General features: G+C 39.8%; 1 protein-coding gene across 1 annotated transcript; it reads right to left on the reverse strand.

Annotated features, from left to right (window-relative positions):
* Positions 1-37,378: 37,378 nt before the first annotated feature.
* LOC145554149 (ferrochelatase, mitochondrial-like) lies at positions 37,379-53,727 on the reverse strand. Its single transcript, XM_081613570.1, has 11 exons — positions 53,513-53,727; positions 49,641-49,731; positions 46,029-46,148; positions 45,801-45,949; positions 44,958-45,092; positions 44,768-44,874; positions 44,584-44,682; positions 42,452-42,559; positions 41,699-41,863; positions 40,861-40,920; positions 37,379-39,470 (listed from the first exon to the last, which is right to left on the reverse strand). Exons 1-11 carry the CDS (start codon positions 53,547-53,549, stop codon positions 39,333-39,335), a joined length of 1,209 nt encoding a protein of 402 aa, XP_081469696.1. The 5' UTR covers positions 53,550-53,727; the 3' UTR covers positions 37,379-39,332.
* Positions 53,728-72,089: the final 18,362 nt, after the last annotated feature.

A 72,089-nucleotide genomic window follows, 5' to 3' on the forward strand; every position in this document is an offset into this window, starting at 1 on the left:
CCCGCCTTTTCTGACCAGGCAGAAAAACAAGAATTCAAGTCTCAACCAAACAGCCGAAATCCGGAAGCACAAGAGGCAGAACTAACAGCTGCACACGTCGATGCGTCTGACGTGTTTCCTGTGTGAGACATGAGGTGCTAAAGAGACGACGCTCCACTTCCTGATACGAGGAAAATCCCAGCTGGGATTCAACGGGAATGACTGGGAGCCTGGACGTGTTTTCTCTGGAACCCGACAGGAAGCAGGAAAACCTGCAGCAGTGGGAGACGCGCTGGGTGAAACGTGGACAGGAATTGAATTAAAAGCAGTTCAGAAAGTTTCTGAATGAGTGACATCATCACTCATCAAGCAGAACAAGATGAAACTGGAGTAAAAAATGAAGAAGTGTAAACTGTGATGGGTCAAAATGGCGGCTCGGTTTGAACTAAACGGTTTAGTCTCTCACTTCTCAGAGGGAAAATATTTCATTTTTGCACCACAACAACTGGAGCTCACAGCAAATCGCAGCTAATCTGTTACTAACATTTCTATAATGTTGGCATGTCTACCTCTGGAGCTTCATTTAAATTACAATGTAATTCAATGAGATCGACTGTAGAACTATTGTTTAGCACGTTAGCTTGATTCACGCATCTGGAAGAGTTTTCTGGTGTCACAAATGCAAATTATTTCATTTAACTGCATCTGAAAAATGCACTTAAAGCAGCAAAGAGTCAGGTGGACATCATGTTGTGATCAGGTTTCAGGCTCATATTGTGTTTGAATTTCATGATTAACAGTTTTTAAAAAAGCTCTGCGCTGACTGTCCACATCGATTAGGGCGGCGGAGCTGTTGGCGAGCCGAGACTCAGAGGAGAAAATGGTTCTGTCGCAGCTTTATTGGGCCGGTCAAATCAAACGTGACACCCGGAGTCTAAAGTCACGGAGGGGGAGAGGGAAACACACGGCTTCATGCTGGAAAGATTTAAAATGTTTTCCAGGTCAAATCTGAATCTGCTGTTTCCCTCTGCATTGTTTCTGTCGGCTGCTTCAGATTATCAGACAAACATTCGTATTTGGCCTGAAACGATCAAACCGATTAATCGTGATCAGTTGATTACTGAAATAATTGTTAGCTAATAAATGTATCGCTAGCTTGAGTTTACAGACACAAGAAAAAAGCCAAATGCTGAAAGAAAAACACAGCGTACTCAAAGTGGCCTATTCAAAGTTTTCTGTCTGATTCAATTAAAAAAATACTGTAATGATCCCAAAGGAAATTAAATGGAGTTTAATTAAGAGCAAATAGATTGGAGTCCAATTTGGCTTAAAGCCATCAGCATCTACAGCAACTGATTTTCTGTGGAGCGTAACTTAAATTATTCCTGATTTTTTAAAATCTAAGATAGTAAGAAAAAAAAAGTATATTTGGAAGCTGATATAAATAGCTTCAGTGTCAGTGGGACACATTTGACACTGATGTTCTCCCTGAATGCAGTTAAAGGGTTAACTATGACAACGCCAAGCCACTGGTTGCTATGGCGATTTAAGAATTTTCTGGAAACATCCAAGCAGTTTTATGAGGGAGAAGAGAAAAGAGACACAGTTTATAGTTTTATACAAGAGCTAATAAATATTCTCAAACTGAGATTCAGAAGATTCTGGTTGTTCACTTTCTGTCTGCAGTGTTTTCAGGATAAAGAGGCTCAAGTTTTAGTTTTAGAAGAAACATTTGGAGCTGATCTGTAATGAGTCTGGGGATGATCCACTGCTTTCTGGGAGCTTCTGGCAGAAAACCGTAAACCCTACAGCAGTCAGAGACGCAGCGGCTGAAAGTGGACAGAAACACCTTCAGTTTGATGTGTGACACATCCATGTGGACACGAAGCTGCAGCTTTAAATCAAACATTTCAGAACATTTCCACAGTCAGACGTCAGTGACGTCATCGGTGACATCACCACGTTCGGGTTAAACGTTTTAAAATCTAAAACCGTCAAATTTCAACTCAGATTGAGTGAAAACTGTTAAAGTGAGCAGATGAGTAAAGTCCAACTTTCTGAGAGACGTTTAAACTTTGAACTGAAAAGTACGACTGAGCTATGGAGCTCCAAACATGACGGATTTTTCACTCCTGTCAGCAAAATCCCGATATAATCAGTGAAGATTGTTTCTTTTTTTTTTTGGCTAATTTCATTAACGTTGTAGATTTCATTACAACTAAAAGTGAGGCAACATTCCTCATGTTTCAATGTATTTTTCCAGTTTTCTCCAACCAAAGACCTAAAACAGACACAGATGTGGAACAATAACACAAACTCTATTAAATACATGATGTGTTGATAGAAAAATTCAATATTAAGGCAAAAAAAGACATAAATATATCGGATTATTATAGTATTATTCTTGGACTATTATAGGTGAAAGATAAAATATGTTTAACTTCTAATATTTCTGTTTTTTTAATGTGATTTGTGTAAATTTTAATTAGTGATTTTACTTTAACTAGACCTCCCAGATGTTCCCAGTTTTGTTTCATGTGAGCCTTTAATGCAAACCCATGTTTCAACTACAGAAAAGCACTTTTATTTATTTAATTATTTGCTGTGTTTTTCCTCCGTACCTTCGTTTATCTGGCCGTCCGGCTCCGTTTTGCTTCCTCCGCCTCGTCGATGTCACAGTTCAGCTGAAATGATTGTTTTCAGGGATGAACTGATGAACGTGGAGCAGCAGCAGCAACGTTTACGACGACATCATGGAGTTTGATAAACTACTGAGGTCATTATTGTCACATTTTGACGGAAATAAAGCAGGAAAGGCCGAGTTTATAATTATTTTTTACTAATTTCATCCCATTGATATTTTAAATATACAAGGATATTTTTTTTCCTTTTTGTTTTTATGTATGTAATATTTCATGTTTAAATATATAAAGTATATATAGATATATTTTATTTTCATCCAGTATGACAGCTGGCAGCAAAGTTTCTCCTCAAGGATGAAATGAAACACTTTGACTCGTCCTAAACTTCATAATTTTTAATTTTAAAGATATATATATATTAAATTATTTTTCACTATTTTTAAAAAATTATTCTTTTAAGTCAATTTAATTTAATAATTTTAAATTACTTGTTTTACATTCTTACTTTTTATTTATTAACTTTAGAGTTAGTTTTTAAATGTCTTTTTTTACATATTGTATATTTTTATTTAATTTAGTTAATTAGAAATCACACTAGAGTAAAGCTGCAGATAATCTGAATTATTTTATTTTCTCTCTCTGGTCTCGATGTGTAAATATGTAAATATGTAAATATTCTGATTCATCTCTGGAATCGATGGAGTCGTTTACGGTCAGATATCGAACACAAACCGACGTGTTTGTCGTCCTGCTTGCTCTCCGTTCACACGGCGTTTTCCCTGAAGTGTGTGTGTGTGTGTGTGTGTGTGTGTGTGAGGCAGATAGATGACGTGGATCGATGGCTGTAATCCCGAGCAGATTAAAAGAGCATTAATACTGGCAACGATAACGTAAACGGCGCGGACCCAGATCTCCATTGATCCGCAGGAACCTGATCCAGACCGGTTCCTGGAAGAGACGGTGGGGGGAGGGGGGGCAGAGGGGGAAGGGGGGGGTGATGGACAACAACAAAAACAAAAAAAAAAGAACCAGAGAGACGAGCTGCACTTGAACGCATCATGGATCCACTCTGCAGCTTTTATTGCATCTTAAAAGTTCTTTCTCTCACAAATTAATGCAACTTTATTGTTCCAATGTTTCCTCCAGCAGACATTAATCTGGTTAAGTTCATAAAATATACATAATTTATCCTCATATGCATTCAGGACTGAAACGATTAATCGTGAATAATCTGTTGTTGAAATAATCATCAACTAATTTTGTAACTGATTAATCATTAACCGGGGTAAAAAAAGACTAAAAAAAAGACAATTTACCAGAAGAGCAACACATTCAGAGAATAATTAACACAAAAATGTACAAAAAAATATACATTTTTAAGACATAAAAAACTTTTGTCTGTTTTGGCAGTTTTAGCTTGAACTGGGTCAAAATCTGTAAATAAATCTCCTGTTTCTCACCTTTAGCTGCTTAGTTAATAACTGGTTAATACAAGAAACTAATATTTTTAGACAATGTTAACACATTTCATCCTTTTGTTTGCATTTTTAATGAATTTTTAATAACGTATAAAATAAGCTGCTATGCAAACTTAACACTTTGCACGTTCAGTTCTTCCATTCCGGTTTCTACTGCTTCTAAAAACAATGAAAATACTTTTTTTTTTTTTTTAAACAGACAGTTTTTGGCAACAAGTTAAAGTTTTTGTGGTGTTCGGAAAGTGAGCCATTTAAAAAACCTACCAAATGTAACGTCAGTAATCAGCAGACACTGCCCCTCAACCCGTTACCTAGCAACCCCAGCAGAGTTCCGCCCGCTACCTAGCAACCTAACCTGAGCTCCAGCATGTTTTGTCAGCTGGTTTTACCGCTGTACAATGGCTGCTGGAAAAGACGAGTGTTTTGCTGTTGACGTACAATCCAGAAACCATTTGCTGCTTTCTTGTTGGTTGTGTAGAAGGCTCCACTTTTGCTTTTCAAAGATTGTATAATTGTATACACATTTTTTTTTTTTTTTGGATAGATATTAGACCTAATCAAGGTCACCTTTAAATGATCATCCAGGCTAAAACTCATTTTTAGATATCTGGAATGTAATTACAGTTAAACGAAGCAGATTTTATGATAAAATGGCCTGCCGTAGGTCTAGATCTCTTCAGGAATCACTCCTCTACCACCGTGCTTCGTAGCTGACGTGAGGGATTTCTCCCTCGTGGTTTCATTTAGTAGACGTCTGTGCTACTGAGCATGCTCAGACATATACATAACTGGAATCAAACTCCTCACCTGCAGCTCTCATTGTCCTCGATCCCGGAGCTCATGCCAGGATGCGAATAAATCGGCAGCGATAGTAAACAATAATATCAGAGGTTCTGCCAGATTTTATCTGGAAAAGTAAAACCCAAATATCCAGAGACAGAAAATCAGTTTCCAGAGGTCAGATGGTTGCTCACCTCCTCCAGATTCGTCAGTAAAAGCATTAGAAAGCAGCCATTTTGATGCGTATCAGGCGGATGGGTTTGAAGGGAATCCTCCTCGATTTGATTGCTCCACATAACCGGATTCATTAGGCCGAATCTGTCTGTTATTGGGTTACGTTTCATATTGGATGGATGAGATCCAATTGTAGATATTACAGCCTTTAATGGAGACAGGTTTAGCAGGAGAGAGACGGGGAGGAACAAACGGCGCAGATGCAAATAAATACAGAGAATTTGGCTTTTAGTCACAATTCATCTGGTCTGGGAAAAAGTTTTTCTACTTAAATGTTAAATCTGTATGTTTTTAGTGCAGTTTTTCTGAATGGATTTGTTTGGGTCTGCGTACACAGTTAACGATTAATCGATTACTAAATTAGTTGATTACTGCAATATTACAGACAAAAATGTTTATTTTCATCTTAAATGCGAAATTGATGTATATTTTGTGCAGTTTTAGGCTTAATTACTTCTTTGAATGTGTTGTTCTGTCTGCAAGTTGTCTTTTTTTGATCTATTTACTCCAGTTAACGATTAATCGATTACCAAATTAATTGACATATTACCTCAATATTTCAGACGTACATTTTTTCACCTTAAAAAATGCAATATATATATATATTTTTTGTGCAGTTTTGACTTTAATTACTGCTCTGACTGTTTTGTTGTTTTCAGAAAATTACTTTTTTTTGGTCCATTTACTCCAGTTAACGATTAATCGATTACCAAATTGACTGACGTTAGCTTGATATTTCAGACAAAGAAGTTTTTTCACCTTAAATGCAAAATATCTATATTTTTTGTGCAGTTTTGACTTTAATTACTGCTCTGTTTTGGTTTTTTCAGCAAATTACTTTTTTTTGGGTCCATTTACTCCAGTTAACGATTAATCTATTACCAAATTGACTGACGTTAGCTTGATATTTCAGACAAAGAAGTTTTTTCATCTTAAATGCAAAATATATGTATATTTGTGCAGTTTTAGCTAAACTACTGCTCTGACTGTTTTGGTGTTTTCAGCAAATTACTTTTTTTGGGGGTTCATCATAACGGTTAATGATTAATTGATGACTGAATTAGCTGACGATTACTTAAATAACCGATTAATCATGATTCATTTGATTAATCACAATTAATTCAATGAGTCTTTTCAGCCCTAAATCTATGTAAATTAAATTCAGAGTGTAGAAAATATGACCGGTATGATCCTTTATTTTGTGTTTTCTGCCCGGCTTCGTGTCGCGGGGGGAAGCAGGAAACCCGATCGACTCGGATCAGCTTCCACGGATCGTTGGGAGACAAACACGGCGGTGAGCGGTTTGCCAGGATGTCCGTTTATAGCCCAGCGAGCTCCTTCGGATCAATCACGTTACGATACGACTTATTGATCCGGGACCGTGTTTTCTGACGGAGCGGAACGCCCAGAGAGTCTACGGCTTCTGGTTTCCAAAAACCGCCGCTGATAAGAAGCAAACCCGTTAACTCATCAGCTATTAGTCAGGCTTCGTGTGTGTGTGTGTGTGTGTGTGTGTGTGTGTGTGTGTGTGTGTGTGTGTGTGTGTGTGTGTGTGTGTGTGTGTGGCGTGTCCAAACAGAGCGTTATCCTCACTGTCAACAGTCAGCAGGTTAAAAGTTACTGAATGTTTTCCCTGAAGCTCCACAGAGATGTTTGCTTTTCCAGCCCAGATGAAAGTTTCTGCAGGATTTTCCCTCGGCGGCCATCTTCCTTTTTCAGATGAAGGAAAACAATAAAGCGGTTAATTTAAAAAAATACCTTTTAGGAAGGCATTGAACATACTTTTCATTAAAAAAAGTTTTTTTTCATGCAATATTCTAATTTTTAATTGTATATTTTCATTAGTAGAAAATTATAATTTTCTACTTCGACAATAAAATAGTTTTTTCATTTAGTCTGACGTAATATTAACATTTTTAATGTCATGTTTTCATGAACTATAAGCAGAAAAATAATTTTCTGCCTGTCAGATCAATAAAAATACACATATTTTTATTGATCTGACGTAATATTCTAATTTTTAATGCCATGTTTTCATGAACTATAAGCAGAAAATCATCACTTTCTGTTCTGTCACATAAAATTGTAACAAAAATCTGTGGTTAAAATGTTGCAAACTGAATATTTTTGCGATATTTTTTAAAATTTTGAATGTAGTTTGGCTCCAAACAGGAAGAAGTGAACCAGGTGTTTATTCTGACATCATCAAAAATCAAATCTGTTTATTTTAAAGCTCTTAAGCTGTTTACACACTCCTCATGTAGTCAACTCACAAAGTAGCAACAGAAACCTTGTTTGTAACGCATCTTGTGGATAACTTGTTTATTTTAAAAAAAGGAACAGTGCCGCCCCTTTTGTTGGATGCCGCTCTGGTGGTTTGCCATAATTACCCACATAAACATACAATAATTGTAACTTTTGCTGTTATTATGAAATTAAATCACATTAAAAATTGAACAAAACAAAAACGATTGAGATCTAAATAGAATGCCTCCATTAACTGAATTTATTAGTTGTTTTTAAACTCAAATTTAGTTAAATTTTAGTAATGAAACAATAATCAGGATTTTATTTCAGTGTAAATGTTTGCTAAGCCGAGGAACTGAGCTGAGGAGAGAAAACAGAAAAACATGGAGGACAGAAACGAGGGAGGCGGATGACATCAAACCTCCTCAGAGGCCATTTCCTCATCGGCTCGATGACATCACTGAGCCTCGGGTGGCTGTGATTGGTCAACGCGTTTGTCCTGGTAAACAAGCTGAGATACATTACTGAGCGTGTGTGTGTGTGTGTGTGTGTGTGTGTGTGTGTGTGTGTGTGTGTGTGTGTGTGTGTGTGTGTGGACAGAGACGGTTTATCAGTGTATGATCTTTATGTCCACAAAGACTGTAGTGACATCACCGGACAAAGGTCCCCAACACACACACACACACACACACACACACACACACACACACACACACACACACACACACACACACACACACACACACACACACACACACACACTCTTTGTTCCTCTGTAATATCAGCTGTAAATATATGAATTCATTCATTTCTTTCTTAAATTATCTCAGTATTCTGTGTTCAAAAAGCCTCAGAAACTGATTATAAAAACCCTGAAATATTGAGTTTGATTTTGCTACAGTGACAAGAAGTTTGAAGGAGTAAAAGTTAAACTTTCTAAGTTAAGAACGCATTTGAGCATGGTAGGGGAAGCATCATGCTGTGGAACTGCTGAGTTGCCTGTCGCATTGTTGCATTTCAACAATGGTTTAAAAGGTTAGCTGTGGTAATCCAACATGGTATTTAGTAAAGGCTAATGCTAATGCGCTATACCAACTTGTTATTTAGTGGAGGCTAATGCTAATGTGCTATACCAACATGGTATTTAGTGGAGGCTAATGCTAATGTGCTATACCAACATGGTATTTAGTGGAGGCTAATGCTAATGTGCTATACCAACATGGTATTTAGTGGAGGCTAATGCTAATGTGCTATACCAACATGGTATTTAGTAAAGGCTAATGCGCTATGCCAACATGGCATTTAGAAAAGGCTAATGGTAATGTGCTATACCAACATGGTATTTAGTAAAGGCTAATGCTAATGTGCTATACCAACATGGTATTTAGTAAAGGCTAATGCTAATGTGCTATACCAACATGGTATTTAGTAAAGGCTAATGCTAATGCGCTATACCAACATGGTATTTAGTAAAGGCTAATGCTAATGCGCTATACCAACATGGTATTTAGTAAAGGCTAATGCTAATGCGCTATACCAACATGGTATTTAGTGGAGGCTAATGCTAATGTGCTATACCAACATGGTATTTAGTAAAGGCTAATGCTAATGTGCTATACCAACATGGTATTTAGTAAAGGCTAATGCTAATGTGCTATACCAACATGGTATTTAGTAAAGGCTAATGGTAATGTGCTATACCAACATGGTATTTAGTAAAGGCTAATGCTAATGTGCTATACCAACATGGTATTTAGTAAAGGCTAATGCTAATGCGCTATACCAACATGGTATTTAGTAAAGGCTAATGCTAATGCGCTATACCAACATGGTATTTAGTAAAGGCTAATGCTAATGTGCTATACCAACATGGTATTTTAGCAGAAACTAGTGTTAAAACGCCAAATGCAATTCAAATTATATCTGCATTGAAAGACTACAACCCTTGAACAACAATTTCATTTTGACATTACAATTTACATCCAGAAATATAAATTTCTAAGTGCACAAAATGTTCACAATGTTAGCAAAAGCGCTAATCAAAAAAAAAAAGATCTTCCCTGTTAGCAGATTAGCATTCTACAATCAGGAGGAAGCAGAATGAAAGTTTTATGTTCATGAAGCAGCAGGACGCGTTTCTGCAGTGACATGAGGAAGAACCGGCATATTTGGAACATTTAAACCTAATTACTGTTTTTATTGGACTCTGATTCTGCTGATTCTCAAACACGACTCCAGTTAGCTGAAGGAGAATCAACCGGACGCCGAACCAGAGAGAAACAGAAACAAAGTGGCTTCAGTTTGTTGCTCCATTTCCGGTTATCTTCTCAAATCAGGAGGAGGAAAGCATGGTGGTGCATTAAGTATGACCACACACACACACACACACACACACACACACACACACACACACACACACACACACACACACACACACACACACACACACACACACACACACACACGGGGCAATACGGTGCTGATTGCTAAGTGCTAATATTGGTGTGTGTCTGAGTGCAGAGATATGAGCATCCATGCCGACGCGCTGCTTCCCTTCGCTGCGTCTCTCAGGATGGAGGGTTTTGGTCACGACTCAAAGGTTTGGGCCAGAAAGAAATGTTTAATGTTCATTTAGGGAAAGCTGTCAATTCATTTAATCTAAAACCATATTTATGAAGACTTTATCAATTTAAACAAACAAAAAACAAGTGTGAGGTTGATGATGTTTACTTTTATCTAAAATCAGATTTTTTGGTGCCAAAAAATCAGATTCACATGTAAATATCAGCTGATCGCTGATTTTCCAAAGTTAAGGATGTCAGGATTTTAGCAAAAAAAATAAAAAATTGTACACCATAAAAATGACAGTGTTGAATTAACACCCAAAGGTGTCTAAATGTGTCCAAGTCAGCAGGTGTTAAATTCAACAATACAGAATCACATTAACATTACAGCAGTGTTAGTGTTAAAATATATTAAAGGTAACACCAGTGTAGTGTTGATCACAAAACATAATGTGGTGTTAAAAAAGTAAATAATTGACCCACAAGGTGTCAATATCAATCAAATCCAGTGGAAAATATTCAAAACAAGACAGAGAAATGGAAAGTTTAACTTTTCTTAAACCCATTTCAGTTTTATAGACCAATGAAAATCGGCGTCCATCTTTTAACACTTTCAAAAGTGTTAGTTTAACACCTGATGACTTGGACTCATATAGACACTTTTGGGTGTTAATTCAACACCGGCATTTTTACTGTGTAATTCAGCATCAAGACGAGCAGTGTGAGCCGACCCAAAGCCGATTTTAGTCTGAAAAGTCTAAATTTGTGGAGGAATATATGTTCGGTTTCATACACAAATATCGACCAATCGGTGCCTCCGTACATTAAAGCAAAAAATAAATAAATAAAAAAAATTGACTTGACCATCCGGACATGATGAATGCAGCCTTGATTGATTTAAGTGAAAATTATCTCTCAATGTTCCTGAAAGTCAGATCTATTGGATGGTTCTTCCAGAACCTGAAATCCTGCTTTACCTGATCCAGAACCGGTTCTGATCATTGTTCTGTTGGAACCCTGAGTTTCTGGACTCCTCCAAACGTTCTGGTCGTTTTGGTCAAACGACTTCATGTTTGTCCCGTTTCTCCATCAAACGTTTGATGCTACAGATATCCAGACATCGATATCGAATCGGTTCATCTCTAGTAAATATTGATTATTGGCAGAGTTGGGTCGTAACCACTTACATTTACTTAAGTAACTTTCTAAAATAAATATTTTTTACTACGCTGTACTTTTATTATAAAATATATCTGCTCTTACTTGGGTAAAATTTCTGGATTTTCTCCCACTGAATGAAAAACAATCAAGTTTTAGCCAAAAAAATCACCAAACTCAGACACAAACCTGATGTTTCTGTTATTGAAAGAAACTGATTTGGAAATTTTTTCTTTTGCCTGATTTTGTTATTTTGTTGCTTGTACACAGTAAAAATGCCAGTGTTGAATTAACACCCAAAAGTGTTTATATGTGTCCAAGTCAGCTGGTGTTAAATTCAAAGTCACATTAACATTACAGCAGTGTTAGTGTTAAAATATATTAAAGGTAACACCAGTGTAGTGTTGATCACAAAACATAATGTGGTGTTAAAAAAGTAAATAATTGACCCACAAGGTGTCAATATCAATCAAATCCAGTGGAAAATATTCAAAACAAGACACAGAAATGGAAAGTTTAACTTCTATTAACATTTCTTTACTATAGACCAATGTTAATTTAACAAAAAAATGGGTGTCAATCTTTCAACACTTTCAAAAGTGTTACTTTAACACCTGCTGACTTGGACACATATAGACACTTTTGGGTGTTAATTCAACACTGGCATTTTTACTGTGTATGAATTATTGTCATTTTCATCCTTAAAACTTTATAATGATGATGTAATTTTAAAAAATCAAATGATTGATAATTTGATCAGTTACTTTTTACCAAATACTTTTTTACTCTCACTTCAGTAAAATTTTTTGGTATTTGACCAAAATTTGGAGGAATACCATATTTGAATATCAATGTTTGGGCTGATATTGATATTGGCCCAAATGTCCTTCAGTGCGATATCCTCTCAGTCCCACAGACCACGGTGGTGGCAGTATCATGCTGTGGGCAACGTCTTCTCATTTCAGTTGGGGTGTATGTATATTTTTGACTCTGTTACCTGGGAGAAAATCTCCAATCAGACTCAAAACTTGTGCATTAAATCTCGGTCTTTCGGGTAAATAGTGGAGAGAGCAGACGTCAGAATGAAGCGACGGCCAGCGGTCGTGAAAAAGTCGCCGGCATTAACGAGCTGATTAACGACCGGACCCAAACGGAGAGCCGCGGCGTCCAAAGCGGCGGCGCCAAGCAGTGGAGTGTACGTTTGAAGGGCGACTTTATTACTTACCCTGCACTTATGTGCCCTCTGTGTAATGGATACCAGGGCTTAAGTGGTAATGGTGCAATAAAGACACAGAGGGAAGAAGAGGAGAGACGCTGGGAATGTTGAAGGTAGGAGGAGACGATGATGAAGATGATGGAGGAGGAAGGAGAGATGCTGGGATAATGGAGACGGATTTAAATCAAAAGGAACAACTAACAAGGCAGACTGGAAGTCCAGGAGAAAGTATTTCTCCCCTTATTTCTAATGCTAAGAGGTGGTTAGCTTTATGCCAGGCGTAACAAGATGGCTGACAATAGCTGGGCGAGATTTAAGGAGGAGCGGCTAAAGCAAAGGAGGTGGATTAGCAGAGCTGATGGTGTCATTATCCAGGACATGTTATTCTGCTGCCTGAACGTTGAGCTGCTAGCATGTCAGGATAGTCTTCAGTCAGAGGCTCCTTTAGATTCGATGCAAGACTGACTGCTACAGCAGAGCCAACTAGAATGAGCGTTAGGGAAAAGCTAAAGAAAGAGAAAAATGTATTCCAAAAGTAAAGTGGGACAAGATTAAAGCAATAATATTATCACTTTATTCTCATTATGTCAAATTAATTCTCATTATTTAAACTTTATTCTCGTGTTATTTGACTTTATTCTCATCCGATTACTTTTTCCTCATCTCATTTCTTTCTTTACAACTAAAACTAAATGTTTGGCTTTCATCTCTGGATCATTTTATGATTCTACTCTTCATCAGTCTGGTTTTATAGTTGAGTTGTTGACAAAAACTGACATAAATGGAACAAAAACCCCCATTAGATGCTTGATTCTTGGACAGACTGATCAGGTTTTGGGGTAAAACGAGTTTCAGGTTCAGGTGTTTTAGTTTTCTGAGCATCTCCGGCTGCCGCAGTGTGTCGTCGTCCATCGGACTCGTCGGTGCAGCCGTGGAGACGGAGGCCGTCGTGTAGAAGCTGTAATCCGTCTTTGTGGTGAGGATAAAAACAGTCTGTAATGACTCCACCGAGTTCCTCTCCCTGCAGCTGTAAGATGAAACCAAGGCTCACTGACTCACTCACTTCCTGTTTCAACTTTTAATAATGAACTTAACTCCTGTAACACGACCTATAACACTGAAATGTAGCATAGAGGCTTTACACAGAGAGAACAGGATTATATTTTGGCTTAATGATAAAACTGACATCCATAACGGCTGATTGATGCAGAATCTGTGCTTGTCAAACACGAAGCTGTCAAAACAAATCAAAACAACCTCCTTTTTGCCTTGGCGATTGGTTGTTTTTCACAGGAAAATACTGGAACTTAGCAGAAACAGTGTAATTATAACAATTTAAAAAATGCTTAACAATATATACTATCAATGTCTTTGCAGATTTAGAAACGATTGTCTTATTTTGACTGATCAAAGAGAGAAAGTTTAAGAAACAAACAAAAAAATTAAAGTGGGCCAAACAGACAACCCTGAGGGACGCCATGTTTAACCGTACAGCTTACTGTTTCTTCTAAACTGTTGAGAAATTTAGATGAAAATAAACGTAGCAGGTTTGAATGCTGACTTCCTCTACCAAAGTCTACAGGTGGTTGTAATGATGCTAGGGGGCGCTGTGGAGGAATTACGCCACATTTTCTGCACTAAATAATTAAGGATGTTGACTCTTTCCTCACCAACAGATGGAAACATGGTTAATTTACATTTTCAAAGCTGAAACCTGTCAGCCAATCAGACTCAATCACCACTTCCTGTTGGGAGCCACCAGGAACCAGGATGTTCATTTGTATGTTGAGCTACTTTTAAGGAGCGTATTAAAATATGAGACTGACTATTAAAACATAAGATGATGTTGATTAGGAATTTTGTAAAATCAATTATGTGGAAATATTGGCACATTGCTTTGCTCTGAGTTTTTATAAATAATAATTTTTGATATTAAGCTGGGTTTTTTCATGAGGATGAAAAGCCAAAGCACCTTAAAATGTTTCAGTTTTCATAGAGTCATGTTTGGACTAGGCCTTTTTCTATCCATCATGGCACAAATCAGTATTTCCAGTTCAGAAAGCCCTAAAGTTCAATCAGGAAAAGATAAAAAGTGTTGAAACAAACCGTTTTCTCACATGTTCTTCCATTTCTCCGTCGATAAAACGTCGTTCTTGGTGTTTGTGTTGTCGGTCCAATCGGCTGGTTCATCCAGTGAAGAGCGACTGAGAGCGGCGGCGGCGGCTCTTCAGACCAAACACTCAGCTTCATTCATGTGAAGAGCAAAAAAGGCTTTTAAAGTAGAACAGAGGAGCAGATTGCAGGACTTGACCTTTGGTGACCTTTGGATTGCAGGCTGGCTTTTCCTCTGATGCAGAGACGTGAGAAACTGAACTGATGAAAGAAACTTTGATGATTTAACTGAGACTCAGCAGTTTTACAGCAAGAGAGGAGAAAGTGATGATGATGATGATGATGATGGTGATGATGAAGATGGTGATGGTGATGATGAAGATGATGGCGATGGTGATGAAGATGATGATGGTGATGATGAAGATGGTGATGAAGATGATAATGGTGATGATGAAGATGATGACGATGGTGATGATGATGATGGAGTTGGTGATGATGAAGATGGTGATGATGATGATGAAGATGGTGATGATGATGAAGATGGTGATGAAGATGGTGATGATGATGGTGATAATGATGATGATGTTGTTGGTGATGAAGATGGTGATGATGATGTGATGAAGATGATGATGGTGATGATGATGGTGGTAATGATGATGATGGTGTTGGTGATGAAGATGGTGATGATGATGTGATGAAGATGATGATGGTGATGATGATGATGGTGATGATGATGGTGATAATGATGATGATGAAGATGGTGATGATGATGAAGATGGTGATGAAGATGGTGATGATGATGGTGATAATGATGATGATGTTGTTGGTGATGAAGATGGTGATGATGATGTGATGAAGATGATGATGGTGATGATGATGGTGATGATGATGGTGATAATGATGATGATGTTGTTGGTGATGAAGATGGTGATGATGATGTGATGAAGATGATGATGGTGATGATGATGATGGTGATGATGATGGTGATGATGATGGTGATAATGATGATGATGTTGTTGGTGATGAAGATGGTGATGATGATGTGATGAAGATGATGATGGTGATGATGATGATGGTGATGATGATGGTGATAATGATGATGATGAAGATGGTGATGATGATGAAGATGGTGATGAAGATGGTGATGATGATGGTGATAATGATGATGATGTTGTTGGTGATGAAGATGGTGATGATGATGTGATGAAGATGATGATGGTGATGATGATGGTGATGATGATGGTGATAATGATGATGATGTTGTTGGTGATGAAGATGGTGATGATGATGTGATGAAGATGATGATGGTGATGATGATGGTGATGATGATGATGGTGATGATGATGGTGATAATGATGATGATGAAGATGGTGATGATGATGAAGATGGTGATGAAGATGGTGATGATGATGGTGATAATGATGATGATGAAGATGGTGATGATGATGTGATGAAGATGATGATGGTGATGATGATGGTGATGATGATGGTGGTGATGATGATGATAATGATGGTGACGATGAAGATGGTGATGATGATGATGATGATGGTGATGATGATGGTGATGATGATGAAGATGATGATGGTGATGATGATGGTGATGATGATGATGGTTATGATGGTGTTGGTGATGATGATGGTGATGATGAAGATGCAGTGAGTTTCAATGCGATGAATGGTGCTGACCCTCCATGACACCTCGTGGTTTTTGGCAGTAAAATCGTTAAAATAATGTTTAGTCTTTTGTTTGGTGAAGCAGGAAGTGGATGCATGATGGGAAACGGAGTCCGTTCAGCTGCTGTGGTTCAAACAGAGAAAGTTTCTCGATTGTTTCACGAAACATGATTCATATCGGCTGCAACAAGACGCAAAATTTGTTAAAATAAGAAAGTTTCTTGTAGAGAAATTTAATGTTTTCACAAAATGTTTTTTTTTACATCTCGTAACTTGAGTTTCTGGACTTGGTTAGATGGTTTTAGAAAGTTTCTCATTGTTACAGTAAGATGAAACTTCAGATTCGTGGAACGTGAATCCACATTTTTGGCACATTTTTTTCCACAGAAGATATTTAAAATATTGAGAGGAAAATGCATCTTGGGATGCATTTCGCCACAATGCTACTTGAAAACAACATGTTAGCTTCAATGCTAGTGACTTAATGCACACGGTTTAGCCTCACGTATCCTGGATTCGTCTTTTCATAGAACTTTCTGCGGAACGTAAATCTAAATTTTTATCATAAATCATTTGGAAATGTTTTTGTGGAGAATATCTAAAATATTCAAAGGAAATGCATCTTGGGAAGCTGAAGCATTTCGCCACAATGCTACTTGACAAGCTCTTGGCTGGGATTCGCAAACAAAATGTTAGCTTCAGTGCTAATGCTAATTAATGTACATTTGCTGCTTCACCTGTTAAATTAGCCATTTATAAGCATATTTAGAGGTTGACACATTTGGACGCGTCGTACCTGAGGACACGTTTCTCATCTTTTCATCCTTTTTAAGGTTTATCGCCTCTAATAGGAGACAGAAAACCTCCATGTGACGAAGCAGCGGAGAGAAAACAGCAGAAAGTGTTGAGTTGGTGTTTCCTGCTGCGCCGTTAGCGTCTCCTACACGGAGCTGATGAAAGGCAGAGGAACCCTGCCGTATCGATCCCATTGATCCGCCCCTCACCCCTCAAGAACAACCACCCCCACCTCAGAGCCGTGAATAATATAATTGTGTGTTTGATCCTCACTGTAACCCAGACTGGGAGAGAAAAGCTTCACCTCTGGTGAGATTTCCATCGCTCCTGATTGAGAAAAAGAAATTAGCAGTTGCTCTTAAATAAGAAATAAAACCACATGTAGATAAGTTTAATGGAATCTGTAGGCCTGTTGCAGTTAATCAATTAATCACATGTGCAATTAAAATAGGCTCCATTTGCATGATTTATTGTTTTTTACTTTTCTCTCTCAACTTGGACAGTTTTGTTTACAGAGATGCCGTAATTCATTTTCCTTGTTGTTTTCGTTATTTGGTTTATTTATTTTGGATATTTAAAATGGCGTCCAGTTCCAGTCTTAGAATTATTGTGTTCTTGCATTATATTACTTGAAAATGGTCTCAAAACAACAATATTATTGTTTATCGCAATAATTTCTGGGACTATTTATTATCTAGCAAGATTTGTTGCTATGCATCGTTATAAAAACACGCCGTGCCGTCATCCTCCTACCACTTCCTGTCGTTGTCTTTGTCATTTCCTCCAGTAGTAAGATTCAGTTTTTGATCATGACTCATGATGTTTGTGAAATATACACATTTCAATGCAGCTGAAGAATCACCCTATCCTAATTTATAGGGAAAAATGTGTTGTTGTTTTTTCGCAAATTTGACGTGTTTCCGTTATTTTCGTAATTCCAATTTGCGAAATACTAGCAGAAAAAATGTCCTGTGTTTTTTTTTTTTTACCAAAGAAAAGGAAAATCCTCAATTTTTCTTCACATTTCATGAAGCAGGAAGTTGCGCTCAGCGTCGTCTTCACAGGTTTTTGTGTTGTTTCCTTCGGTGGTTCTTTCTGCAGCGCCCCCACAGGCCAGGAGGGGAACAGGCTGCTCAAAGGGTTTGGTTGGTTTGACAGAAAACTGCAGCAGCTGAAAATTTAACAAATGTTTCAATTTTGGTCAAGTCTACCAGTGAAAACATCCTTGAAGTCCTAAAAATATTGATATTTACAAATTATTATAGTTAACTGAAGTGGATTTTATCAACATTACTTTAAATACAGATTACGGTGTTAAAACAGCAGATTTTTTAAATCTGTTATTGGGGTTCAAACCATGCAGTACATGTTTGTCCAGTGACCGATGTTTAAATTTTGGTTCGTGTTTCTGTCTGGATCGTTTTCCTCGGATCCGTCCAGCTGTCCTGCTACGTTTAAAGTCCAGGATTTAAACGCCGAATCAACAAAAACCAAACAAACAGCTTTCTGGGCTGAAGTACACGATGTTCCTGACGCTCATTTCAACGGCGAACGAGCTGAATCAAACGAAACGGGCTGAGGAAGGAATCCTGGGATATTTATAGGAGAGCAAATACATTGATCAGAGAGTAAAGAGGCAAATAAAACGTTACATATTATAAGGAAACAGGTTTATAGGAGGGAAAGCTGGGTGAACATTAACAGACGGGGATTATGGTTCAAGAATTGCTTTTAGAGTTAAATTCACATTATTTGTCTTCCAAACACAGATTAATTTATATCCAGAGATCAACAGCGCCACCTGTCTGCTTCTATCAGGAACTGACAGCTTTAAAAGCCCTTCGTTCACCTCGGCTAAGAAAAACAGGATCCTCTTCCAAACGGCAAACAAAACCGACAGAGGTGATGCAGGTTTGATGAACTGACAGCTGTGTGTGTGTGTGTGTGTGTGTGTGTGTGTGTGTAGGTGTGTGTGTGTGTGTGTTTACAGCGAGGGTAGCTTCCCCTTACATAACAGTTCTGTTACAGAGTCCTTAACCGGATTCGTATTGATCAGCCGGGCTCCGACTCGTGCATACTTAATTCAGGGAGGTAATCAAATCAAACGCACCCAGACCTCCTGGTCTCCTCCCACGAGGCGTTAATGTCGCTTTTATCAGCTCTTCGCTGCTCGAAACAAGATTTTTCTACTGTTTACTGCAAAACTCTACATGTTCGTGTTTGGCTTTAGTTATTTTAAAACAGGAGTTACAGCCTGCAGCTCTTCAACTAACTCAAATAAATGGCAAATTTTGAAGAAAAAAAAGGAAAAATTTCTGTCAGAAGACTCAGAAATTTTTAGATTAATCTCAGAAACGTTCTAGAAAGCATAAGAACATTTATACATTTCAAAATTCGAACACTTCTGACTTTTAAAAATAAGATATTTTCCAGTTTTTAGGAAATTTCTGAGATTTTTCTTGCAAATTTCTGAATTGAAATGTTCAAACTAATGTATTGAAATGACAAAAGAATATATATTAATACATTTATATGTATAAATACATATATTATTTTTTTGAGCAGGGTATATATTCACATTAGTGAGATATTTGAAGTAAAAATGGGAGAATTTTTTAATTTTGCGGGAATTTCTGTCAAACATTTTTATTCTTAAAACCCACTTGTTTAGAGTTGCTTATGGCTAAATTGCAGGTTTTGATGTCTTTGTTGTTTTAATAATAACTAGATTATTAGAAGTTAATAATCTAGTTATTAACTTCTTTTTCACACTGTCTATGTAAAGCCCCCCCGGAAAACGTCCCAGTTAAACGAATCTATATCTTGGGGTGTGAGAATCCTTGTTAAATAGCGTTTTAACTAAAACTCTGAGGTGTGAGAATCCTTGTTAAATGGCGTTTTAACTAAAACTCTGAGGTGTGAGAATCCTTGTTAAATGGCGTTTTAACTAAAACTCTGAGGTGTGAGAATCCTTGTTAAATGGCGTTTTAACTAAAACTGAGGTGTGAGAATCCTTGTTGAATAGCGTTTTAACTAAAACTCTGAGGTCTGAGATGTTTAACTGAAGTCCTACAAGGGGTGCAGGTTTTAATGTTTTTATCTTTTTTAACCTTTTTCTTTATAAAAAAAATTTTTCTTTGTCTTTCCAGCTGTTTATTCAATGTCACATCCTGTTTTTATTTTAATTATGTGAAGCACTTTGAAATGCCTTGCTGCTGAAATGTGCTATACAAATAAAATTTGATTGATTGATTGATTCTTCAAAGAATTTAGGGTGAAAAAATGCGGGAATCTGTTTTTACTTACGTGACTGAATAACAAATATTTATGCCAGAAAATATCAAATTCTTAATTTCTTCTTAAAACAAACAGTAACTTTAATTTTCCTCTTCTCCAAACCCTGACTTCCTCCCTGGTGTTTTGTTTCCCAGCATGCAAGCGGAAGGAGCAGGACACGGGGAAGGATCGCAACAACACACCAAAGAAGTCGCGGCTGGTCTTCACCGACCTGCAGCGGCGCACCCTGCTGGCCATCTTCAAGGAGAACAAGCGGCCGTCCAAAGAGATGCAGCTCACCATCTCGCAGCAGCTGGGCCTCGAACTCACCACAGTCAGCAACTTCTTCATGAACGCCCGCCGCCGCAGCCTGGACAAATGGACAGACGACGGCGCCAGCCCCGGCGGCCAGTCCTCGGCGTCCAGCACTTGTACCAAAGCATGATAGAAGACGGGGAGCCGGAAAAACGGAGATACGGGGACAAACCGGGGTCAGGGGGGGTCAAGGTTTCGTCCGGTTGAAGCGAAACTTAAACTTTTTACACGATTTTCTTTTTTTCCTTTCCTTGAGGGTACAAACAGAGAGAGGGGCTGCTCACTGCCACGACTTGTAGCCAAATCGCCTTCTGCAAATTTATCGTAAACATAAAGAAAGCTGGAGGGTAAACTCATTAAAAACATACAAAACCTCACTTTGGAGGGGAAAACCTTCTAAATCTTCAACTGTCCACCGCTGATGTCTCCTTTAGGCTGACACACTAGCCCAAAAACCAAAGACTAGAAGACAATGTGTGTTTTCTATTATGCAATATAAGCTAGGAAACAACCAAACACGAAACCAAGGACAGCTTTATGACTGCAGAATGTGAGAGACGCTCTGGGACGTTTTCTCTTCTGTTCTCCTCAACGGTCCAATCAGGAGTTGGGTTTCAGTTCAACAGTTCAAGCAATAGACAGTTTGGGTCTGAGGGGACTTGAACTTTCACCAAACCAAAGATAGACGATAGTTTTCACCTTAACGACAATTCTTCACCTCAAAATCAGCGTTCAGATTTGACTCTTTAAAGAAGGTGGTGCCGAAATATGCAAGCACAAACATTCATGGGACGACCCAACAACGTTCAGCTCGAGCTTCATCAGAACCCTTAGCGTTAGGTTAGGTGGTATAAACTACATGTGAGTGAGCACAATCTTGAAGCACATTTTCTTTGCAATAGAACCGGAGCCGACGGCCGACCCGAGTGGGCTTCGCATCTTAGAAAACTCAGGATGCCATTTATTTTCTAAACAGTGGCTGAAGTCCATTCGGTGCGCGTCACAAACACGCCGTGAAGTCCTCAAACGCATCCAGAGATGGTTTCTGAAGTAAAACACAACTTTAAAGAGTCATTTCCTAAATGTTCCCCGTTAACTACAGGCTAACGCTAGCTTACCATCGCAGCATCATTCAGGGAAGTGATGGCAGCTCCTCCCACCAATCACCACAGCAGAATTAAACATTCCCGAACCATTTTGCTAAAGCAAAACTGAAATTTGTGAAACAAGATTGTCTGAGTCATCTAACTTACTCTTATGAAATGGTTTCCAACTGCAGATTAGAGATATTTATGTAAGATTCTGACTGCCATCACAAAGAAAACCAGTAAAAACACAACCAGTACGAACGGTAAACCACCTGGACCCAACGGAGGACTGACCAGCCAGGCAGATCAGGGCCTTTGTAATAGTTAAAGAGGACAATCTAAAGACGATGCCTGGCCGGTCCGTCCCTCCTGAGGGTCAGTGGAAACCAGAAAACGGCTCCCAAAGCTGCAACTAACTCATTTAAATGGTCGTCAGCCATAAATTCAGCAGATTGGTCCAAATACCAACAACCTCAAGAAAACCCGTTTCAGACGTCTGTCCATCCGTCCATCACCTCATCAATCATCTTTCACTCAAGCTATTAAACCAAAAAATGAAACCAAACCAAAGCAAAGGCGTCAGTCAGCAGCCCCTGCTCCTTTCCAAACCCAGGCTGGAGATTTCGGCCTGGTTAGAGGCAGCCAAAGGCTTTAAGAACATTTTAAGATAAAAAAAATGGACACTTGAGACTTTTTCTATTTATTAACAAATCGAAACCAAAGAAAACCTTTTTCTGCACCTAACTGTTCCAACAAATGGGAAAAAAAAACTTGGATGAGAATTATTACCAAAAAAACAAAATGAGAAAAAAAAACAGAGTGGCGACGATGTCAAGGAACGAGGATATGAAGGAAAGTTCGACAGGAGGACGACATCTGTGGAGTAGCAAAGTAGCTTTTGTTGTGTCTGATGGTGCATCAGGCGACTTTGGGACTGAAAGGGTAAAACCACACGGGAAGGAGGGAGGAAACAGAACCGGCCGTTCTTCTCTCCGGCCCAACGAAAAGGCAGAACATTAATGTGTCTCTCACGGTTGAAGAGTGTCTTTAACGTGTGCCTATGCAGTTTTTCAAAGTAAAAAACGGTTTAAAGAACAACAGAAACCTCATCAGCTAACAAACCAAAGATTCACCGTTGACTCCGGCAGCAGTGCTCCTCCCCTGCAACAGGTAAACACAATCTCTAAGATCTCTAAGACATTTAATCCGTTTCATTATTCTTCCAGTCCTCTAAAACGTTTCTTTTTGTAGTTTGTAAGCTAAATACCCGATGATAAATTTCATGTTTTAATTTTCTGTAAAGCACTTTTAACGCTGAAACATGTCGAATGTTTCTGTAAGAGCATCGCATCAAAAGGAAAACTTCAGTTTTTCACCACATAATACTTTAACTGGACAGATCAGTGTTTGATACATCAGGATGAACCATTTTTATAGTTTAATCATCCGGAGGAGCTTTCTGAAACGTTCAGCGCATACCAAAGATTTTTTGCTGCACTACCAGAAGCTCGCTGGACTTCTTTCATTAGTCTGATTAGTTTCTATTGTTCCTGCTTTTTGTTTTACTTTTCACCTCAAACCGTAAAATAAAGCAAAAAAACTCAACTTGAAATGTATTGAATCTTAAAAACTTTGATCACAACCAAAAATAAAACATATTAGCCAAAAAACAAAAACTTGGAAATAATTTCAAGACATTATTTTTTAAATTCTTTATATAGAACATATAATATACTACAATTGCTAAAGCCTGAATTTCTTCAGGTCAAAATTCAATATATTTTGTTTTTCTAACTGATTAATGCTATGTTCCTACGGAAAGCAAATGTGACCCACATACATTTTTTTTCTGAACTTTTCACCCCTAAACCACATTCACTGATCGCATCTGAAGGTCTTCAACGTGATCAAAATGTCGCATTTATCTCACTTTCACGTCGTTGGTCTGGTAAATCCAAACAATGGCGTCTTCATCTTGTTATGATCTTTAGACAAAACTGTCGTTTCCCATTCAATTATTTTTCTGTAGACAGTGATGAACCATTCACACAAAAATCTGATTTAATTACTACGAACAATCACGCAAAAAAAAAAACAAAAAAAAAACATTAAAATAAAAAATTGGATTTCAGCAAAGAAAGAATCAGAACTGAGCATCAGGACCTGAAGTCCAACCAGGACTGGCTGGACGGTTGAACCAACCAGTGGCTGTTGGACTAAAGATGGACATTTTGTCCACCTATCCAATAATATCTTAATTGGATGAATTGATAAGAAAATTATTTAACTGAACAGCCGTTTTAGTCTGGAAGTACAGATATGTTTCCCGACTTTTTTGCAGTTTTATCCTCATTTATGAGTGGAAAATCCTGATCCAGAAAACATAGGAACGCCTTCACTATATAGTCCTAAATAAAGGTGATGCTGCTTTGTTTGGTTGAAAAGTTAAGACAAAATAAAAACTGAGTATTTTAATAAATGCATTTAGCACATAACGATAAGGGAGAAATAATTAAACTCGTTCATAACCATGAAAACTGGCGTTACCTGGGTGTGAGAGGGGAGGAGTCACGCTGCCGACCCATTTATACGACAACAACAAACAAACCAAAACATAACACCAAATCTCCAACTGCTGAGAGAAACTGCTGAAATCTCGGTCAAATAGCTTTATCCTTAGTTTTCTGTCTGTGTTTTTCTGTATGTGAAGCTTCTAGTCCAAAGAAATCCTCCGGCTGCCCGACCCCAACCTGTTGCTGTCCGCTGCCCGTCGGAGGGGCTCGGATCAGGGCTCAGGCGCCGGCGGCCATTTTTCATGTCATTCCCACTTGCAGTTCTGTCCAGATGTAACAATAACGGCTAAATCTGCCAAGCGTTAAAAAATAAAAAGATAAAGGAAAAAAAGAGGAGGAGAGCGAGAGATAACAGGAAGGTAAACCAAAAACTGACCCAGAGGTTTTCACTGCTCCTTTATTTGCCAATTTACATTTACGACCACTGCTGTACTTCCTAAGTTTTTGCAATATGTGATTTTTTATGTAATTTGTTTTTAATTGTGAGGTAATTTAAGCGAACAAATTTTGTTGCCAAATCTCCTGGGTGACGGTTAGCTTTGCCAAAGTTTACACTGTTTGTTCCTTTTCTTTCTGTTTGATGCCATATTTATTTATGACGTGTTTTAGAACACACTAGTTTTGTACTTGATTATTTAATGTTATTTAATTAGATGTAATTCTTTTTTTTCTGATGATATTTATGGGTATTTAAGAATGTTAGTTGCATCGAAGATGCAGTGCTTAATTTATTCTTAGCTAGTTTTTCCTTCCCAAAGCCGATGAAGCGTGGTGTTATGAATGTTTAGCTCTAAAGACAGAACAACGTAGGAATGTCAGCTTAGACTTACACACTGCTGAATGTCTCTGCCTGTTCAGCTTTGATTTCTCCTTGTTCTGGTTTGTTTTATTCTTACTTTTCAGAAATGAAAACGAAATCAGAAGTAATAGCTACTGAACGATGAGCACTGTTGAACCAGGAAGGATTTTTCAGACGGACCCACCAAAGATAAACCGTGTTTACTTCCACACGTAACGACCAAAACATACACGATGGCTGAACTCTCAGTGTGAAGCCATTTTTCCTTCTAAAAGAGACCAAACAGGAAATTTAAGTAAAATAAAATCAATTTTGAACAGAAGTTAGCAAAGGTGACCATGATAAATGATTTCCTAACATTTTTTTGCCTTTTCAGTGACTTTTATTGTTTAACGAATTCGTCTATGAGGATTCCCTGTCTGGACTTCGTTACATTTGACCAGCCGAGCTTTCGCAGGTTTTTTACTTTATCAGATCATAACAGGTTCTCCTTCTGGGTTTTCTTTGGACGACGGTTGGATCTGGATTTTATTTCTGTTTTATTTTATTCACATCAGGTGTGAACTCAGGAAAACTGGCTGCACCTTTTATAATGTTTTAACTCCAAATAGTTTTGTTTGGTTAAATTGGAAAGGTGAAAAAGTTTGGAAACGTTTAATCGGTCTTTAACATGGTTTTGGTGATAAAATCCAGCAGTTAGTCCAGGTTGATTCGACGTCGTTGTGTGGATGTAAACACGCCGGTTGGTTGTTTCCCTGTCAGGAAGGAAACGGCGCCTTAAAGCCTGATGCTATCCGTGTGTAAAAAGACATTTAAAGTTTCCGCAGTGAGATCCAGAGGTTTCCTCACTCACGTCCCATCCGTCCTCTGAATTGTGTTGATGAAACCAAAGAAAGCGAAGCTTCGTTTCGGTCTGCGCTCAGCGACGCGTCGCTCTCTTCTTCTGAATTATAACAAATATGACACGTTTTTCTTCCTCTTTTCTCTCTTTACCTCAATCATCAAATTCAAATTAAAACATATTATTGGTAGAGAGTAAACATTTTGTTTTTATGGTGTTTTAATTTTTTTATTCATTTTGAGGATTAATGGTTATTAAAAATACTCAAATATTTAATTAAGTTCCATATTATTGTCTGAAAACGTATTTTGGATCCCATTTGCTCTAGGTTACTTCCTTGCTTTATTTAAATAATCTATTTTTCCTTCTACAAGTGCAGGGCTGTCCAAAGTGTGGCTCGGGGGCCATTTGTGGCCCCTCAAATAATTTTGTTTGGCCACCAGATCTGAGTCAATAATGGTAAAAACAACTGATAAACCCAATAGATTTGGAAATTGTTTATTTTTCTTTTAATAAGGCAACAATCCAAAACCATTTTTAAGTTTTGGATCTTTGATGATGTACAGATTTTATAAAATAGCAAGAAAAAAAAATCCTATTAAACTAATTTTTGCGTCGTTAATTTAATGAATTGACCAGTTTTGGCCTTACTCAATGAATGGCTGATTCAAACTGACCGACCAAGAAAATATGAAAATAAAAGTGATAAAAGCTTCAGATTGATTAAACCATGTTGGTTAAACCACCTTGTTTGTTTCGGTTTGTGACCAGATGGCTGCAGGTGATGAAAGGTGTTCATGTTTCTAACGGTTTTCATGCTGCGCAGCAACCAGAGTGTTGAAAAGATCCAGAGCCTCAGAAAACCTTTGCAGCACTAATGACTTCGCTCCTGCTTTTCAAAATGTCGCCCGACTTCTTAATGAGTCAATAAGGTCACGTTCTCAAACCTGCCACCATGATCTGTAAAAAAGAGAGATTTTACTGCAGAGTTTAGTTTGGTTAGTTTTAAAAAATGTCAGAGAAGTTGAGGTGAAAGACGCCATTATGTTCTTGTTTTACTGCTTTTATAGTTTTTATTTCACTTTTTTCTTTACAGAACCTCATTTTCCTGTTTCGTATAAAAATTTCAAGCAAAAAACAGTATTTTGCAATAATTTAACACGTTTCATATCATCTGTGATTGATTTTCCAAAGTGAATATAAAAGTGTGACAATCTTGGTCTGAAACAATATCTAAAAAAGTACATGTAACAGTATTTTAACTGCTTCACTAATCATCATTACTTCCTGTTTGAGTGTAAACACAGTTAAATCTGTTTGTTTTTCGGTTGGAAAGCTTTAAATGGAGCCGCTGAGCGCAGACCGTCCCGTCTTTACCAAACTATTACCTCATAGACACTAGTGTTTAGAAACAATGTTATATTAGCTTGTGTCATAAATTATTCACTTCTTCCTCCTTTTTTTTTAAATGACTGTAATCTAAACAATTAAATGTGGGGTAAAAAGCTTTTTACATTTTTAATTTGTATTTTTTTTTTTAATTTGTGACGCGCTAAAACCAAAAATGAGAAATGCTTGTTCTCTCTGCTCTTTTTTCTTGTTGATGTGTTGATGTTTTTCTCCGTCCCACACAGAGGCAGGAATTCATCGTTTGAAACTATTATTTTGGTGTTTGTTTATTTCTGGGTGGATGACATGTCGCCATAAACCGACAGAATAATACGCTTTAATCAGTTTATTCCATTATTTTTTAAATAATTTTCCTGTGTTTTAATGGCAGCATCCCATAATATACACCCAATAGCCACGCTTTCATGCATGTGCAGAGAAGCTTTCGTCTTCCCAGTTTGTTTTTTAAACACAATATTCACTAAAATGTGTTTTAGACTAACATGACCTCTGACCTGCTGATGTAACAGCTGGAAATTTTCCACCGATCAAACTGAAATGTTCAAAAGAGTATGGAGAGCCATTTCAGCCAAAATTAAATAAATAAATAAATGAAAAATTGGGTTAATGAAAAAGCTAAATTAAAAAGTGGTTAAATGAAAAATAGATTAATGAAAAATGTGTAAATGAAAAATAGATAAATGAAAAAAGGGAAATTGAGAAATTGATAATATGAAAAATAAATTTAAAAGTTTGTTAATGAAAAAGCTAAATTATTTATTTAACTAATTATGTATTTAATTCACTCATTTTTTTCATTGATTTATTTTACTCTTTTATTCATTTCACCCATTTATTTATTTAATTTGGGCTGAAATGGCTCTCCATAATAGAGTGACTAAATGATTTCAGGAGTTTTGAATAAATGTGTCTAATTTATGCTCAGATGAATTCAATAAGCAGCTTCAGGGACAGATTTCAGTAAAAACTTTTAAAATTGGCACTGAAACGTGACGTGAAGTTTTTCTTTTTTCTATCAGGGAAAATTAGAAACTAAAATCATAGAGGAAAAAGAAAAACAGATCAAACAGAGAAGAACTAAAGAACTGAAAATAACCTCAAAAAATGAGAATATTTCTGAGATAAATTATGTTTTTACACAATATCCTCCATTTGAATTATACCAAATTCTAAAAATGTCAAAATTGTTCATATTTAACTTAAATATTTACAAGTATGATGTTTCTTCAGTGTTTTGAGTGTTTTTATTTAATGCTACTGAAAAAAAAACTAAAGCACTTCCAGTAGTCGTCTTCCATCCAACATCCGGATATCGGACCTTAAACACGAACAAAAGAACTTCCTAATTAACTTCATGACACGTTTTTCTTTTCCCATGACAGAAATAATCTGTGGAAAGATAGATGATCACGTCAGTAGATTTCACCAGATTACAGTAAAACCAATCATTTTCATTGTTAAAATGGAGGATTTAGGTCGGTTTGATCAGGAATCATAATTATGGAGCTAAACTGAGTCCATAAAGTTTGTTCGACAAAAAAATGTTTAAAGCCTCCAAAAATGTTCAAAACTGAAAAATAATGGTGAGATTGAATAAAAAGATTTGAAAGTATAAAAAAAGTTAAAAAGTATGTTTCAGAATCAAGTTTTTCAGTTTTAAACTTTTGGCCCCATTTTTACTCCATACATAATCTGAGAGTCAGTGAAACCAAATTGGGAACCAAAATATTTGGAAAAAGAATCTGATACCAAATTTTAAGATAAAAAATAAAAATATCCAGTTGTCTTAAATTACTTAATGATCATTTTTCACCCTATTTCAATTGAAAACAATGTAGCTAAAATAATAATAAAAAAAGATACTTCCTAATTTAGGCCAATGGGTAAAACGTGGTTTGTTTCAGGTACAAAAAAATCAGGAACGAATAAAATGGCAATAAAATGGTTCCAAAGGGCAAAATGACCAAAAAACCCTAATAATAATCATATTAAAATGAAAAATATCAATTAATTAAAATACTTTAATAAAAGTGGATTTCTCAGTTTGATTCAAGCATCAGCAGCTTCAACACTGAGGGTCAAAGGTCGGTCAAGTGGCAGGAAACATCATCAGTTCATCCGGTCTGTTTCTTTTGTTTTATAAATTTCTTTATTTTCTATTTGTTGTACAATGACCAAACGTAAGATTTTTGTTTTGTCATTTGGTTTTAAATAAGAAAAGAGAAGTGACTGCAGACTTGTGGTGTGGAATAAAACGATGCGATCAAGCGAGAAGGAGACTTTTGGGTAATTAATGTTCCACTCTATGTATAAAAGAAGAAAAAAATCAATAAAGAAATCACAATGGTCTAATCCATGTAAAAACTGATTCCTGTCCTTATTCTCTGTGAAGATCAAACCGTGTTTTACTGCCGATTCCTTCTGGCGGTTCATAGCTGCAGGTTTAGAGAAGCAACCTGAAGGGGGCGCTGCAGGGATGGTGAAAGATTAAATACAAGTCGAGTCATGAACAGGTTTTTATTTCTATCAAAATTTTTTAACTGGTTTGGGAAAATCAGAGGCTCAATTGAAAGGATTTAATGGATGGACGGACGGATGGATGGACGGTAGGACAAATGGATGGATGGATGTGTTGACGGATGGATGGGTTGATGGATGGATGGATGTCTTGATGGTTGGATGTTTTGATGGATGGATGTGTTGATGGATGGATGTGTTGATGGTTGGATGTGATGATGGATGGATAACTGCACTCAGCCTTGTGAACTTCTGCATGTCGGCCATGTTGGTTCTCCATACTGATTGTCTCCATTACATGTCGGCCATGTTGGTTCTCCATACTGATTGTTTCCATTGCATGTCGGCCATGTTGGTTCTCCATACCGATTGTTTCCATTGCATGTCGGCCATGTTGGTTCTCCATACTGATTGTTTCCATTGCATGTCGGCCATGTTGGTTCTCCATACTGATTGTTTCCATTGCATGTCGGCCATGTTGGTTCTCCATACTGATTGTTTCCATTGCATGTCGGCCATGTTGGTTCTCCATACTGATTGTTTCCATTGATCGCCGTTTGTTTTAAGTGAAATCAGTTTGTCCTCTCCTGGTTCTCCGTAAATCCGTCTGTTTTTATTTCTGTCCCTAATGACTCCATCGCCTCCGTCTTCCCCCCTCTAATCATCCCAGCATCCCTCTCTTCCCATCAATCCATCCTGTCACTTCTCCCCTTTAACCCTCCCAGTCCTCTCCTCCCCCTCCTCCACACCTTTAATCACCCCGTCCCGTCCTCCCTCGTGCTCCGTTGCCATGGAAACAGCAGCCCATTCTCTGCTTGCTAATCTGGTGACATTGTCTTTCTATTACCTGCAGGTCAGATGCCTGATAAGGTGGAGTAAAGCGTGGGAAATTGCTGCAAAACGTTGGTCCTCATTAACAACAGCGGAGAAAAACAGCCCTCAGCATCACTCTGCCACCACGAGACCAACACTGCAAAAACACAAAATCTGATCTACTTTCTAATTAAAATCAGTCTCAAACTTACTTGCGAGTAACTTTTCAGCTTAAACTGATAAAATACTGGGCAGATTATTTACTTGTTTGTAATTTTTGCTTTATCTAAAACAGGTCCTGTATAAATAAAGGTCAAATAAAAAAATGTAAAACTGGCAGATTGTTTCACTCGTAGCGAGACATTTAATCTGCCAGTGGAACTAGAACTTTATGTTAAGGAAGTATTCATTTAAAACAAGCTGCTGTGTCTCGCTCGGAGGCGAGTTTTGTCCTATTTCAAGCGTAGTTAAGATATTTGCACTTGAAACTAGAGTAAAAATTCCTGGTGGGATTTTTGTGTTTTTGCAGTGAACACCTTCCAGACAGGAACCGTTTTGTCTCGTCGCATATTTGGGGTTAAAAGACCAGAAATGGAAGAACGGCCGTGAAAAAGCCGGACTTGGATCACGGCTGCAGCGTTTGCTGCATCGAGCCTGATCCGTTTTGATGGGTTTGTTTTCCTTAGAAAGTGGAAAACACTGAAAACCTCAGACATTTAGGACATGAACCCTTCATGACCTTCCTCTCTCACCCTTCCAGTTTGATTTTTTTTATTTTATAATTTCTCCACACTTTGTCTTTTGCTCCTCTGTAATTTTTTCCTCCAGTTTCTCTTTCACCCGACTCTCCGCTCCGGTGCTCTGTCCCTTTCTTTGGAGAAATCAATGCTTATTCTCTCTATAGGAGGTCAGAGGGTTGCAGGTGCTGGTATCCTGGCTTTTCAATTACCAGCAGCCTGCAGTTACCAAACACACACACACACACACACACACACACACACACACACACACACACACACACACACACACACACACACACACACACACACACACACACACACACGTGCACCATACCAACAGGGGACTTTTGGTTTACTCCTGCCAAGAGGGGACTTCTGTTTCTAGTTTGTTGAAAAAGTAAAAACCCATAATAAAATTTTCTTTAAAGCTCTATTACCATAATATAACTGAATATTTAACTTTTTATAATTTTTAAAGAAATTGGCAAGAGGGGACCTAGATTTCTGAGCGATGTTTACCTTACAAAGAGGGGACCTTTACATACTGCAATACACACACACACACACACACACACACACACACACACACACACACACACACACACACACACACACACACACACTGTCCACTCCCCTCCTGTACTCCCTCTGACTAAAGATTTCAAAATAAAAGAACGGTTTGGATGTTGGGAGAAGAGAAAAGAGGCGCGGCAGAAGATGGCGGATTGGATCAGAGAGAGACATCAGGACACAAAGGTGAGTCTCGCTTCAGCGCCGCCGGCCCGAACGGAGGCTCAGATGTGGCACCGGTTTGCGTTAGCGCACATCCAGGTCACAGAGGTCACCACCACAATATTTACTGGCGACTGACGAAACACCCAGAGGGATGGTTGTTCACTTAAAGGGGCATTCAGAAGCTGCACAACCTGCTGTATTCATGAGGCCGATGGCTCTGAATACACAAACAAACAAGAGATTATTAAGCTTTACTTTGATTCATTCAAGGTTTGGATGAGAGTGGGGAAAAAAAGAGACCAGCAAGAAATAGGAGCTTGTTTCAAGTCAATAATTCCTTAATATTAGTGAAAATGTATTTGTATATTTTCAGGTAGGTAGCTACCAGGGCTATATTAGCAGCTAGTTATCAGTAGTCTCAACCAACGTGAAATAATGAGTGAAATAATCTGCCAGTGGAACAAAAACATTTTTCACATTATATAAATTTAAATCTCTTCTTGCACTGGCAGATTATTTTACCTACAACTAAAACTTTTTAATCAATTTTAATCAATTATTCACTCCACAACCTCCCATATCTTGCTGAAAGGTTATTTTAAGTTTTGCCTTATTTCACTACAATGTTTGCACTGGAAACTAGACAAAAATACTTGGTAAGGTTTTGTCTTTTTGCAGTGCGTTGTTCTCTTCCTGATGCCCATAAAGTCAAACAATCAGATTTTCTCCACTTTTATCGTCGGTGGATAAATCGTCCTCAGCAGAGCCCAAAATATTTAAACTTCAGAGTTAATTGATTCCTCTCAGGTTTCCAGGTGTGTTCAGGTTTCTACTCGCTTTCATGGCGCAGGTTATTATGGGATGTAACATCTGTCAGCCACTACCAGGCTGTTTGTGCTTCAGTAAACCTTTCTTTCAAAATAAAAACCAGCAACTAAATATCTTTTAGTTGCTGGTTTCTGGTAGTAAAATTTAAGACTTTTCTTGCAACCATAAGTGACATTTAAGACTGAAACATGGTTGGGTTTCCTGCTGTCTTTCAGTCTGTTTGTGGCTTTGGGAGCAACTTTGAACTTCACACTGTCTGAGTTTGGGTGTGTTCACACTGCAGCCTGAAGTGACTCAATTCCCATTTTTTTGCCGGGCTCGTTCACACTGCCAGTAAATGCGACCTGTATGTGTTCTGCAGTCTGAACGGGCAAACAACCTGAAAGTGTCCCACATGCGCAGTAGAGGGCGCAATAGCGTCAGCGTTCTCGGTGTTCTGCCAACCGCCATAAAAAGAAGAAGAAGAGCTCAGTGTTTGCGGAAGTAAACATGGAGGCTAACGGTGGAGCTTAGCTTACATATTTGAAGTTGTTGTCCGGCCGGAGCAGCAAATTAACAACTTAATCCTCATATAGTCCGTCATAGTTGATGTTTTTCTTCCCACTTGTGCGTATCAGGAGCAGAATAGTGAGATTTGTTGACCTGGACGATACGTGTCGGATATGGGTTATATTTGAAAAAAATTCCGACCTGTGCTGTTCAGACTGCCATGAAAAGATCGGATACAGGTCGCATTACGTCAATAAAAATCAGAATTGGGTCACTTCAGGCTGCAGTGTGAACGCAGCCTTTGACTCAAAGTTTTGCCTGATAGAAAAGTTCTGCGAGAAACAAAATACATACATGAGATACACGCTTATATGTGGTTTTCAGCTAGCTAGCAATGATATATTAGCAAATATGAGGCAGAACCATCTCGAGTCACAAAATGAAGATTTCTGGGTGCGTCTCAAAGTTTTTCCTAACAGAAAATTCAGGGAAAATATGAGAAAAGAAAGTACACAAATGAAATGCACATTTACATGTAGTTTTCAGATAGCTTGGGTAGATTAGCAGCTAGTTAGCATTAGCCTCAACCGCAAGAAAAAAAACTATGTATATAGGATTAAATAGTTCTGGTTTGAGAAAAGCTAAGATATGCAGTTAATCTGAGAGTTTTTAAGGATTTAGTGATTCACTTCAACGTGCACAATAATCATGAATCTGTGATTGAATTCAAGTCGGATGTTTGGGTCTGAAGAGGAGAAAAGGTGTGACGAGATCAAGAAGGAAAACGTGGAAATGAATGAGGAGGAGATGGACGGGTGGAGAAAAGACAGAAAATCCTCAACAAAAACGAACAGCAGATGAAGAGATATGAGGGCGAGGAGAGCAAAATGAAATGAAAGATTGTTGCTGGCTCAGATACAGGGGGGAGGAGCGGGAGTAAAGATGGGGGAGGGCGGCCGCCCTCGGGGGTTATTGGGTCGTGGACAGCCAATCTCTCTCAGCTTAATCAACAGCAGCAGAGGTGATTGCAACACCGCAGGGGACTGCTGGGAAAAAAAGGGCTGGATGGGGGGGTGAGGCAGGAATGAATGGGAAGGTCTGGAGGAGGGACAGCAGAGCGGGAGGATGAGCCAAAGATTGGAAAAAAGGAAAAATGGACGTGAGGAAAAGATAACGAAGACAAAAGAAAAGCAGAGGAAGGAAACAAGTGATGGAGTCTGGGAGAGAAAATGAAACGAACAAAGGTGTGAAAGGAAAGCAGGAAGTTTAAATTAACATTAAATTACTCAAACAGTTTTAAAGGAAAATTTCTATATAAAGAGACATAAAGGTTAAAAACTACAGTAAAAATAACAAGAATCAGCAGATTGCCAGTAAAACATCTTTTATGTTGATGTTTTTATACGATTTCTGTCAGTTTTGCCGTTTTAAAAATGCTTGTAAATAAAGTTGGCTTGGCTAAGCTGAGCAGTTTCATGTGTTTATGTTCCTGTTTGTTCTGATCCAGAAAAGCTTCTCAGAATCCCAGAAAAACTGACATTTGGTCCACAAACCATCGCAAATCAAGTTTAAGGGGGCGTTTACACGACAACGATCCAACAAAAACGGCACTTTTGTTCCGTTTTTGTTGGATCGTTTACACGATAACGTTCTGATTACGATCTGTGTTTACACAGTAACGTGCAAATCGAAAACGTGTAATGCTCTTGCTGCGCCTAGTTGGAGCTAGGTTCTTTGAAACTTTGAAAGTGCGCATGTGTTTAAAAAAAGTTGTACTTGAAGGCATGTGGATTTCCGTGAGAGAACACGCATTGTGTGCGTCTGATTAGGGCGCATGCAGTTGGAAAAAGTGGGATAACTTTGCTGAAACACCTTGTTTGAGCTTTCACGGTGTCTGTAGCGGCCCGGACTGGAAGCTGTTTATTGTTTTTACCTTGGAATGGCCAACAGTCTGTTATTCCTATATCAATTTGATAAAATAGGAGTTCCGCACGTCCCATATCCGTGTCCTCTGTTACCTTCTTCAGCAGTTAAAACAGTTTTATCCGTCGCTAACAAGTCGTAACTTGTTTTTCCGAGCCGCCTTCAAACGCAACATGAACGCTGAGACGCTCGCGCTGGGTTTACACCTGTGAGGCAGCGAAGGAGACCTGATGCTGCTGCGCAGGTGTGTGTGTGTGTTAGAATCATGGCAGCAAACCAGCAAAACGTAAATAACTTGGCACAGTTTTTCCCCCGAACTAACCGACTGAGTTGAGTAAAGCTGTTGGATGCAGGGGATGATAGCTAAAAGATGACTGGCTAATATCAATACAGCACGTTAAGCTTGTTAACAAGTAGCCTGTAGGCTGCTGGTGTTGTTGTCTATGTTCAGCTACGTAGACTCATTTTGCCCCCCAAAATAAGTCGGTGCCCCTCCTGTTAAACTCGTCTGGAGCCGGGCTGGTCCTGGTCCGTAGTTCTCTAGATAAGAGCGCTGAACAAGCAGCCGTGTATTTTGCCACCTGGGCGGTGCGGAGCGGTGAAGAGACGCTGAGGGAACCGAATCTGATGGGGAAACAGTAACATCAGCATTGTGAGTAGTTTCTTCTTCTTCTGTGGATTGTAGGAAGCAGCTATGTTTTGCGTCATACTATGCATGAGCTGGTCTGGAACCCGTTTTCAATCTGTGCCGTTGTTAGAGAAAACATTCGGTGGTTTCGTGTAAACGCACACTACAAACGCAACAAAACTCTTCCGTTTTCCCCCGAAATCGTTGTCGTGTAAACGGGGCCTAAGATGAACCATTTTCACTAAAAAGAAAGATGGCCGACAGACGCCAACACGCATTAAACTGTGAAAAAAAAAATAAAACAACAGAACGATGTTTCAAACGTCAGACATGGAAGGAAAAGCTGCAAACACAAAAGTCCTCCAGACCACTAGGGGGCATCTGGAATAGGTATTACACATATTAACCACTAAATATTCTGCTGTTTTGAAATATTCTAAATGATGTGAAGTAAAAACCTTTCTTTCTTCATTACATCCTGTCTTTACCGAGCGTCTGCTCACATATGATGACTCCCCCTGGTGGCCTGGAGGACTTTGGTTTCATTGAGTAAAAACATAAGTTTTATACTTTCTGTTCTCTTTTGCTTCCATATCCTGTAGTTTGTAGGATTTTTCTTTCTTCTGCGTTTGTTCTTTTGGTTTGAGTTTTTAAGTTTCTGCCAAAAAAGTAAATCTCAGAAAACTTCTACAAAAGAAAAACTTGGAAATTCGAGTTTCAAAGTAAAATACGTACAACTTTAGAAATGTTCTGAGTTTGAAGAGTCGAAAGAAATGCATATACTTTTGAAACTCGGAAATTGTCACGTTTTTTCAAGAAAATTTCTAAGATTAATCTGAAAAAACATTTTTATAGCAAATTTACTGCTTTTAAAACTCAGACATTTTTGTTTTTTTCCCAGAACATTTCTGACATTAATCTCAAAATTTCTGAGTTTTTGGTTAAAAAATAGCCTTATTTTTTTCTAGAGAATGTATTTGAATTGTAAATGAATTTTACTCCTTTTCCATCTACAGTGGCTCTAATACGTCTCACCTTGAAAAGCAGAAAATATAAATATTTTGCCAATTTCCACCCGTCTGACTGTTGATTTGGAGTAAAGTTAAACATCATTTTTACTTTTTGGACAGTTTGATGGTTGAAACTTGGACACAGTTGGACAACGAACACCAAACACACATCCAGACTGCTTTAGGAACGGATATTTATATTATTTTGAAGGAAGACCTCATCATGTGTATTTATTCAACATCATGTCCTAAAATTCATACAGCACCAGTTGTTTCAACAAATAAATGCTTTCAAACTTTAAGTTTTACTATATTCACATTACTTTCAATACCTGGTTTGAACACAATAACAAATAAATCCAAAGAGTAAAAAAAAAAAAAAAAAAACGTGTGGCAACGATTCCTTGTTTTAAGCTACATTACAGAGTTAAATTAGGAAACTAGTTTTTATTTTATGGCCTGAAAACTTCACAGAGTAGATCTACAACCTTAAATATAAAAATGAGAAAGTAGCTTTTAAGATTACACTGAATTTTATTAATGTTATAATAATAAGTAGCTTCGGGTCAGAATTTTACCAGATTCTTGGTTAGCATCGATTAGCATAATTTCTGACTGAAAATGACCCAATCATGTATGAAAAACATAAGAAAATCAAACAAACACATTGAAGAACAAGAAGATATTTGCTAACATCTTAAAACACTCATTTCACTCAATATGTATAGAAAACAAGAGACGGACAAACACACATCCTTCACAGCAAAAAGCCCAGTGTTAAATTAACTCTGAAGAGTGTGGACTATATTAACACTGATAAAGTGTTAATATAAACTCTGTGGGAGTTAACAACAAAATTCCCAGTGTTGATTTAACTCCAACAGAGTTGATATCAACACCTTTTCAGTGTTTATATAGTCCACTCTCTTCAGTTAAATTAACACTGGGCTTTTTGAATTCTAATCCAGTGGAAGAACAAAAACAGGCAATTCTGTGCGTAGATTAGCATCAAGAAAAGTAATTTAAAAATATGCCTTCATGGAGATTTATCACAAACAGCAACTCTGAAAAGCTGGGAATGATGTTCCATCTTTACCAAAAATAAAGCCTTTAAGCAATGGCCGCTCTACTAAAGGTAGCACATGCTAGCTTAAATGGTATTGCTAAACAAAAACCATTTAGCATCTTTAATTATTACAGCAAGCATTAAACATAAAATCTCTGTCTCTGCTAGACAGCTTATACAAGCTAAGCCTTTGCATGCTGCTAACAGTAAGCTAACTATTTTCCATTTCCCTTTCAAATTAGTTTACATACATGTAAACAGTTTCAGCAAACCAACTAGTAGGTAAATGTTTTTCAGCTTGCTAACTGCTAGCCTTTTCAGTTAGCCTACTGCAAGCTAAAGCTTTGCTTTTCAGCTTGCTAGCACCATCAACTTGGTAGTAAAGCCTTTTCGTCAACACACTAAACCAATCCTCTGGTTACCTTAGCAAAGCAAACTCTTTATTTTCCCGATGTTAGCTGAGTTTACTGCAAAGTGAAGCTTCTTAGCTAGGAGAATGCTTTAAAAAAAGCTCCACTTTTTAAGTTAGCTTAATGTCTGCTAAATCTTTTCAGTTAGCATGTTAGGTAAATGTTTACAGTTAGCTCTTAGGAGGCTAAGTTTTACCGCTCTGTCTAAATTTTTACGCTAGCTTACTGGAAGCTAAATCTTTCCGGTTAGCATGCAGAAGGCTAGGTTTTACTGTTAGCTAAACCTTTTCAGTTTGTCAACCCAGCTAAAGATTTTCAGTTCAATAAGAACAGTGATGTTTCTCGGTCAAGTCACAGCAGGAACAAACAAATACTAATGTTGGGGTGGATTTTATCCAGTGTTTAAAAGGCACAAAGCTGCCAGAAAGAGCAGAAAAACTACAGAGCCCACATTTTTACACACTTGCATTTAAAGGCTGTTTATAGATGGAAAAAAGTAAATTTACCCCCAAAAACGTGGAAATTTCTGAGTTCCAGATGTCAAAAATGTTCGACTTTGGAAACTCAGAAAATGTAACATTTTTCCTGAGTTTTTTCTTGCAAATTTTCGACTTTTGGAGTGAAGAGATTAACAAGTTTTTCTCTAGAAACTGTCTGAGACTCATCTCAAAATTTCCAAGTATTTTTGGTGGAAATGGACTTTCTTTTTCAACGTATGGTGGCCCTAAAAAGCCGTGTAGGCATTGGATTAACACCTGCAGGACGTTCTGGAGCCATTTAACTAAATGTCTCTGCGGTCGGTGAAAAACGTGTCGGCATGGGAGACTTAAAGAAAATAAACTCAGTTCCTTTATCTACACGGACCAACCAACCAAAGGGAATCTCCAAAAATCACCATTTAAAATGAACTTGAGCCAGAATCCAGTCCGTCTTGCTGCTTGTTGACCAACAGGAGGCCTTCAGCGTCTCGGAGTTTGGTATAAAACGCGGCGTTATGACAGTTTCTGGCTGGCGAAGAAGGCCTTGGTCTGGCCGCAGGTGGGGTTGGTGCAGAGCGGGCAGCGCAGCGTCAGCTGGCGGGAACACGGCTCGTTGGACTTCAGGTGGGACTGGACCAGGTCAGCCAGGGCCTGGACACGAAAAGACCACAGCTGGAGACGCTTTTCAGGACATACTCATAAATATTCAAGCTGTTGAACATCAAACCAACGAGTCAGGATGAAGACGACCCGGTTGAGTCCGATACGGTTTTGCTCCTGACAAACAGCTGGACGTCATGAAATCGAGTTTTCACGGAAAAAGTAACTAAATTAGATTCTGTTAGCTTGTGCTCTAAACGTTTCTTCAAATGTGGTGTCGTAGGTTGGAAGATTATAATTTTATTATTATAAGGTCAAAGGTCACATTAAACGTTTGCCATATAAACTTTATATTTTAATAAAACTTTGTGGACTTTTTCTTCCCACTTCATTTGAAATTATGTAGTTTTGTTGTTCCATAAATTGTAAACATTAAATTCTATTTTTATGACTATTTTAATGATTTTTTTTTAGTAATCGGTTATTCTCATGATTAATCAATTAACTGATTAATCACATAAAAATTTGGTGCATTCTGCAGATTTTTTATTAAACAATTTAGGACTTTGTATACATTACAAATACATGAAGAAATGCAAACAAAAATAATTTAAATGCCAAAAATGCCATTTTTAGTGAACTTGGTCATTTTTAACAAATGATGCATCTGCAGCTAAAAATACTTTCTATTAATCTGATGATTATTTATCAGATCAATAATTAGACAGAAAAAGGCTTAATGTTAAAAATCTAAAAGTGTCACCATTTTGTTCTGTTAAAACATTTTTACAGACAAAGAAAATTTCATATATTTAAAGCAACATTTATAGATTTTTGTTTACAGTTTTGCTGCTTTTTCAAATCTGTACACTCCTGTTAATGATTAATCGATTGTGAAATTACCTGATGACTATTTCAGTAATCGATTAATCACGATTAATCGTCTCAGTATTTGTAAATGCAGTGGATTATAATCCCTGCAGGTTTGTAATCTGAGCGCTGAGCCTCCGTCTGGCCGTGCAGAACCAGATCAACACATTTTTCTTCATCTTCCAGCAGCAGCAGTGAGGAAACCAAACCATCCTTCAGTAACTACCAACTAATCATCCTGTGGATATTGATTTCCTCCCAGGCCGACCGACACTCGCAGGTCTGGGAGGGTCTCTGAGCGCAGCGGGTCCGGCCAGCCGGGCCGCTCCGTTCTCCTGTAGTCAGCTCCAAAGGTTCCCATTGATCTGAACCTTCCTTTAATAACAGCAGCAGCTGCAGCGACTTCAAGCTAAAACAAAATCCTGTTCAAATATCCGGATGATTAAAAACATTTGATTCCAGTTGGGAAACACAAAGTGACGCTGCTCTGTTGGGTTTTTCCTTCTTTAATTCCTTCAATCAGCTGTTAGATAAAAAGCTAAATGTGACGGAGTGACGAGGATTCGTTCACCTTCATGAAGAGAGGGTTTCCGTTCAGCGACTCGGCTCTGCGGATGTTCTCCACTCCACACTGGAGGAAACGGAAAAACATCATTTACTTTGATTAAAGCTACATTTTCATACAGGATGGTTTTATCGCTTTAAGGAAAAAGTACAGATAAATGTTCGCCTGCTCAATTTGCACCGGTTTTCTCTAAAATAAACTTTTTTATTTGTCATTTTTTTGTTTTCCAAAAACTCCAGCAGCCGTTGTACAGCGGCAAAACCAACTGACCAAGCATGCTGGAACTCTTGGTGGGGTTGCTAGGCAACGGGGCTGGGCTTGGCCGGGGTTGCTAGGCAACGAGCTGAGACCTTCCAATCCAGATGTTTCTGAAACGGCTCAACGACACTAAAAAACATTAAACTCATTACCAAAAACCGGTTTTGTAAACCGTTTCTAGAAGCAGCTGAAACCCAAATGAAGGTTTAAAAAAAGTCAGTAATGGGTCCTTTAAGAGGAAAATAGTTAATTTTGGAAGCATTTCAACAAATGAGTTATAACATGTTGGATCAATAAAGTATTTCTGACTCGGCCTGCACTTGTTTTCTATATTTATTGTTTTCTTTTAACCTTTAAAATTCTTCAGGTTTTGATCTCTTCAATTTGAGAAAAAAAAAAGGTTATTGGGCTTCATTTGCACTTTTTTAAAATCCATTTATTCCGTTTTAATCTGAAGATTCAAATGTATTTTCCTGGAAGTTCTTCTAACATGTGAAGCAGTTTGTTATGAACAGCCGAAATTAAACGGTGAACATTTGAAGGTCACGGTTTACATGCAGGAACTGTTGGTGGTCAGTCTCCTCACCTCTTCGGCCAACACCTGAGCGTACTCGATGTCCAGCTCATGCAGCGTCTCTATGTGGTCGGACGTGAAGGCGATGGGAACCAGCAGGATGTTCTTCTTCCCGCGCTCACTCAGACCTTTGATCACCTCGTCGGTTTGGGGCCCGAGCCACTGCATGGGGCCCACCTGCAACTGCAAACCGAGGGTTAAACCTGCAACGGCAAACCAACAGTTGTTGGTTATCGTCTGGCGCCATCTTGTGGGGAATAATTAACAGTGCAGCAGATAATTTCAACAGTTGAGCAAAATCTTTCCCCTTAATTGTTTCCCTTTGCCAATATTTATTATATTTTTGTTGTCAAATCTTACATATTTGCACCAGTTTAACCGACAGTTGCTTTATTTTTCAAAATAGTTTCTATGGAGAATTTATTTTTGCACTAGAATCAAAAATGAGTTTGGTGTCAAATCATAGCCAAAATATTTTAAACACCTTTACAAGCAAAAAGTCTTAGTTTCTGATTTTTCTACATATTACTATAAAGTTGCATGAATAAAATGACCAACGTTGAAAACATGATGTGACATAAAGTTCATCCACGTTATTAAAACTATAACACTATAAGACATTAACTCGTTTAAAAGGTTCAAACGTGGCGGCCATCTTGGAAAGTTACATCCTGAAAACCAAGTGGCTAAAGGGAAATGTGAATAAAGAAGAGGAAGTTAATGTTTACAGTAACATGTAGCATTAGCATAAACTCCCTGACCCACCCTGGACTGCCACACCAGTCTGTAGGGGTTGCAGTGTCCCAGTCGCTCCATCACCCGCTGCACCGTGGCGCCCACTTCCTGCGGGTACGGATCGCCCCGGTTTACCACCTGCAGACACAAACAGGACGTCTGCAGGAGACTTTCCAGGAACTTACTGGAGACTTTTACTGACCGTAACAAAAACGTTTTTGCTGCTTTATCAGAAATTACTGGTAACTTTTCAGAAACTTTCTAGAAATTTCTAATCTCCTGGATTATTTTCTATGAAATTACAAAATACTTTAGTGCAGCTTAAAGGATAATGTCCCAGAATTCACAGCATACGTTTCCAGATTATTCAGGGTTCTTTCCAGAACTTAGATGCTGCTTTGTCTTCAGCTTATTTTCTTCAAACATTTTTGCAGCACATACTGTACGTTTTTATACTTACAGGGTAACTTTATGCAACTTCAAGTTTCCAAAAACGAACATGTTACTTTCTCAGATCTTACAGGATACATTTCTAAAACTTGTGAGACATTTTCTAGAACGTTCCAAGTTACTTTAGAGAACAGTTGGATGGTTTGTTGGCTGGATGAACAGTTGGATGGCTTGTTGGTTGGATGGTTTGTTGGTTGGATGGTTTGTTGGTTGGATGGTTTGTTGGTTGGATGGTTTGTTGGCTGGATGAACAGTTGGATGGTTTGTTGGTTGGATGGTTTGTTGGTTGGATGGACAGTTGGATGGTTTGTTGGTTGGATGGTTTGTTGGCTGGATGAACAGTTGGATGGCTTGTTGGTTGGATGGTTTGTTGGTTGGATGAACAGTTGGATGGCTTGTTGGTTGGATGGTTTGTTGGCTGGATGAACAGTTGGATGGCTTGTTGGTTGGATGGTTTGTTGGTTGGATGAACAGTTGGATGGTTTGTTGGTTGGATGGTTTGTTGGTTGGATGAACAGTTGGATGGTTTGTTGGTTGGATGGTTTGTTGGTTGGATGGTTTGTTGGCTGGATGAACAGTTGGATGGCTTGTTGGTTGGATGGTTTGTTGGTTGGATGAACAGTTGGATGGCTTGTTGGTTGGATGGTTTGTTGGCTGGATGAACAGTTGGATGGTTTGTTGGTTGGATGGTTTGTTGGTTGGATGGACAGTTGGATGGTTTGTTGGTTGGATGGACAGTTGGATGGTTTGTTGGTTGGATGGTTTGTTGGTTGGATGGTTTGTTGGTTGGATGGACAGTTGGATGGTTTGTTGGTTGGATGGTTTGTTGGTTGGATGGACAGTTGGATGGTTTGTTGGTTGGATGGTTTGTTGGTTGGTGTTGTTGGTTGGATGGTTGGTTGGATGAACAGTTGGATGGTTTGTTGGTTGGATGGACAGTTGGATGGTTTGTTGGTTGGATGGACAGTTGGATGGTTTGTTGGTTGGATGGTTTGTTGGTTGGATGGTTTGTTGGTTGGATGGACAGTTGGATGGTTTGTTGGTTGGATGGACAGTTGGATGGTTTGTTGGTTGGATGGTTTGTTGGTTGGATGGTTTGTTGGCTGGATGAACAGTTGGATGGTTTGTTGGTTGGATGGTTTGTTGGTTGGATGGACAGTTGGATGGTTTGTTGGTTGGATGGTTTGTTGGTTGGATGGTTTGTTGGTTGGATGGACAGTTGGATGGTTTGTTGGTTGGATGGTTTGTTGGTTGGATGGACAGTTGGATGGTTTGTTGGTTGGATGGTTTGTTGGTTGGATGGACAGTTGGATGGTTTGTTGGTTGGATGGTTTGTTGGTTGGATGGTTTGTTGGTTGGATGGTTTGTTGGTTGGATGGCTTGTTGGTTGGATGAATGCTTTAAAAAATGCTTTACTTTAGCAGAGATTACCGGTCATTTTCCAGAATACCTTTCCAGGTTAAGTAAGTTACGTTCCAGAAACTCACTGGAGAAACTTTCTGAAACACTTTTAGTTTCCAAGATGTAAAGGTTGCCTTTCCAGAACTTTGTTCTTTATATTTAGTTTTCAAGCTATGATAGTCTCGTTTAAGTTTTGGCTTTAGTGTAAATCGCAGCAAAACGTCTTAAAAACCCTTCAAGTTAAAACGAATCAGGATGTAATTGATTGATTAATCAGCCTCATCAATAAATCCCAGATCTTTTTGACTTACAGACATTGGAAGCGAATGAGCCGAGAACAAAATGACGACATCTTCTCTCTTATCGTCTGGAAACTTCAGCAGCTCATTTCTGATGTGTTCTGCAAAACACTAAAAAAAAAAAAACATTAAATTTAGAAACATTTTCTAATTTTTTTATTTTTATTTGAATTTTCCAGCAGCTGTAATTTCTAACCTCCACCAGCAGGGGGTGTGTTGGCCAGCGGTCGATGACGCTCCAGCGCATCTTCGGCCTGTCTCCTCTGTTGCTATAGTAACGGTAGATGGCGTTCAGGCTGCTGCCTGTTGACGGAGACGACGCGTTATCGCTTTAAGCAGCAAACCGAATTCGGATCGTCTCCAGAGCGAACTGACGGGCCGCCAACCTGTGGTGGAGCAGCTGTACTGGGGATACTGGGTGAAGGCCACGGCTCGCTCCACGCCGTCCCGCTCCATCTCCTCGATGGCGTCCTCCGTCAGCGGGTTCACGTACCGGAAGCCGATGTAGAACTTGTGAGGAGCTGAGAAAAGGTTTGAAATAACGAGTCGGTCCAATCAAACGAACAAACTAAAGCCAAAAAGAACTGTTATTTCAAAGCGATTCTTCTTTTTGAACACATTCTTTAAGGTGAACCGTCTCATTATTCTGAACAGATTACTATTATTTTGAACAAAGTTTGTAAAGCTGCTTGGTTCTGGCATTAAACTGCCAACTTTAACTAAAACTGAGAGGAAAACGCCACAAAAGTCTGAAAACAGACAGAAACTGTGCTGAGCAGCTGCGGATTGCGGCGCTTCAGATAGCAGAGTGCTGCAGGGCGTGAGCAGACACTCCTCCACTATCTTCCCTCACAGTTTGGTTATCAGATGACAGCGCTAACGGCGATGCTAGCAGCTTCCACAGATGCTTCTTTCACTCTGTTCCGTCTTAATCCAACTGCACAGAATGAACGGTTCCAGGATTATTGTTTATGATCATCTCTATTGTAGAAGTACCATAACCCACTGTCTGTCTGTGTCACGCACAAATCTGTCCCCCTGGAAACACAACCTGATCTAACAATCCACAACGCTAACCAATTACAGAGATGCTAACGTCTTCAGAACATGCTAATTGTTTTGAGAAGTGCTAACTGATTTTACAGATGCTAACATCTTCCGGGGATTCTATTCAGTTCCAGAGATGCTAACTGTTTTCAGCGATGCTAACCGCTTCTAGAGATGCTAACCTGTGTCGGGGCTCATGTCGTCCAGCAGCCTCACCATGCCCTCGCCCTGCATGGACGTCCAGTGTTTGATGGGTGACCCGCCGCCAATCTTGCTGTACTGCTCCTGGATCTTCGGTGTGCGTCGCTTGGCGATGAACGGGCCGAGCTTGCTGCGGGGCAGAGAGCGGGTCAGAGGGTTAGCGAAGCGACAGAGATGCTAACGGAGACGTGCTAAGTGCTGAAGCTCACTTCTGAACAGGAAGCTTCATCAGGTCGGTGTCCATGAAGAGCCGCAGCAGGAAGTCGTGGACGTCTTCCAGTTTCTCCGGACCGCCCATGTTCAGCATCAGGATTCCTGTTTTAGGCTTCCTGATGGAGGAGAGATGGAGGCATCCAACTGTGCATCCAACCAACAATCCATCCAACTGTGCATCCAACCAACAATCCATCCAACTGTGCATCCAACCAACAATCCATCCAACTGTTCATCCAACCAACAATCCATCCAACCAACAATCCATCCAACTGTGCATCCAACCAACAATCCATCCAACCAACAATCCATCCAACTGTTCATCCAACCAACAATCCATCCAACTGTTCATCCAACCAACAATCCATCCAACCAACAATCCATCCAACTGTGCATCCAACCAGCAATCCATCCAACCAACAATCCATCCAACTGTGCATCCAACCAACAATCCATCCAACCAACAATCCATCCAACTGTGCATCCAACCAGCAATCCATCCAACCAACAATCCATCCAACTGTGCATCCAACCAACAATCCATCCAACTGTTCATCCAACCAACAATCCATCCAACTGTGCATCCAACCAACAATCCATCCAACTGTGCATCCAACCAGCAATCCATCCAACCAACAATCCATCCAACTGTGCATCCAACCAACAATCCATCCAACTGTGCATCCAACCAACAATCCATCCAACTGTGCATCCAACCAACAATCGTTCATCCAACCAACAATCCATCCAACTGTGCATCCAACCAACAATCCATCCAACCAAGAATCCATCCAACTGTGCATCCAACCAACAATCCATCCAACTGTTCATCCAACCAACAATCCATCCAACTGTTCATCCAACCAACAATCCATCCAACTGTTCATCCAACCAACAATCCATCCAACAATCCATCCAACTGTTCATCCAACCAACAATCCATCCAACTGTGCATCCAACTGTGCATCCAACCAACAATCCATCCAACTGTTCATCCAACCAACAATCCATCCAACTGTGCATCCAACCAACAATCCATCCAACTGTTCATCCAACCAACAATCCATCCAACCAACAATCCATCCAACCAACAATCAATCCAACTGTTCATCCAACCAACAATCCATCCAACTGTGCATCCAACCAACAATCCATCCAACTGTTCATCCAACCAACAATCCATCCAACTGTTCATCCAACCAACAATCCATCCAACCAACAATCAATCCAACTGTTCATCCAACCAACAATCCATCCAACTGTTCATCCAACCAACAATCCATCCAACCAACAATCAATCCAACTGTTCATCCAACCAACAATCCATCCAACTGTGCATCCAACCAACAATCCATCCAACTGTGCATCCAACCAACAATCCATCCAACTGTTCATCCAACCAACAATCCATCCAACTGTTCATCCAACCAACAATCCATCCAACTGTTCATCCAACCAACAATCCATCCAACTGTGCATCCAACCAACAATCCATCCAACTGTGCATCCAACCAACAATCCATCCAACTGTTCATCCAACCAACAATCCATCCAACTGTGCATCCAACCAACAATCCATCCAACTGTTCATCCAACCAACAATCAATCCAACCAACAATCAATCCAACTGTTCATCCAACCAACAATCCATCCAACCAACAATCCATCCAACCAACAATCCATCCAACTGTTCATCCAACCAACAATCCATCCAACTGTGCATCCAACCAACAATCCATCCAACTGTTCATCCAACCAACAATCCATCCAACTGTTCATCCAACCAACAATCCATCCAACTGTGCATCCAACCAACAATCCATCCAACTGTTCATCCAACCAACAATCCATCCAACCAACAATCCATCCAACCAACAATCAATCCAACTGTTCATCCAACCAACAATCCATCCAACTGTGCATCCAACCAACAATCCATCCAACTGTTCATCCAACCAACAATCCATCCAACTGTTCATCCAACCAACAATCCATCCAACTGTTCATCCAACCAACAATCCATCCAACTGTGCATCCAACCAACAATCCATCCAACTGTGCATCCAACCAACAATCCATCCAACTGTTCATCCAACCAACAATCCATCCAACTGTTCATCCAACCAACAATCCATCCAACTGTTCATCCAACCAGCAATCCATCCAACTGTTCATCCATCCAACTGTTCATCCATCCAACAATCCATCCAACCAACAATCCATCCAACTGTTCATCCAACCAACAAACCATCTAACTGTTCATCCAACCACCAATCCATCCAACTGTTCATCCAACCACCAATCCATCCAACTGTTCATCCAACCAACAATCCATCCAACTGTTCATCCAACCAACAATCCATCCAACTGTTCATCCAACCAACAATCCATCCAACTGTTCATCCAACCAACAATCCATCCAACTGTTCATCCAACCAACAATCCATCCAACTGTTCATCCAACCAGCAATCCATCCAACTGTTCATCCATCCAACTGTTCATCCATCCAACAATCCATCCAACCAACAATCCATCCAACTGTTCATCCAACCAACAAACCATCCAACTGTTCATCCATCCAACTGTTCATCCATCCAACAATCCATCCAACCAACAATCCATCCAACTGTTCATCCAACCAACAAACCATCCAACTGTTCATCCAACCACCAATCCATCCAACTGTTCATCCAACCACCAATCCATCCAACTGTTCATCCAACAACAATCCATCCAACTGTTCATCCAACAACAATCCATCCAACTGTTCATCCAACCAACAAACCATACATGGATGGATCCAACTGTTTATCCATTCAGGACGACGATGAGAGAGATCTGGGACGGACTTCCATCCCATCCCAAAGCACAAGTTTGTGTTGAACAGGCGGCAGATTCTGATTCTACAGAGAATTCACAAAACAGAACTGCAGACAATCGAACTGATCAAACTGACCCGGCTGGGGAGGTTTCTTCTGAGGTGAAAGTCACAGCACCGTGTTTGAGTTCACTGATTTCATGTCTGGCTTTTTCTGAGTAGACATCCATAAATGGCAGATCGTCCGGTGTCTCTGACAATGAATGTTCCCTGGACCAGGCAGCAGGTTTAACCCACAGAAGCAGCTGCACAGCCCCAGCCAAAAGTACTGTTCAAAAAAAGTCAAGGCAGTCAAGGCAGTCCTATAGACTGCCTGGTTCTCTTCCTTCTCACAAAGGAAGATGCCTTTGTGAGACGGCTGTAATTGGGACAAAGTCAGACATTCTTTAGGACAGTCTGACTGTCCTAAATGTCTGGAACCTGGGACCAGGTTCAAAACCTGGTACCTTCCTCCACACCAAAAACCATTCAACAGTTCATCCAACCAACAAGCCATCCAACTGTTCATCCAATCAACAAACCATCCAATCGTACATCCAACCAAGAAACCATCCAACCGTACATCCATTCAAGAAACTATCCAGCAGCGCATCCAACCAACAATCCATTCAACTGTTCATCCAACCAACAAACCATCCAACTGTTCATCCAACCAACAAACCATCCAGCTGTGCATCCAACCAACAAACCATCCAGCAGTGCATCCAGGTATGCAGGTGTGTGAGGTACCTGTTCTCCTGTGTTTCTGGAGCTGTTTTCTGAGCTAAGGCTGCAGCCGTGGATCGTCTCCTTAAAGTCAACCCAACATTGCTCCTGGACACTGAAACAGAAAGGAAAAACACTTATTGTTTCCATAGCAACGATCAGAAGCAAGACCTTGCCCCAGAACTACAGCGAGCTCACTGATGAGGTCATATGTGACATCATGTGCATCACAGCAGATCAAAGAAGTTCTGAGGCTTTGAATGCTGGAATCTCAACACATCAGCCAGAATCCAAACGCTTCATTGAGATTATTTTGTGACTAGTGACCATTTTCATTTTCCAACATGCCATATCCTTTTGCTTTACCACTTGGTTTAGGAGTCGGATATCTGGTGACAAAAGGGATGAAGAAGGTGTATGACCACTTCTTCCCAAAAGACGACTCAGACGAAAGGAGTAGAGACGACTCAGACGACAGGACCATTCAGGACGACGAAGAGCGAGATTTGTTCTGGGACGGAATTCCATCCCGTCCCATAGCACAACCTGACCCGGAAGGGGATGAAGAGAGAGATTGGTTCTGGGACGGATTTCCATCCCGTCCCACAGCACAACCTGACCCGGAAGGGGATGAAGAGAGAGATTGGTTCTGGGACGGACTTCCGTCCCGTCCCACTGTACAACCTGACCTGGATGGGGATGAAGAGAGAGATTGGTTCTGGGACGGATTTCCTTCCCGTCCCACAGAACAACCTGACCCGGATGGAGAACGACAAAACCACCCCGGACGGGGTGGTTCAACTTCTTCTTCTGAGGAAAGACTTTGGGACCAGGACTTGACCATTTCACAGAGGATGAACCTCCCCGGACGGGGTGGTTCAGCCTCATCTTCGGAGGAAAGACCTTTCGACCAGACTTTAACTATTTCACAGAGGTCGAACCTCCCCGGACGGGGTGGTTCAACCTCTTCTTTTGAGGACAGACTTTTCGACCAAGCTTTGGACATTTCACAGAGGTCGAACCTCCCCGGACGGGGTGGTTCGACCTCTTCTTTTGAGGACAGACTTTGGGACCAACTTGTGAACATTCCACAGAGGTCGAACCTCCCCGGACGGGGTGGTTCGACCTCTTTTTCCAGGGAAAGACTTTTCGACCAAGCTTTGAACATTTCACAGAGGTCGAACCTCCCCGGACGGGGTGGTTCGACCTCTTCTTTTGAGGACAGAATCTGGGACCAGGTTGTGAACTTGCCACAAAGGACAAACCACCCCGGACGGGGTGGTCAAACCTCTTCATTTGAAGACAGAATTTGGGACAGGTTTGTGAAAGGTTCTTAACCTCAACCTCTTCAACCTCTTCTCTGACTACAGACTTTGCGACCAGACTTTAACTATTTCACAGAGGTTGAACCTCCACGGACGGGGTGGTTCGACCTTTTCTTTTGAGGACAGACTTTTCGACCAAGCTTTAGACATTTCACAGAGGTTGAACCTCCCCGGACGGGGTGGTTCAACCTCTTTTTCCGAGGAAAGACTTTTCGACCAGGCTTTGACTATTTCACAAAGGAAGAACCATCCCGGACGGGGTGGTTCAACCTCTTCTTCCGACTGTGGACTTTGGGACCAGATTTTGAACATTTCACAAAGGAAAAACCATCCTGGATGTGGTGGTTTGCCATTGGAAGAGGAGGAGAAACTCTGGGACCAGTTTTTACTACAGAAAAACTGATCCAGATGGTGAAGTTTTCTATGACTTTCTTTGACAAAAAGATTATTTTGCGATTACAGCTGCCGCAAAGACAGGAGCCTCATGACAACGACGGAGGACAACCTCTGTACCAGTTTCACAACACTCTCAGAAATGGTTGGTTGTTTTTAAAGCGTTCAGAAGACGACGTGTACAAGAGGGAGATTCATCATGAGACTCAAACACATGAAGACAAACACCACACTCTGCAGAAAATCCTAGCTAACGATTTCTCCTGCCACTCCTCTCAAAAACAACCAAGCTGGTTTTGGAGAGGAGCAGGAAACAATGAATATTGTGAATAAACTATAAAAAGTTAATATCCTGTTTGCAGGTTTCTCTCCAGACGCTCCGGCTTCCTGCTACAATCTAAAGTCATCATTGTTGGGTTGATTAGTCTCTAAATTTTCCTCTGGTGAGAACAAAACATTCATTTTGTGAATAAAACATCAGGGCTGCACAGTGGATCAGTTGGTACCACTGCTGCCTTGCAGTAAGAAAGTCCTGGGTTTGAATCCCAGCCTGGTTCTGTCTGCATGGGGTTTTCTGCTTCTCCAGGTCCATATGTGGGTTCTCTCTGGGCGCTCCGGCTTCCTCCCACAGCCCAATAACATTTACTGCACTTTATTATGGATGTGTATTATTGTTGTTACGGCCCTGGGCCTGAAGGGCTGGGCTCCAGGTGTCTTGTTGTCTGTCTTTGTGCTCCTCCCCTTTACAGGTGCTGCTGATCCGGTTCATTTGGAGCAACAGAGCATTTAAACCTGGTGGTCTCCACCTTCAGCATCCACTCTGCTTCTTGATGTTTGTGGTGCTCTGTTGTCGGACATTTCAGTTTGTTTTTGCACTTCAACACTTCCATATGCACTCACACGTCACATCCAAGCGTTTGCATTACACCACTGATACTGACATCCACAATACATTGTTGTCATCTATAGATATATATCCAGGAACCTGAGCTCTTAATCGATCTATAATTTATTTGAGGGTTTTATTGTTAATTAGTTGGTCATTTTTTCTGCATTTGTTGTGTTTGGGTTTAGCGTTGGTACCGGATGTGCAGATTAAGCTTCAGATTATTTGAATTTTCTCCTGAAAAAAGATGGTTAATTCATTGGCTGGGTGATGAAGTCATTACTTAGTAAAGCCTTTGGCGTTAACGACTGAATATTTGAAACAGCCAGTTTGTGTCAGTTGGTGGGAGATTGTGGTTCCTTTAGACGGGAAAGGTCTGATGTTTATCTTCAGGATGCTCCACGGGGGAGAGCGTGTACGTCCTGTTCTGTAGTGTGTGGGGGGGCAGACTCATTCTGGAAGAAGACCGGTGTAAAAACAATGTCTGGCATCCAATCTCAGACTTCAGAAACCATTGGCAGGCACTCTGTGGAATCAGAGTCCAGTAGTTTTGCGTTTAACAGCGTAAGAAAAGCAAACATAACGTTTAAACTTTCAAAACAGCTGCAACGTTCATGGCCCCAACGGCTGCAGTATGGCGCTTGGCCGCCAGGGGGAGAGCGTGAAAAGGTTACGCAAGTGTAAAAGTCTGCAGTTGTGTAACGACGTGTAACATGTTGGCTTGTCACTTCGCTTCCCGCGTCTAAGCAGAACCATGATGCGTTCACGGAGCAGCTTACTGACGCTAAATGGGGGATAAGATCATTATGTAACGGAGACGTTAAACTGAAACACACAATTAAGGCTGGAAACTTTGTCAAGATGGAGAAAATCAGCACTGGAAACAGGAAGCACGAACATCTTGAGATAATTCTAAACTATTTAAATACACCGAATGATTGAGAAGAGCAGACATGTTTTTAAATATTTTAAATACTAAATAGCGAGCTGCTGATTATTATAAGTTTTCGCGTCGTAATAAGACGTGTTAAAGGGCTAGATGTCACGGTGAAGAGCTGTTTTTGAAAATCTCCCGACCGGAAGTTGTATCTTCCTTTTGGTAGCTTGATGCTTTTACACGTAGCGTCAATGTCAGGGTCCAAAAGAAGCCCCGACAAGAAAACAATACACTTTAAAACAACAAAAAAGCCATAACATTACTCTTTGTTTAAAGACATTTAAATTTGAGATAATTTTAAAATACCAGAGCGCAGTTTTCGTTTGTATAAATTTCTGAACATTCAGATACTCACAGTGAAACAAGCGCCCGGCGCTGCCCAGCGCTGCCATCCCGCTGCAGTTCCCGGATCCCGGCTGAAACACGCTCCAGATGACCGCTCTGCCTCCGGTGGATCCCACTCGTGTCAACAACCCACAGGACAGGCTGAATCGCGGGTCAGCCCCGGTGCGAAAGCCAGATTCCTTCAGCTACAGCCGGCTGAAGGCGCGGACTTCCGGCAAGTTTAATGTGATAACAACTCACTTCCGGTTACAGACTTAGAAAATAAAGTCGCGGCGCAGCAACACTCTTGATGAGGACGAAATTATGTTTTGATATAATATATATTTTAGAAATACATGTCACTGGAGTATAAAAATGCAACGTTATGATATATATTTTTATTTCATTGGTCCATGTGGCTATTTTAAATGTTACACAATGAAGATGTTTTTGCTTTGGTAGCAATCAGTCATGCAACCAATCTGAAGAGGCTTCTGACTGAAGACTGCTGCTGCATGATAGTCACATTTATTTCATTTCAAAGGAAGCTGTAGTTTTATTTTTATGCTCCAACTTGCCTGTTACTTGCTGGGATATTTGAATTTAACAGGATAACGACAAAGGTGAGGGGGAAATTGTTTCAAAACTATATTGCTTTTAATATGAAATGTGTTTTGCTCCTTCACTTCTGGTTAAAACCGCTGGCTTGATGTCATTGGTCATCAGTATTGCGTCACATGCACGTTTATCTCGTTCCTTTAAACACGCCCACATTACAGAACACATTTGATGCCTGATGGCAGAAAGAAAAGATCAGAGTTAAAACTCACCGGTTTGTTTTTGTAATTAAATTAAATAATAAAATAGCTCTGGGTGAATAATAACAGCCTGAAAAGACTAAAACAACATCAATATTACACACATGTAATATTGATGTTGTTTATAGGTTTTCACTGATTCAAATAAAGGATCAGAATTATATATATATATATAAAACTGATTATAATTTATCAATACCAAAGATGAAATTGATTATTTGTTGACAAGCTATTCCAAAGTGTAAAGTAAATATATAATACAAATATAATCATTAGCAATATAAAATTAATTTTATAAAATATATACCTAAGTGTGATGATGTAAGTAATTTAAATTTTATTAAATATGAAACTAAATGAAATCAAAAGAACTTTGAAAATGACAGAAAAATATAAAAAATACATATTTATGTGTGTGTGTGTGTATATATATATATGGGTTTAAATAAACCTACATTTTAGCTCAGTTATATTATTTCAATTTTCAAATGTGTCTTTTGCATTTAATTTTGGTTTATTTCTTCAACAAACCTTTAAAAACAAAATAACAAAAGCAGGAGTTCACTGTAAGAAATGATCAGATTGTTTAAAGAGGTTGTCTCAAGTATTTTTAACCTTTAATTATAATTTTGACTTGAATGTTAGACTTTTTTTTCTTTTGCTATTTCCTGATTCATGCAGATAAAAACACCTCTGCTCTGCTTGGTGAGCTTTTAGTTTTTAAATTGTCCCACATTCCTTCTGACTCAGATATATTTAAACTGAAGCTTAAAGAGGAACAGAATTAAACCAGCAGCTCATCAACGAGGAGGTTTTCACATGAGAACCTGTTTCTTTTTCTGTGTTGGAGGATAAACTTTGAGAAGTTCAGTTCGCAGCGGCGCCCAGTGGCCGCCAGAGGAACTGCAGCTGCATGTTTACAGCAGAAACGGACCTAAAAACAATCCAAGTTGATCCAATTTAATACAATTAACCAACTAATTGATTTAGATATATGGTATTTATCAATTGTTTACAGATAAATGTCTTTAGAGCAGCACTTTTTGAGTATCAAACAGAAATGTTTAAAATATTCTACACCAGAGGGCAGTGTGCTGCCTGTTAGACCATTGGGGGGAACAGTACATTTCTGCCAAAAATACTCAAACACGTTGAGATTAATGTAAATCACAACAAAACTTCTTAAAAACCGTTTAAGGTTAAACGAATCAAGATGTAATTGATTGATTAATAAGCCCCATCAATAAATCCCAGATCTTTTATTTTGTTCTCGGCTCATTTTGAGCCGAGAACAAAATGACATCTTCTCTCTTACTGTCTCATTTCTGATGTGTTCTGCAAAACACTAAGAAAACAAAACATATTTAGTAACATTGTTGAATTTATTTATATTTTGTCTTTTTTTTATTTTAATTTTCCAGAAGATCAAAAACTTTGGGACCAGTTTTTCAACTGTTCCCAAAAGAAGAAAGGCCGCGGACGAGTTAGCTCACCTTTGAGGATGAAGAAACGTGGTGGCTCACCGTCGGAAAATGAGGAGAAACTTTGAAATAAGTTTTTGGGCCTCTCACAAAAGAACCTCAAACACGGTACCCGATTTCCCCATCAGGTACCGTTCTCCCATAGATTAGGAGAAAACATGGATGGTGTGTGTCTGATTAGGGCGCATGCAGTTGGAAAAAGTGGGATAACTTTGCTGAAACACCTTGTTTGAGCTTTTACAGTGTCTGTAGTTCTCTAGATAAGAGCACAGCGGGAGATGAAATGGGCGCCGATGCCACAACCCAAACACGCTTCACTGAGGGCGGATAACGCCGCCGCAGTCCAACTTTAGAACAACTGTGCAGAAATCCGGGAGATTAACGCAGACGGAGCAGAACAGAACAGCGATGGTCCAACTGTGGGGGACCTGGCGATCCAAACACACACACACTCGCAGAAGGAGCGCAGCGCAGTGGCGCTTTACCACCAGAATATCAGCGCAACATGCACCAGCCAGCGATTTGTTGCTTTCCGCTGCCAGAGTCCACCGGACGCGAACCACACAGTGGGAGAACAAAGACACGCAGCAGCTCCCTTATCTACGCCACGCCCACCTTAAGAACCGGAACTTCTCACCTGGAGAAAACTATTTGTGTGGAATTGTGTATATTTCTATACCACTGCACATATTTTGCGTCATACTATGAATGAGCTGGGGATTCTCTGACAGAAAAGATCCATTTTTAAACAGAGAAAATGGACCGAACAGCGGTACGTTTCAGAAACATCGCACTCTGGAACCCGTTTTCAATCTGCCGTTGTCAGAGAAAACATTCGATGGTTTCGTGTAAATGTACAGTAGAAACGCAACAAAACTCTTCCGTTTCCACCCAAAACCGTTGTCGTGTAAACGGGGCCTTAGGGGGCGTTTACACGACAACGATCCAACAAAAACGAAACTTTTGTTCCGTTTTTGTTTGATCGTTTACACGAAAACGTTTTAATTACGATATGTGTTTACACAGTAACGGTACACATCGAAAACGTGTAATGCTCTCGCTGCGCCTAGTTGGTGCTAGGTTCTTTGAAACTGAGTGCGCATGTGTTTAAAAAAAAGTTCAACTTGAAGGCATGTGGATTCGCGTTTCCCCATCAGGTACCGTTCTCCCATAGATTGGGAGAAAACACGCATTGTGTGCGTCTGATTAGGGCCCATGCAGTTGGAAAAAGTGGGATAACTTTGCTGAAACACGTTGTTTGAGCTTTCACGGTGTCTGTAGCGAGCCCCGGACTGGAAGCTGTTTATTGTTTTTACCTTGGAATGGCCAATAGTCTGTTTTTCCTATATCAATTTGATAATAGGAGCTCCCACACTTCCCATATCCGTGTCCCCTGTCACCTTTTTCAGCAGTTAAAACAGTTTAATCCGTTGTTAAAAAGTCGTAACCTGTTTTTCCGAGCCGCCTTCAAACGCAACATGAACGATGAGACGCTCGCGCTGGGTTTACACCTGTGAGGCAGCGAAGGAGACCTGATGCTTCTGCTGCACATCTGTGTTAGAATCATGGCAGCAAAACAGAAAAACGTAAATATCTTTGCACAGTTTTTTTCCCCCAAACTAACCGACTGAGTTGAGTAAAGCTGTTGGATGCAGGTGATGTTAGCTAAAAGATGACTAGCTAATATCAATACAGCACGTTAAGCTTGTTAACAAGTAGCCTGTAGGCTACTGATGTTATCTATGTTCAGCTACGTAAACTCATAGACCCCCCAAAATAAGTCGGTGCCCCCTGTTAAACTCATCTGGAGCCGGTCCGTAGTTCTCTAGATAAGAGCGCTGAACAAGCAGCCTGTATTTTGCCACCTGGGCGGTGCGGAGCGGTGAAGAGATGCTGAGGGAACCGAATCTGATGGGGAAACAGTAACACCAGCATTGTGAGTAGTTTCTTCTTCTTCTGTGGATTGTAGGAAGCAGCTATGTTTTGCGTCATACTGAAGAACAGATCCGTTTTCTCGGTTTACACGACAACGGAAAACGGTACGTTTCAGAAACATCGCACTCTGGAACCCGTTTTCAATCTGTGCCGTTGTTAGAGAAAACATTCGGTGGTTTCGTGTAAACGCACACTACAAACGCAACAAAACTCTTCCGTTTTCCCCCGAAATCGTTGTCGTGTAAACGGGGCCTTAGTTTTGCCAACTGTTCCTCTGCATTTAACGTTCTTTAATTCCTGCTTTGACTCACTCTGTATCCCTCTGACTTCATTTCCGTTTGAAATAACAGCATCTTTTCCAGCGGGTACATGAAGCCGTTCCGTTCGTCTCGATAACGTTTCATTAACAGTTTCGTCCGTTTCTTGTTCCCTTTGATTTTGCCTTTTTTTATTCCCCGTTGTTAACAAAACGTTACCGGACCGTTGACGCAGCTTGCTGCTGCGTGCCGTTACTGCGCTCGCTCTTTATCCTGAGGGCGAAACTCTGACCTGGCTATTACTCCTAGAAGTCTTTACTGTAGCAGACCCTCCCTCGAATCGAGGGTTTTGGCTTTACTGATTAAACAGCTTTATTTGGGAGCAAACCCTGAGTTTCACCGTAGGAGCTGATACTTCTGTCAAGGGGGCCGCAAACAAGGTGCATTTTAGAACCGTGTCGCCATTTGTCTTCCGTTCCTTCTGTTGCCAAGCAGCCGCTGCGCGACATGGACAGCGGAAGTTTTCTCATCAAAATAAAAGCATTAAATTCATAAACCGGAAGTCAGCTAACAAAATAATGCAATAAGCGCTAAAAAGGAAAATAGATAGGGAGTTTAACCTGGGGTTATTTAAAGTAATCATAAGCAATATAAATTAATTTTATAAAATATATACATCAGTGTGATGTTGTATGTAATTTAAATTTGACTAAATATGAAATAAATAACAATAAAAGCAGGAGTTCACTGTAAGAAATGATCAGAGCGTTTTTAGAGTCAGTCTCAAGTATTTTTAACCTTTAATTTTTGTTTTGACTGAATGTTTGAAACTTTAGGTGGTTTTCTTTTGGTATTTCCTCATTCATGCAGATAAAAACACCTCTGCTCTGCTTAGCGAGCTTTTTGTTTTGAAAACGTTCCACGTTCGGAGAAAAGCGGCTCGGTTGTTTCCGAACTATTGAAAATGGCATTTTACTCCAGGTGCTTGCAGGGGTTGGCCAAGGTTTGTATCGAAGCCCCAACAAGTCAGCTGGAGAAAGGTTTTAAGATGTTCGCTTCGTTATACATTCACTGACACGAAGGGGAGTTTTCTTTCTTAAAGTTTGTGGCTAACATTAACCTTAGCTTATGCTAGTAGGTAATATTCTCTGATATTGTTGAGCCAAATTTAAGTATCTAAACATTCTAACGGACAATGTTTTTACCTTATTTTCAAGTATATTGTGTGTGTGTTTATTGTGGTTAGTGTCAGACTAACGCAGGAGGTTACGGTTCGCGTTTTTAGCTTCCAAAGCCTGATGGAGCACAACAAGCCTCATAGTTTAACAGCAGCGCAGCTCTGGTGTCAGAGATCTGGTTCAGGTTCACAGTTGCTGCTTTTAGAAAAACATGACCGTGTTCCTTAAGGTCTCTGTAACCCAGTGTTAAAAACACAAGTAAAATGAATAGATGTTGATTTAATATCTTATTCTACAACGAGATTAAGAAGTAATAAAGTTCCAAAAAGAATATGTTTGTAAATATATTCATAAATATTGATAAAAAAAAGTGCTAAAAATCTTTTAAACCTGTGAAATATTCCTTTAATGATTGCTTTTAGTGACAGTTCAAACAACCAATAACTGGCACCGTCTTATTTCACATCAGCCAATCAGGTTGGTTGTCCCGCCCCTTTAACTGCAGCGCTGAGATTCAGCTCAGGTTGCGTCTAACTCCCTCCAGAGCTGAGAGCTGACGGTTGTCCCGTAAATTGCCTAGAAGATTGCGTTAAATTCTTTGTAGAATCCTGGAAATTGATAAGACAATGTTAAATTAGTATCGCAGAATTGATCATTTTAAAATAGTGAATCTGTTTTTTTTAATTAGATCTCCAAAAGCTTCTAACAGCTGACGTCCGGAAAAATCCCCTGTAGTTGTGTAGCATTGAAGCATCGGTGAGTAATCGCACGCGCTCAGCCGTTGGCCCAGTAAATTCGCTAAAAATTGGCTAAAATACTTGATAACTGTTCAAATTTAATAAAAAATTGTATTGTAAACGTTATATAATTATTATTGTGTATGTTGTATTTGTCCTATGTAAATCTACTTATTTTTAATAGTTCGACATTGTTAAAGTCATGGTGCTGTGATGTGTTCTTATTACTTAGGAACTTTCTGTTCTCTGTAGGTCAGAGCTAATGCGGGTTTCTAATCCACATTTTGAATGTTAAATTTAGTGTTATAGATGTACTTTGGCACTTTTAGATTGAAATTTGAATTGTTGCTTAAGCTTTGTTGATATTAGCATCCTGAGTTTTAAGATGCTTTACTTTGACCTTCTTCCAGGTCAGGTTTTGTTTTTCCTTATGGTGCACTTTTGAAGCATCGTGCCCAGAGACAACAAGATCACCCCCACAAGAACTTGGATGGCGAGCCCCAGCCCAGAGGACCGAGTGAACCGGTAGATGGTGACCCGACGTCACCAGCCTGAAACATGGAAAAAATATTTCATAAACACATTGGAAAGACTAAACAAACATTGAAAGAACATTTGACAGACATCAAAAAGACTGGGTTATTTCTTTTATTTAAATTTTTTTTAAAGCGCTCAATTTTTGTTTATTTGTACAATGTGGATCCACAAATGTTTATATTAAATTCTACTTTTTTTATATATACACTGTGTGCTCTCCTCTGTTGCTTACACCTAGGATCCCCCAAATTTAGAATCTCCTGATTAGGCCCTTATACTTCCCTATACTTTTGTAGTGTTGGTATTAGTAAGGTAAATTAACTTAGCTTGCCATCTACTATTAAAAGTATCTAAAGTAACCTTTCTTGTGGGTTACATCTCTGTGTTACGTTGTTTTATTACCTTTGCATGTTTTTCGTGAAGAGCTCTCTGATTGATTGATTACAACAAGAAACTTTCACAATATGGAATATAACACTCATTTAATCGAGAAAGTTTCTCAAAATAAGATAAGTTTCAGATTCTGTTAAAAACGATAAGCATTCACATTCTAATGAGATGTAAAAATAGTTGAAATGAGATGCAAAATGTGTAAGTGAGTTTCTCGGTATAACAAGATGAGTTTTAAATAATTAAACCAGAAACATTGTGCCTGGTTTACATCACATGAGTTTTATATCACTTTAATCAGAAACTTTAACATTATGAGATAAAAATCGTTAAAATGAGATGAAAAACCAGTTAAAATTATTTTGTCGTGATAACAACTTGAATTTTACATCTGCCTATAAAATTTATAATAAAATACACTGAGAGAATGAAAACGTTACACAGAAGCCAAAGAGGAAACCACCATGAGTGAACGTGAAAATCATCTTCCCTTCGGTTTCACACATCATCTGATCTTATTGCATCATTTCTGTTTTTCCTCAGAAGAAACAATTAGTTTAAGTTACATCAACGTTTTAATCAGCAGCAGACTTCATGAATTCACTTTTTTATTAAAGTTTATTTAGTTATAAAACTGGTTGAACAACCAGTCTTTCCTCAGAAGACAGACTTTGGGATCAATTTTTGGGCCTCTCACAAAAGAAAAGGCCTTCCTTTGTGAGAAAGGAGGCCTCTTCTCACAAAGGAAGATGCCTTTGTGAGACGGCTGTAATTGTGACAAAGTAAGACATTCTTTAGGACAGTCTGACTGTCCTAAAGAATGTCCCAAAGTCTGCCTTCCTCCGTACCGTCGGAGGAAGAAGACAGACTTTGGGATCAGTTCTTGGGCTTCTCACAAAGGAAGGGGCCTTTGTGAGAAGGCTGTCTTTGGGACAAAGTCAGACTGTCCCAACGACAGTCCCTGGTCCTATAGACTGCCTGGTCCCAGGTCTGGAACCTGGGACCAGGTTCAAAACCTGGGACCTTCCTTCACACCAATAAACCACCCAACTGTTCATCAAACCAACAAGCCATCCAACTGTTCATCCAACCAAAGAAACATCCAATCGTCAGTTATTCACTGACTCATGGTGTAAAAGGAACCTGAAAACACGAAGCAGCAACTGTTTGCTCTTCATCACTGATTGCATCACTGGCAGCAGAGAGCGGTCGGCTCTGAGGGCAGCGCGTTCAATAAACCGATCAATACGTTTGGGACTGAAATGATTAGCAGTCATAAAAAAACCCACCTTGCATTAATATGATAAATAATTTGTGTTTCCAACCAATAGGAGCTGATGTTTGGTGTAGAAAAGCAGAACTGCATACAGAATGATTTCAAAAGTCTGAAAGGTTATGAAATGTGAGAAACAGGAAGAGTTCAGGCGACACAGATGGAAGATACGGTTCTCCGTCCAGGGCGCTTTTCACCAGAGGGCGAATAAATAATGAAAAATATATATTTTTAAAATTACATTAAAATGTATTGTATATAAATAAAAAATTATTAAATTAAATTGTGAAATAAACTCATTGCTCATTTAATGTTTTCATAGTGAATCATCTGATGAGTCATTATATCATAGTAAATTAGCTTTTAATGTAGTAATTAATTTGCGTTTTGTTTCCCAAACATATCAGATCTGTTACATTGTCAGGTGTCGTAAGACACCGCTAAACTGGTGTCTTACGACCCCCTTGTGGGTCCCGCCCCCCACTTTGGGAACCCTAGATTTAAAACGCCACAATTTTAAGTAAAACTGGAAGCTATAAAGGCATATGATAGCCATGGTAGATAGAAAAAATAAAGCAGAAGTATATTTCTGCCAAAAAAAAATCTTTTTAAAATTTTGATTTTTCTAGAAAAACTTGGAAAATTTTCTGTTTCAAAAGTTGAAGATTTTTGACTATTGAGACTCAGAATTATTCAAGGTTTTGTTGACAGCATTTCTGATATTAATCTCAACATGTTTAAGTGTTTTTGGCAGAAATGTACTGTTCCCTCCAATGGTTTAACAGGCAGCACACTGCCCTCTGGTGGCGCAGTTGGTAGAGCTGTTGCCTTGCAGCACGAAGGTTCTGGGTTCAATTCCCGGCCCCGGTCTTTCTGCATGGAGTTTGCATGTTCTCCCTGTGCCTCCGGTTTCCTCCCACAGTCCAAAAACATGACTGTTAGGTTAATTGGCCTTTCCAAATTGCCCCTGGGTGTGAGTGTGTGTGTGCATGGTTGTGTGTCTCTGTGTTGCCCTGTGACAGACCGGTGACCTGTCCAGGTGACCCCGCCTCTCACCCGGAACGCTAGCTGGAGAGGCACCAGCACCTCCGACCCCACTGAGGGACAAGGGTGAAAGAAAATGGATGGATGGATGTTTGATACTCGAAAAGTGCTGCTCTAAAGACCATATATCTAAATCAATTAGTTGGTTAATTGTATTAAATTGGATCAACTTGGATTGTTTTTAGGTCCGTTTCTGCTGTAAACATGCAGCTGCAGTTCCTCTGGCGGCCACTGGGCGCCGCTGCGAACTGAACTTCTCAAAGTTTATCCTCCAACACAGAAAAAGAAACAGGTTCTCATGTGAAAACCTCCTCGTTGATGAGCTGCTGGTTTAATTCTGTTCCTCTTTAAGCTTCAGTTTAAATATATCTGAGTCAGAAGGAATGTGGGACAATTTAAAAACTAAAAGCTCTACAGAACAGGACGTACACGCTCTCCCCCGTGGAGCATCCTGAAGATAAACATCAGACCTTTCCCGTCTAAAGGAACCACAATCTCCCACCAACTGACACAAACTGGCTGTTTCAAATATTCAGTCGTTAACGCCAAAGGCTTTACTAAGTAATGACTTCATCACCCAGCCAATGAATTAACCATCTTTTTTCAGGAGAAAATTCAAATAATCTGAAGCTTAATCTGCACATCCAGTACCAACGCTAAACCCAAACACAACAAATGCAGAAAAAATGACCAACTAATTCATGTGTTTGAGTCTCATGATGAATCTCCCTCTTGTACACGTCGTCTTCTGAACGCTTTAAAAACAGCCAACCATTTCTGAGACTGTTGTGAAACTGGTACAGAGGTTGTCCTCCGTCGTTGTCATGAGGCTCCTGTCTTTGCGGCAGCTGTAATCGCAAAATAATCTTTTTGTCAAAGAAAGTCATAGAAAACTTCACCATCTGGATCAGTTTTTCCGTAGTAAAAACTGGTCCCAGAGTTTCTCCTCCTCTTCCAATGGCAAACCACCCCATCCAGGATGGTTTTTCCTTTGTGAAATGTTCAAAATCTGGTCCCAAAGTCCACAGTCGGAAGAAGAGGTTGAACCACCCCGTCCGGGATGGTTCTTCCTTTGTGAAATAGTCAAAGCCTGGTCGCAAAGTCTTTCCTCGGAAAAAGAGGTTGAACCACCCCGTCCGGGGAGGTTCAACCTCTGTGAAATGTCTAAAGCTTGGTCGAAAAGTCTGTCCTCAAAAGAAAAGGTCGAACCACCCCGTCTGGGGAGGTTCAACCTCTGTGAAATAGTCAAAGCCTGGTCGCAAAGTCCGTAGTCAGAGAAGAGGTTGAGGTTATGAACCTTTCACAAACCTGTCCCAAATTCTGTCTTCAAATGAAGAGGTTTGACCACCCCGTCCGGGGTGGTTTGTCCTTTGTGGCAAGTTCACAACCTGGTCCCAGATTCTGTCCTCAAAAGAAGAGGTCGAACCACCCCGTCCGGGGAGGTTCGACCTCTGTGAAATGTCCAAAGCTTGGTCGAAAAGTCTTTCCCTGGAAAAAGAGGTCGAACCACCCCGTCCGGGGAGGTTCGACCTCTGTGGAATGTTCACAAGTTGGTCCCAAAGTCTGTCCTCAAAAGAAGAGGTTGAACCACCCCGTCCGGGGAGGTTCGACCTCTGTGAAATGGTCAAGTCCTGGTCGAAAAGTCTGTCCTCAAAAGAAGAGGTCGAACCACCCCGTCCGGGGAGGTTCGACCTCTGTGAAATGTCTAAAGCTTGGTCGAAAAGTCTGTCCTCAGAAGAAGAAGTTGAACCACCCCGTCCGGGGAGGTTCGACCTCTGTGAAATGGTCAAGTCCTGGTCCCAAAGTCTTTCCTCAGAAGAAGAAGTTGAACCACCCCGTCCGGGGTGGTTTTGTCGTTCTCCATCCGGGTCAGGTTGTTCTGTGGGACGGGAAGGAAATCCGTCCCAGAACCAATCTCTCTCTTCATCCACATCCAGGTCAGGTTGTACAGTGGGACGGGATGGAAGTCCGTCCCAGAACCAATCTCTCTCTTCATCCCCTTCCGGGTCAGGTTGTGCTGTGGGACGGGATGGAAATCCGTCCCAGAACCAATCTCGCTCTTCATCCCCATCCAGGTCAGGTTGTGCTATGGGACGGGATGGAATTCCGTCCCAGAACAAATCTCGCTCTTCGTCGTCCTGAATGGTCCTGTCGTCTGAGTCGTCTCCACTCCTTTCGTCTGAGTCGTCTTTTGGGAAGAAGTGGTCATACACCTTCTTCATCCCTTTTGTCACCAGATATCCGACTCCTAAACCAAGTGGTAAAGCAAAAGGATATGGCATGTTGGAAAATGAAAATGGTCACTAGTCACAAAATAATCTCAATGAAGCGTTTGGATTCTGGCTGATGTGTTGAGATTCCAGCATTCAAAGCCTCAGAACTTCTTTGATCTGCTGTGATGCACATGATGTCACATATGACCTCATCAGTGAGCTCGCTGTAGTTCTGGGGCAAGGTCTTGCTTCTGATCGTTGCTATGGAAACGATAAGATCAGTTGTGCCTGACTCAAACTGCAATAATGACTAAATATTCATTCTTGAGAAGGAAGAGGCCTCCTTTCTCACAAAGGAAGGTTGAGGTTAAGAACCTTTCACAAACCTGTCCCAAATTCTGTCTTCAAATGAAGAGGTTTGACCACCCCGTCCGGGGTGGTTTGTCCTTTGTGGCAAGTTCACAACCTGGTCCCAGATTCTGTCCTCAAAAGAAGAGGTCGAACCACCCCGTCCGGGGAGGTTCGACCTCTGTGAAATGTCCAAAGCTTGGTCGAAAAGTCTTTTCCTGGAAAAAGAGGTCGAACCACCCCGTCCGGGGAGGTTCGACCTCTGTGGAATGTTCACAAGTTGGTCCCAAAGTCTGTCCTCAAAAGAAGAGGTTGAACCACCCCGTCCGGGGAGGTTCGACCTCTGTGAAATGTCTAAAGCTTGGTCGAAAAGTCTGTCCTCAAAAGAAGAGGTTGAACCACCCCGTCCGGGGAGGTTCGACCTCTGTGAAATAGTTAAAGTCTGGTCGAAAGGTCTTTCCTCCGAAGATGAGGTTGAACCACCCCGTCCGGGGAGGTTCGACCTCTGTGGAATGTTTGAAGTCTGGTCCCAAAGTCTTTCCTCAGAAGAAGAAGTTGATCCGGGTCAGGTTGTTCTGTGGGACGGGAAGGAAATCCGTCCCAGAACCAATCTCTCTCTTCATCCCCTTCCGGGTCAGGTTGTGCTGTGGGACGGGATAGAAATCCGTCCCAGAACCAATCTCTCTCTTCATCCCCTTCCGGGTCAGGTTGTGCTGTGGGACGGGATAGAAATCCGTCCCAGAACCAATCTCTCTCTTCATCCCCATCCAGGTCAGGTTGTGCTATGGGCCGGGATGGAATTCCGTCCCAGAACAAATCTCGCTCTTCGTCGTCCTGAATGGTCCTGTCGTCTGAGTCGTCTCCACTCCTTTCGTGAGTCGTCTTTTGGGAAGAAGTGGTCATACACCTTCTTCATCCCTTTTGTCACCAGATATCCGACTCCTAAACCAAGTGGTAAAGCAAAAGGATATGGCATGTTGGAAAATGAAAATGGTCACTAGTCACAAAATAATCTCAATGAATAATCTAATGAAACATTACAGTCGGTGGATGATGCCTGTAAAAGCCTGTGTCCAGGAGCAGAACTCAATACATTATAATAGTTTAAAACAATTAAAGCAATACAACAATTATATATTATGACAATTAAGTATAAGGAGTCATATAAATAATTATAAAAGTATCAATAAATTGAATTAAAAATAATTTTAATATATTTTCCAACTCCATTGAAATTTGTCCCTAGTTTTGTCAACACCGTCAGAAATAAAAAGAATGTAAAAAAAAAAAATCAGGCATTATTGGGGGGCACCAGAACTTCTGAGAACCCCATGACCGCTTCCTTTCTCTTCCTTTGCTAAGAGGGCTAGTTAGCTCTGGTTAGCTTATGTTATTCTTTAGTTTTTTCTTCTTTTTATTCCTAAATTGCTCGTCACAACCATGATGTGTCAACACCATAACTGACAATTTACAAAACTTTGATGCAATTTTGTGAAATAAAAGCTTAATTTTGGTAAAATATAAAGATTTCATGGACCTGATGAGCCTCCTTCAGAATAACATCATATAAATTGAGGTAGTTTGGCATTTCGTCAACTCCGTGAGATGTCAACTCCGTCAGAGTTTTTGTGACTCTTTCAGTGAAATTGTTGACAAATCTCACTTAAATGTGCAATGAATTAATTTTAATGTATTTTACATAAATTGCATTACTTCACCTGCGACAGACTGGCAACCTGTCCAGGGTGTACCCCGCCTCTCGCCCGAAACGTTAGCTGGAGATAGGCACCAGCAACCCCTCCCGACCCCATTAAGGGACAAGGGTGCAAGAAAATGGATGGATGGATGGATGCATTACTTCACATGTACCAAGTTTTTCATTTTACTCACTAGTTTGTCACCATCTTCAGTTCTGTGTCAACTCCGTCAGGTGATCTTTTAGTTGTTTTTTGTTTTAAATAATATTTATTTTGTTTCTTGAGAAGCATTTGTCTGTAAAATGAGTAAAAATATCACTAGTAGGGTCATTAAAACTTATTTTTTATTTATTTTTGTCAGATGGTAATGACAAAGTTCTGGATCAGGTCGATTAAAAATGTAATTACAAAAAAAAAATGTTGCAACTGGGAGCCTGCACCTTAGCATCTTTACATTTCCAAAACATTATTTGCCATATTTGCATACATAAGATTGAGACAAATAACAAAAAAAGGGGAAACTTAAAACCCATTTTGTCCCTATTCTCAAGAATCACTGATATGCAATATTATTTATATATATATATATATATATATATATATATATATATATATATATATATATATATATATATATATATATAGCTCAAGAGTTGGGAAACCGTTGGGTTAAAGACGAAACTTGGAAGAAGCCACGCCCCTCTTCACAAGCCTCCATTTTCAAGCTCTAAATCTATAAATCTATAAATCTATAATCTTATAAATTAATAGAATGTATTTCGAACATGTTTAATATTTATTTTGATGGTTACTTAAAATATTTATTATTGGTAAGTTGCTCTGATAAAGAGCTGTTGGGGGAAAAAAGGTGAAGGGGAAGGGCACAATTTGTTAAGTTAACTAAATCCAGTTGTTGAATCATATTTGTTCGTAACTTAACATAGTCAGATTTTTAAAAATCGATTAAGTTTTAAAAGAAAAGATGACGGTTGGTCCCGTGATTTTCGCGGGCTTAGTACACTATCAGGGTGCAATATGCGCGCGCATCCTCAGCGGGCTGAGTCTACGTGTTCTAGCAGCAGCAGTAATGGCGGAGGAGAACAAGCAGAGCTATTAATAAAGTGGGTATATTATGCTTTTTTGAAATAAAATAACTTTTACAAATTTATTAGGTGAGAAATTAGTTGTGTAAACCTGAATTATGCGTTCGGTTTATTAACAGCTTAATATAGCTTAATTACAAACATGCTCGGACGGTTTCGGACTTATCCGCTCCTCTGCAGCCGCTGGCTCCTCGCCTGCTCTGCCAGTTGACCGGGTCATCGGGTGCGGCTCGTTACGGCTTGTTAAGCCGAGAGAGAAAAACCGTCTCCCGACACATTGCTTTAAAACTTCCGCTGGTTTTCGGCAACAAGTTAAAAGCAAAAATGAGACGATATCTAATGTTAATGTTTGCTAATTTTATTGTTGTTACTATTAATTACAAATACAGTTATTTAAAGTTGGTGCTGAAAGTTATTACTTCTAAATTAAAATATATCTGTCATTTTATTTTATTAAGGTACGGCATTTATTTTTAGGAACATAAAAATTACTCTGGACATTTGAAATTACTGGTTAATTACAAGTTATTTGCAGTGGAGACTGCTATGAGATTGAATTCAGTCATTCTTAAAGTTTGATTTGTGATTTTGTCTTTTCTGATTTTGTAATTTTACATCTAGGATCTTCAGGAGAATTAAGCGAAACCCAAACTCCTTGTTTTCAACGAAGACCTTCTGTATGGCCAAGAACATGAGTCTGCTCCCTTGAGGCAGTGGTCCCCAACCTTTTTATTACCGCGGACCTGTCAAGATTTGGTAATTTTGGCAATGGCCCGGAAGGGGAGGTGAGCTTTCATCAGATACGGCTTCTGCTTGTTTGCATTCCCGCTAAAGTCTCTTTTTCCCTTTATGACAATCTTACAACATCCTGCAGTGTGTGGCGTGTTACGTGGTGGTGTGTTCAATATTCCCGATCTAAAATCGGACATATTCAACATGTCTTGGCCCGATTACGGCAGCTTGGGGTTTTTCCCTGACTGGGAGGGAGAACGCAGCCTGTTGATTGTGACAGGTAGCCAATCAGAAAACACGGTGTCCTAAGAACGAAGGGGGAATCCCAAATTGAGAGTCCAGTGGACATCGGAGATATGTTGAAATGTTTATTATTATATGTAAAGGTCGTTATTATATATGGTTATTATATGTGGTTATGTTCAGATAAAAATGTTAACTGCGAAAAAACATAACTCCAAATCATAGTGCAATAAATAGAGCGGCTGCCCAAACGCCTTTTCTTTTTGTCACGTCTGTTATCGCTTAAAATGAGCCCACAAACTATCACTACGTCATCCGTGTTTGATTATTCTGAATTCACATATGGTAAGATGAGGGTTTTACTGTATTTTCTTCTGGAATTTAGATGTTTGTGAGAGGAATCGCACATTTTAAAACTATAATTAGGCTATTTCAATCAAGACATGTTAAGTTTTAAAACTAGCTTATTTTAAATTTACTTTCTTAACACAAGGTACACCTACCCCACAAAATCCCAAAAACCGTTAGAGATAATGGGCTTAAATTTTTTCTGCTATTTCCTGGTTTTACACTTAATAGAAAAATGCATTCGTAGTACAAAAAATATAAAGAAAAAAAATTGATTGCCGGTACCTAGTTATAAAAGTATGCCATAAGGAAGTATGTTTGGAGAAAGAATATTAAAACAATAATCTATCTTATTCATTAGATTTAAATAGAGAAGATGGGCACATCCCACTACCTAATGCAATAATTCACACTACACAATTTTTTGCCCCTATTTTTCCTTCACGAAAATCTTAGATCGTTGGCCGATCTAAGATTCTTGCTGGTGGTTTCGTAACCGATCATCCTGCGGTGTGTGGTGGGTTACGGTAGATCGTCGTGGCCGCTCCGATATAAATCAGGGGTTTTCCCCGACTGGGAGCTTAACGATCTCGTTTCCACCAATCTCGAACCAATCTCGCTCTTCATCCCCATCCAGGTCAGGTTGTACAGTGGGACGGGATGGAAATCCGTCCCAGAACCAATCTCTCTCTTCATCCCCTTCCGGGTCAGGTTGTGCTGTGGGACGGGATGGAATTCCGTCCCAGAACAAATCTCGCTCTTCGTCGTCCTGAATGGTCCTGTCGTCTGAGTCGTCTCCACTCCTTTCGTCTGAGTCGTCTTTTGGGAAGAAGTGGTCATACACCTTCTTCATCCCTTTTGTCACCAGATATCCGACTCCTAAACCAAGTGGTAAAGCAAAAGGATATGGCATGTTGGAAAATGAAAATGGTCACTAGTCACAAAATAATCTCAATGAAGCGTTTGGATTCTGGCTGATGTGTTGAGATTCCAGCATTCAAAGCCTCAGAACTTCTTTGATCTGCTGTGATGCACATGATGTCACATATGACCTCATCAGTGAGCTCGCTGTAGTTCTGGGGCAAGGTCTTGCTTCTGATCGTTGCTATGGAAACGATAAGATCAGTTGTGCCTGCAATAATGACTAAATATTCATTCTTGAGAAGGAAGAGGCCTCCTTTCTCACAAAGGAAGGCCTCTTCTTTTGTGAGAGGCCCAAAAATTGATCCCAAAGTCTATCTTCTTCCTCTGACAGTGAACCACCCGGTCCAGGGTGGCTCTTCCTTTGTGAGAGGCCCAAGAACTGATCCCAATGTCTGTCTTCTTCCTCCGACGGTGCGGAAGAAGACAGACTTTGTCCCAAAGACAGCCTTCTCACGAAGGCCTTTTCCTTTGTAAGAAGGAAGAGGCCTTCTTTCTCACAAAGGAAGGCCTCTTCTTTTGTGAGAGGCCCAAGAACTGATCCCAATGTCCGTCTTCTTCCTCTGACGGTGAGGAAGAAGACAGACTTTTGGACAGTCTGTCCCAAAGTCAGACTGTCTTTGGGACGACAGACTGTCTTTGGGACAGTCTGACTTTGTCCCAATGACAGCCGTTTCACAAAGGCATCTTCCTTTGTGAGAAGGAAGACACCTTCTTTCTCACAAAGGAAGGCCTCGTCTTTTGTGAGAGGCCCAAGAACTGATCCCAAAGTCTATCTTCTTCCTCCGACAGTGAACCACCCCGTCCAGGGTGGGTCTTCCTTTGTGATAGGCCCAAGAACTGATCCCAAAGTCCGTCTTCTTCCTCCGACGGTGAGGTTACACTTGATTCTGCTGTGGTGCCTGTGGAAACGAAGTGCATGAAGTTTGTGCTCAGGTGGGAAAACCCTGTGGATCACATGGTTGGAGTTCTGCTTCAAACTGCTCACTACAGTATAGCATCGTCTCTGTCATCCACCAGTTCACTGCAGACTGGTACCAGTTCACTGCAGACTGGCACACGCCAAGGACCCTACATGGATGTCTCCTTAAGTTGTAAACCCTGAGTACATCCTGTTAAAATAAAATTGATTTGCACAATGCCTGTTTCGTTTAGTTTTCTTCTTGGAAAAAGTTATTAAAAACAAGTTTTTGTCTAAATTAAGGTTAATTCGTGGTTTTTTTTTCCACATAATGTAACCAGTAGTGTGTAACGCTCTTTTTAAATGCGCAGGTCTGACTGCAAGGCTTAGTGTTAACCACTTTGTAAAATCAGAAGTAGGTACGGCATGGAGTCAAGATTGGGTGGATAATT

The sequence above is a fragment of the Poecilia reticulata genome, chromosome 12, assembly GCF_904066995.2.
Source record: "Poecilia reticulata chromosome 12, P_reticulata-male-v2, whole genome shotgun sequence".
Classification (NCBI taxonomy): Eukaryota; Metazoa; Chordata; class Actinopteri; order Cyprinodontiformes; family Poeciliidae; genus Poecilia; species Poecilia reticulata.

Coding starts and splice junctions, on each gene's coding strand:
- LOC145554149 (XM_081613570.1), bottom strand. CDS start 53,549: ATGGCAGCGCTGGGCAGCGCCGGGCGCTTGTTTCACT. Junction 40,921..41,698: donor CTCAGGTGTTGGCCGAAGAG/GTGAGGAGACTG, acceptor CGTTTCCTCCAG/TGTGGAGTGGAGAACATCCG. Junction 39,471..40,860: donor GAAACCCTCTCTTCATGAAG/GTGAACGAATCC, acceptor TTTCGTGTCCAG/GCCCTGGCTGACCTGGTCCA.